Genomic DNA, 72,089 nt, shown 5'->3' on the forward strand with positions numbered 1-72,089 from the left:
ATTTCTAATATGCCAAACTTAATCTGGTCTAGCCAGGGTGCCTTCCTTCCTTTAACTGTACTCTGCAACTTCTTAGTTCTTTCATGCAAATGATGCCTTAGGTGAGGAGAAAAGAGACAATTTGTAGCTCTGTATGATTTTCTGCAAGGAGCCTAAGGATTAAGACAGCTTTATCCTGTCTTTACGCCTTTACATGGGTCCAAAACCACTGCTGCTTGGGTTTCCTATCCTAAGCCAAGAATGACCGAGGGCCAGTGCGTTTGGCCTCATTTGTGTGTGTGTGTGTGGCCTGGGGGTGGAGGTGGGAAGCAGAGCATCCAGGCCTTCAGCGCCCAGGGCTGAGGTGGAGGAGCTTTATTTCCTAGATTGTCCGGGGGTTTTTAGAGGGAACTCAGGTGGCCTCTGACTTACCTATGTCTTTTCTTACTCCATGAGGACTCTATGCATTCTTGGGTTTCAGAACTAAAAAACAAATGCTGGTTATTTTAAGAGGCAGAAATGATCTAATTATCCCGAAGTGAAATAACAACCCATAAATATTCTATTTCAAACATATGTCAAATTGGCTGTCATACATTTTATTTCTTTCCTGTATTACGCTCCGTGCATACAAACATTGCGCAGTTTCTGGTCATGCGGCAGAAGCATCCTGATCCAAACCCAACTTTTACATAAATGGAACAAACACTCGCAGGGAAATGAGGCTAACTGGATGAATGCAGGAGACTTCCATACCGGGAAAAGGCATGGAGGCGCGTGTTCCTCTTTGCCAGGTATGACAGGAAATAGAGGGGAGAACACCCAATGCAATGAAGTGTCAGGCACTGCATCCCCTGGAAATATGCCTATTTGATGCCCTTCTGGTCACACATGAGAGATCAAGAGATGGCATGCAGCATCATTTCCTAGATTTGTAAGGCTAGCTCTGAGAAGACAGCTAGTTTTCTTTTAAAGTGCTTCTCCTACCTATGGCAAGTAGATGTGGTGGTCAACAGGGAAGATGTCCTTAAGAGTGACTGAATAATGAAGTGTCAGATAGAAGGAAACACATTTTTTTAATATAATGGAACACTGTAACTTCTTTTGAAGACGTATAATATAGAGCACTATTTAAGGAACTACAAACTTCTTGGTGTCAATCAAACACCTTTATTTTATTTTTTTAAGATTTTATTTATCTTGAGAGAGAGAGAGCATGCAAGCGGGGGGAGGGGCAGAGGCAGGAGAGAGAGAATCTCAAGCAGACTCCACACTGACTGAAGAGCCCGACGAGGGGCTCGATCTAACGACCCTGAGATCGTGACCTGAGCTGAAATCAAGAATTGGACGCTCAACTGACTGAGCCAACCAGGTGCCCCAACCAAACACCTTTATGACAACATTTCAAAGATTATAAGACAATTCTTCAGTGTCAGGACAGGCCAGCTTGGGGCTGCCCAGGCCTGGTATTAGAATGGATAGCAAAAATAACAGCAAATTCCCTATCACAAGCAGGACAGGTGTGGTGCCTAAGAACCTAGCCTAAAGCCAGGATTATAGTTCTAGAAGTGCTAGAGGTCCCAGTGGAAGGGTCTGGTCAGCACAGAGCCAGGAACAAAGTGTTCCTTTGTAGGTCTGTAATCTATGTAACGAGCTTGGGTCCACAACAGCAAGGAAAAGCTGGATACTTAGTTTTTCAGTGACTGGAGTCCTTAGATGCTCCTTTTCACTTTCTGAATGGCTCTGAGGCGGTGGCTGAGCTTGAACCCATGGTAGCAGCAACAGGTACACCTGACAGGAGTGGAGAAACAAGAAATGTAAGTCGTGTGAATGGCAAATCTGGAGCCCTACACGCTGCCCAATCTGGTCCTGGAGTTCTCCCAGCCCAAAGGAGAAGCAGCCTTTACTGCCCTCGGGGCTTACTTACAGTTGGAAGCCTTGGAGGATTTAAAGATTATTTTACTGCCAGTGAAACCTAAGACTTATCGCTTAACTGCAAGAGGGTCTTAATTTGCTTCTGAAACTAGCCACTTAACTTTTAGAAGAGTGAATTATAACCCTGCACACTGGAAGTGTTTCCAAGTATGGATTGCTGGGCTCTACCTCAGACCAATTAAATTAGAATCCCTGGGGAGGTGGATGGGGCCTGGGTATCTATATATTTTAAAATTTATCAATGATTTTATTTTTCTTTAGCTTTTTAAATTTAATTTCAAATGATGAAAACATCACTAACTCTTCATTGTAAATAAAAATAAGTAAAAAATTATTACTTCTACTCTACATAGAACATACGCAAGATAGAAAGAATATAAAAAGAATATTTGTTTACCTACCATCTCTTTCATAAATCATAAACGTATAGCCCACAAAATGTCCCAAAATAAACATCCTTTCATAAATACTATGTAGTTCAAGAAATTGCATGTTACCAGAGGCTCCTGACCCTGCTCATGTTGCTTCTCCTCATTTTCCTCTCTTGCCTCCATAAACGTATAAAAACTTTCCCAGGTAATATTATTTTATTATTATTTTTTAATTTAATTTAATTTTATTATGTTATGTTAGTCACCATACAATTTTAATGAGCCATACCATTGTTTTATTGTCTACTTTCCCGCTTTGTTTTCCTCGTGGATTTTTTTTTAATGGAGAGAAAGTACTTTAGGTATGAGGATTTGATCTCTCTGATCAAATATTAATACCAACAACAAATATTTGGAGTGTTACATGAGTGCTCACATGTTATATGTGAATGTCGTATTTGACAACAAACTTTCAAGCCATTACTCATTCAAGGAATTTAGGTTTATTTTTCTAAAATGAAATTAAAATTCTCTCTCTCTTTTTTTAAAGATTTATGTATTTATTTATTAGAGAGAGAGAGCACGCACAAGCAGGGGGAGTGGGAGAGGGAGAAGCGGCTTCCCACCGAGCAGGGAGCCCGATGCAGGACTGGATCCCAGGACCCTGGGATCATGACATGAGCCGAAGGCAGACACTTAACGACTGAGCCACCCAGGCACCCTTAAACTTCTCTCTTGAGCTTGATGGTAGAAAGTACCTTCTGTTCATTTTCAACCGTGACAATGAGCAATAAATGGCAGCCACTTCCCCATTCCAAAATGAGGGTCCACCTTGCCAAGGGAAATAGGTGGCTGCATTACGAAGCCTGAGGTTGCGAGGCAAAGGATGGTGATTGTGCATATCAGACCACTTGTGGGCAATACAGACAGGCCCAAGTGAGAAAGCCACCCTGTTGGCCATTTTAAATCCTGCCCAAGAGAACGGCCTGAAGAGAGAAGGTGACCTCAACAGAGCAGAGGGCTGCCAGACCCCAAGGGGCTGAGGAGACATCAACAGCCAGCCGGAGAGACAATAACAGTGGTGTTTTTGAAGTGACTGCAAAATGCCCACCTGATGGTCAACTTTATATACCTGCGCTAAGCCCGGAGAGCTTATAAACCAATTCATAACCCTAGTGTGGAGTGGCAAGAATATTTCCACTGTTACTACTTTTCCGTTCCCACTACCCTTCAACTCTGGAATAGCCAGAGCTGGATGCAGAGTGAGGTGAGTGGGTATGTAGGTGGGGAAGAAGGTCTAGATGGGAAAATAAACAAAAAACAACAACAACAAAAACCAATCTGGGATGGATTTCCTCTCCCCCTTTTCAGTGGGCTTTGGCTATGCTTTTTGAGGGACAGCTAATTTCTGGAAAAGGAAAATACTTTATACTTAAATTTGAAAATTTTGACTATTTGGATCAAACATTTTGATTAGTTTTTGTGCAAACTGTGTGTGTGTGTGTGTGTGTGACTAAAATGAGTGGAGGCATTTTAAAAATTCTAAGTATGAGGAAAAAAATCATGTGTGGGTTTTTATCCAAGGGAGTTGGAAAGTGCTACTAGGCCACCAAGCAGGTTTGAATAGGCAGTGGGGAGAATGATGAAAATTATTTTCTTTTTTTTTAGAGAAGGGAGAAAGAGAGAACACATGAGTGAGTGTGGGGGTGGGGGTGGGGGGAATTGGGAGTGGGAGAGGGGCAGAGGGAGAGGGAGAGAGAATCTTAAGCAGACTCCCCACTGAATGTGGAACTGGGCCTGGGGCTCAGTCTCATGACCCTGAGATCATGACCTAAGCCAAAATCAAGAGTCCAATGCTTAACTGGCTGAGCCACCCAGCAACCCCAATGAAAATTGTTTTCTGATTACATCTGATGGGCATTCTTGTCCACTGTGTTGGTTATATCCATATATTGACTACACCAATAATTCAATGACCATGTTCCTAATTATACGATGATAGTTTCCCTTTGATGCAGTGATGATGCCCTGTCAAGCTGCCTGGGCTGGGAGAAAGGCCTCTGAGAAGTTCAATAAGGTGCTCGGGGAATAAAAAATAGTGACTAATCTTTCAAATTATCATTCTGTCACCGCTATCTCATTTAACCATCACAAGAAACTGATGGGGTAAGTGCTATTATTAGTCGTCTCTTAGAGAGGGAAACTGAGGCTAGAGAGGTAAGACTACCTGTCACAAAGGACCACAGCTAGAAAGCACAGGAGGATTAGGAGCCAGGCTTTCTCCCTCTGGAGCCCATTCTCTAAATATCCTACCTTTTAGCCTCTACTAATCCCTCCTACGGCTGTAAGGAGGCAATGTGCTGGTCTTCTAATAAAGAGACCTTCGTTGGGGTGAGGGGGCAGTCAAGCAAATCTGCCAACTCACACATCACTCATCAATTTCCAAAACATTTCTTTACTAAAGAAGTTGCTTTAGAAACAGCCAGCAGAGGCTTCTGCTTGTTATAACCTGGCTTCTGCTTTTAATTTAAGATGTACTTTTAATTTTTAGAGTCAGGTCAGTTATTCTTCTTGATATGTGAAAATAATAATATCGTTATAATATATTTTTTTAAAAGATTTTATTCATTTATTTGAGAGAGAGAAAGTGAGTAAGAGACAGCACAAGTGGAGGGAGGGGCAGAGGGAGAAGCAGACTCCCTGCTGAGCAGAGAGCCCGATGTGGGGCTCGATCCCAGGACTCTGGGATCATGACCTGAGCCGAAGGCAGATACTTAACTGACTGAGCCACCCAGATGCCCCTAATATCGTTATAATAAAACAACTCTGTCATGGTTTCCTTTCAAAAAGTGAACATTTACTACCTAGAAAATAATTCTGTGCTTATGAGTTTTAGAGTTTTGGAACACAAAGGAGAATGCTTTTGGAAAAATGCTTGAAGTCTCATGAAGTTTAGCCAAAATCTACAGGTACTTCTAGACCATTGTCAATATTGGAATTGTTCCTCTCCTTTCTCCATGTGGCAGAACCTTTAAAAAAGTAGACAGGTCTGAGTTCGAGTGCTAAAGTAACAGCTGTATTATAATTTTTTGGCATTTTATCCCTTGGGAGTTTATTCTTTCCTTCTATGTTTCAATCCCTTGATTTTTTTTGCATTGTAAAATGCAGTATTTTTAGGATTATACACCATACGCTAATCTCCTACCCGCCCCCCAGTATCACAAACTTCTTTTCCAGTGGGGCAAACAATCCCTGTCACTGTCCTACCTTCTGATTCTATTTGCCCTCGAAGCAAAAAGCATGAGCTTAAATGAGACCCAGAGGTCATCAACCCTGCCTTTGTGCCAGGACATGCAAACTCCCTAAGCCAATTACTAACCTGTTTTTAAAACAACTTCCAATCAGAGAGAATCCATGACTTCTTTTTGTGAGCCGTTGCACCATGCAAGAGCACACTATAAATGTCTTCCCCTATCTGTGTGCACTCTTATCTCACCAGTCTATTTTTTTCCTCTTTTAAGTTAACTCTTTCTTACCTTTTTACAAACCTCTAGACCTTCTCAGAAGAGGTGGGTGACAAATATTACTCTGTAAACAGTCAAGACAGTAAGGTGAGTCGTAGTCCCTGGGAACCTTGGTGCTCTAATCCCCAGCTACACGGGATGGACAGCAGGGTTCCGGGATTCCTCATTTTATAAGGTATTTATCCTGCTGCCGCTAAGCAAACACTTTCAATCCTTTTTAACCCCATGAGACTGACATTTCTGAGTCTGTTTCCAAACAGGACACTAGAGGGCTCCCAGGGGTTAAAAATAAGTGGAAAATGATTTGAATGAAAACTGCTTCTGTACGGCTTTGGCTTTTGTTTTTTCAGATCTTAAAATTAAAGTTTATTTTTTAGACTATTAAAAACAAAAAAACCTAACACGTCTTAAACTGGGATACCAGTGGCCAGTTGACAAATAACCGTTTTGCTTTGCAATCAGGAGTTTTCAAGGGAGCTTTTAAAGCTGAGCTATTTGAAATGTGGAACACTCTTGACCATGAAATATGTTCTACTTACATGCCTCAGCCTCTAAAAGTTCTTTGCATTACAGTCAGGGATTACATTCTTCCTGGAGCCAAGCATGGGGCCAGCTGTGTAAGTAAGGTTGCTTATGAGTTCTTCTTCTTTTTAAGAATGTGAAAGAAATAGAGTTAGAGATCCCTTTATTTTCTTTCTGCTGACTTTTGTGGGAAGAAAAGAAATGAAAAGCAATCGGATTTGTGTTTTGTGTTTATGTGTGTGTGTGTGTGTGACTGAATAAACATAACTTCTTCTGAGATATATGGATATTTATGGCTTTATATTGAAATCATTCTTCATTAGGGATGATGAAACATAGAATGAAGAAAAAAATCGTACCATCAAATTAAGAGAATATGTTTCCGAATGTGAACGTTAATATTTGGTGCTTCTGCCCAATTTGTAATGCAGGACTTTAAAAAATAAACACGGGATGGCTATAGGTTGTTTTTAAAAACCATCTCTCACTTGTCTGAAATGATTACTAGATTTCAAAAAGGATTTGTCAAATTTTAATACTTTTCTTTCAGAACCAAATTAAATGACTCTAGCCACAAGTTATAAAATACTCTTGGATTTTCGTGGTTTGTTTTCACTAATTTAAACTGAATATTGAATCTCTACGTCTGTCCTGTTACTCTTTTTTAAACTTTATTTAAAAGAAATTTCATGGTGGTGATATTTGTGAAAGGAAAGGGTTACTTTTTTCCTTTACTCTTGAAGAGGAACTGAACTCGTTTGAGATTGTGACTCAGTTAACTCTGTTTCCATTCATTCCCAGAAACAAGCCACACTTCTCCTTGGGGAGGCCGATAGGAGTTTAAAAGATTTGTTGTGGCGAGTGTCAGAAACATTCCCAACTTCATCACCATCCCTTTACTTCCACCTCTACTCTACCCACGGGAGACCACTTATATACCTAAACGGAGGCAACAGCTGAATTCAGGAAACCATGCATCATGTCAGCAGGAACCAACTGCAGACTTTAAACTCTGTTCAACATGTGGATGCAGCAGAGAAATGACCTGTCCAGACAAGCCAGGGCAGCTCATAAACTGGTTCATCTGCTCCCTGTGCGTCCCGCGGGTGCGTAAACTCTGGAGCAGCCGGCGCCCAAGGACCCGGAGGAACCTCCTGCTGGGCACTGCCTGCGCCATCTACCTGGGCTTTCTGGTGAGCCAGGTGGGACGTGCCTCTCTCCAGCAAGGAAGGGCAGCAGAAAAGGGACCACACCAGAGCCACGACACCGCTGAGGCACCCTTCCCTGAGATACCCTTGGATGGTACCCTGGCCCCTCCAGAGTCTCAGGGCAATGGGACCACGCTGCAGCTCAATGTGGTGTATATTACCCTACGCTCCAAGCGCAGCAAGCCTGCCAATATCCGTGGCACCGTGAAACCCAAGCGCAGGAAGAAGTATGCAGTGGCATCACCAGCCCTGGGACAGGAGGCTTTGGTCGGACCATCCCTTCAGCCACAGGATGGTGCAAGGGCAGCTGATGCTGAAGTGCCTGGGTACGTCCAGGGAGGAAATCCGGCCAAGGCTGAGGAACGGCCCTGGAGGCTGATACGGGGCTCAGGAGTGCACGTTGCGGGCTCAGATTTTCAGCGGCGCAAGACCCAGGAGAGCAACATCAGGATCTACAGTGAGAGCGCCCCCTCGTGGCTGAGCAAAGAAGACATCCTCCGAATGCGCCTGTTGGCGGACGGTGCGGTGGCAGGTCTTCAGCTCATGTCCTCTAAAAGCGGAGCGCGCTTGCTGGTGCTAGAGGGGAGTGCCGCTGGCTCTGTGCCCGCCTGTGGCCCCAGCCCCTGTGGACTACTCAAGCAGCCTTTGGACATGAGCGAGGTGTTTGCCTTCCACCTGGACAGGATCCTTGGGCTCAACAGGACCCTGCCGTCTGTGAGCAGGAAATCAGAGTTCATCCAAGGTAACGGCTTCACGTGCTTCCTGATTTGCAGCTGTTGGGGATTCGGGTTGATTTTTCTCTTTTCCCTCACTCTCTTTTTCGAAATGATTTTCTCCACCCACGTCTCAATTTGGACAGCAGCAGCATGTCTTTCCATACGTTTGGCATTTTTTATTTCCCAACTTTGGGAGGATATGAACGTTCCAGGGAAATGCTGTACTCAAAATGCAAGGGTAAGCCCACACTGTGTAATCTTTGCTCTCCTTTTCCCTCACTGCACTTCCCAGTGGCTTATTAAATCTAATTAAAGCCAGTGGCAATTTGCATGATGAGAAGAGGAAGCGGGTGGAGGCAAAGAACTTGCTGACAGTCAGGCATATTATTAGAGAGGTTACTGTGGAAGTAAGTAGAATTTCATTCCTTAGGAGTTTTTAAAAAGTGAAGGGGATCTCCCATCCAAAAAGTGAAGGGGAGAGGGGGTTATCTTTCTTCAGCAGATGGAATCTTTTTAAAAGGCCCAGAGCCAGACCATGTTAGATTTGACCCTTTGGTTCTTTTACAATGGATTTAACCCCCCTATTTTACAAAGAAAATGAAGTGAAAATAGGTAATTTGTTCAGTATATACTAACTAGCTATATGGTTTCTTCAAGCCCATGACCATAATTTATTGAGCCTGATTTCTAAGACTCTGTCAGGTGACAAACATTTTGGCAGGCTCTGGGGTATGTAGCCAGTCACTTTAGTGGCAAGCAAAGGGGCTGGTCTGTGGCCATGCTCATGCCATATGAAGGATATTCTCTGAGTCTTGAGGCTGTTCCAGGCTTTGAATACAAAGTAGGGTGGGTCAGTGGCTCATGTTTGAAAGCAGAATAATCCCAGAATTTGCCGGTATGAATCGAGGCTGGCCCAACAGGCTAGAAAGGACCACAAGGGGATTATAAGCTCAAAGAATATTTCTTACTTTTTGTCATCATGAAATTTAGCATTTTATGGAGTCCAGACTGGAAAGGATTAAAATTCTTGGGAGTGGCCAAGAACTAAACTCTATTTCCAATGGCTTTAGGATTATAATTTAGTCTTAAAATGGGTACTTCTAGAAGTACCAGTGATTTACTTAGAAAGACTTGGCATTCCTTACTTTATCCTGGTCCATGTCTAAATGCTTCAGATTCACAGGTATGTTTTGATGTCTCAAGTTCACAAAATAGTCCACCACAATTATGCAGATGTGAGATAACCTCTCAAACATTTGATAAAAGGTTGGTAAAAAGTCACTTTTCTTGGGTGCTCACTATTTGATAGGCATTATACTAATTGATTCATATAGTTGATACATGCTTTGACCCTATGTTTCTCACAACTGAGCTATAAGGTAGGTACCATTATTATTTCCATTCAGTAGATGTGAAAATTGAGACTTATTTAGCTAAAATAATGGGCCTCAATTTCCACAGCTAGTAAATGGCTAAGTTGAGTTTCAAACATACACCCAGCAAACTGCAGAACTTAAGCTGTTAACCACTGGGCTTAAGTGACTGTATAACTTATCATCCAAAGTGGAAAAACACCCTGGAGTAAAAGAAGATATTGGTGAGCTTTGAGATAATAGGCATCCACCAAGCCTGTCCTGGGCAAAGCAGGGTGTAGCATAGAGTCACTCTTATTACCCTATACTGCCATTCTCTATCATGTCATAAAGGCCCCTGGGTAGAGAAGGTGAATTCTTGAATAGATCCTGAGGCATGGTACCCCAATACGGTACTTCTCTGGGTTGCTCTTGGATGGATGTTGGGAGAATAAAGTAGTGGGTAGGAACTTACCAACCACGTGATCCAGAAATGTTACAGTATCTGTGAATGCCTCAGTTTCTTCAGCTGTAAAAGGACAATAATACCTACCTCATGAGGTTGTTGTTAGTTAGTACATGAAAAACCCATGGAATGAGTGATTGTCACAGAGTAGATCTTCAATAAATATTGTCTATTTTTGTTACTACACTACACATGTGAGGTACCAAGTTTACTGAGTTACTCACATAGCCTCCAAGCCTCACATATCATGTCTTTACATGACACAACCAGATCTAAAGCCCTGGTCTCTCGATTGCTCAGTTAAACTTTTCAATATTGGGATTCCTTGTATATATTTATTCTGTGCTCTGAATATCCAGCATTTAAAAAAAAAAGATTTATTTATTTATTTTAGAGAGAATGAGATAGAGAGGTGAGGTGAGGGGCAGAGGGGGAGGGAGAGAGAGAATCTCAAGCAAACTCCCCACTGAGCGTGGAGCCTGACACGAGACTCGATCCCATGACCCTGAGATCATGACCTGAGTCAAAAATCGAGTCAGACGCTTAGCCGACTGAGCCACCCAGGCACCCCTGAATATCCAGCATTTGTGGGGATGAAAAGGGCGGTTGCACTCAATTTGAAGGAGGGGTTTATAATCCCCATATATCTTGGTGTTCTTCTCTCATTTCAGATGTAAGTGGTGATGGAAAGAAACCAACAAGGTTGTATCAATATGACTCTTAGTGTCATGAGTTACCTAAGATTATATGTCAAACAATACTAAATCTTTCTTTGTGTTTTCTTTGACACCTTCTCCTGTGTAGTTATTTAGAGACATAAAATCAAGCCAATTTCCTCAGGAGTCTATGACATGATTTAAATATAGTTATGAACACTCTACACAATATAATTCTACTCATGTAGGCTATTATATTGATGTAAAGTACATAAATAGATCAATTCTGGTCAGGGCAGGAGATACATAGACAGTCTTAGGTTCTTGGTATCTCTCTCTATCCACCTATTTCTAGGCTTTTCCTGACATGTCTTTCCTTTCCCAATTTCCACAGAAGTGTGTATTTTCCTCTAGGGTCCTCTTATTCTTCTTTTGGTCCAAGCTTAGATTTATTTCAGGCTCCCTGTCTACCTAAGGATGTGATAGATCTTACCTAGTTGCCCAGGACCTATTTCTGGCTCATTTTATATCATCTCTTTGTATTATAGTTGCTCATTTAATCATCATTTCATTCCCACTAGTCTCTAGGTCTGTGAAGACAGAGACATTTCCTGTCTTATTTAGCATTTCTAGATCCTAGTGGGGAGTCTGGCACATAGTAGGTGTTCAATAAATATTTTTGAATTAATGCAGAAATACATTCTCGACTTGTTCCACTGACTCTTAACAGTGAATCTGTATTTGCTTCCGCTTCCAATACTCAGGAGATGAGTACTACCATTTTTAGTCCTAAAGTCAGGCTGAGATTTCTCCTGGAGGATCTTATAAAGAACTCACTGTAGAGGTAATGAAAAATGTCTTTGGCAACCTCTGTGTTATGCAAATAATGAGGTTTATAGAGCTTATTCTTGTGAGGACCATCAATATGGTCTGCTGGCCTCACACGGTAATGTAATTTGATAATGAGTTCTCTGTAGGAGGAACTGTTGGATTGTTTTAGGTATATATTTCTCTGATGATCTGGCTTGGTCTAAGAATAGGTATTTTAATATCTGGGAGAGTGAGTAGCCAGAAAATCCTGTAAGTAATCCTGCCCTAAGTGTTGTTTCTGTTCTCTGTTGATTAATGTTTGTGACAATAAATTCATGCCCAGTACCAAGAACATAGTTCGTCTGTACTGTGAATCAAATATAGATATTTGGCTTATCTCAGTAAATCTTTCCAAGAAACCTTTGCGGTAGAAAAATTTTTTTAACCTTAATTTTAAAATGGAAAAAAGGTGGTAAGAAGATTCCTCTAGGTCATACAATGCATTAGTTATCCAGAAAGAGTTCCTTGTCTTTCCTATTTTCATCAATTGGCTTCCTTCAACAAATCCTTTAAGGGGCCCTAAGGTAGGACTTTTTTTTTCTCTATCACCGCAATTTATTAGTATATCTGGTTACTTAATATTGTGAACTGGTACAGGCTACGAGAGCCTCTTTTTTCTCAAGGAGGCAACAACCTTTAGAGCAAAAGTAATGTTGAGGTTATGATATACTTGGCACTGTTTTAAGTACCGTGCATGAATTACCTCATTAAATCCTCATAAACATTTTATAAGGTGGATCCTCAATGAGAGACGTTTTCTGAGGTAGATGTGGAGGCCCGGAGCAATTATGTACTTTGCTCAAAGTCATATAATTGCCTGTATGTGAAAAGGACACATGAGATGCAGAGGGAGATGTGAGAGAGTCCAATGCTATGATTAAATGATCTATCTGCCCCCAGCCTCTCAGATCAGTCTTTCTGTTGACTCAGTTGGAAGACAAAAGGTCTCAATTGTAAAGCTCATCTTCAGGTTTTGTTTGTTTTTTTAATTAGTAAAACTGTTATGGGTGATCCTATCAGTAAAGACCCACTAGCTCAGGTTAGCTTGGGGCAGGTTTTTGGTTGTATAACTTGAAGAATTCTATCTGATTCTCCTTGAATACAAAAAAGTATGTATGTGAAATTCGTGGACTCACTGACCCGGTACTGTATACCAGGCCATTTTCTGACAGTGCGACTCCAAAGAGAACCCCCGAAAATGAGAAAGGGTGTCCTTGGGGAAAGGCAAGGTTGTAATTAGGTAGGGGGTGCCGGTGGTGTGCCATGCAACAAAATCTAGCAATTATCACTGGAACAGAGTCTCATCCTGTGCATATCTATGTGGGAAATGCAAAATTGACTGGAAATATAGAATCAAAGGGCTTTTAAAAAAATCAGTTTCTGCAACAATGACGTCTTCTTCAACTGTGAATTTGTAATGAATCTAGTGTCATACATCACCCAGTTCCTGTACTGCACTTGGCATTATATGTCTATGCATCACTTCATTCTGTAAAGAAGATACTGTCGACACTTTGATATAGAGTGTGCTGAGATTCAGCAAGATTATGAAATTTGCCCAAGGACGCATAGCCAGTAAACAATGGAACTGAAATTTGTAACCATTCTGTCTGATACATAAAGCTCCCTCAAGTTGATTCTCTTAACCCACATCACCTCTTAGATATAACTCGGTAGAGATAGTGGCAAAAACGGGCAAATTTTAGTATGGTGATATCGGATTTGCCACTACTGTTCCTACTTAATTTCTGTTTTCATTTAACAATTTAACATGGGTGATATTTTTGTACAAAGGAAGTATGACATACCACTCTGAACACTGTTGCAAGGTTTTTGTTTTTGTTTTTAAATGCAAGCTGATGTTTACCACATTTTCTTGTTTTACCATAACCGATCATAGATACGCAAACATGACTGAACATATTGGTATGTTTTCTGCCAAACTATCCTTGCAAAAGTCATAAATCATTTCAAGGGTCACCAGATACTGTATGGTGCTGATATATTTAATTTTTTTAACAAAATATTTTAAAATGTTTATATAAGATTAGAAAAGCAGACTATATCCATATAAAAGTCAAGAGCATAAGAAAACCCAGCACCCCTCTGTGATCTTCGATTTAGCGGCTTTGCCAAAACTTCCCTAGCAGTCTGCACAGTAATGTGAATGAATCCCAAGGGACACCATTTTGGTAGCATTTAAGCATTGTACTATTTTTCATGCCCAGCATGGAAGATGCATTTTGTATGCTTTATTTTTAGGATGCTGCTTTATTGCCGCAGAGCTGTCATACCGAATTAAGGTAGCCTAGTTCCAGGAATTTTGTATGTCAAGGCTGCTTAAATGACAAACTGCAGGCACCCCACCAACTTCCATTTAAATTCATTGTAGATCCCAAGTTGCCCTCTGTCTTCCAACTTGCATTGCCTCATCTTATTATAAAGTAGGAGAAAAACAGTGTGTATTTTCCACTCTCTTTTCGAGTCCATGTGGGTACCACCATATTTGCTGGGTGATGGGGTAGTTGCCAGAGCAGGGGGATGGCACCTGCCCATTTCATGTTGTCTCAGGCTCTCAGGACAGAAACATTTTGCAGGGAATAATGAGAATAATCTAGATGCCCCTAGAATCTGAAAACACATTGACTCAAAATCCTAAAAGTCTTGGACATTTGTGCAAACTTTCTTAAAAGCTTTCTTTGGGAGTGTAGGAATCACATTTTATTGTTAAAAATCTGGACTGAAAGCACATTGTGTTATCAGAAAAGCCCTAAGGGTATTTCTTTAGCAATCAAATTGAGCTGGTCAGCTTAATACTTTTCATTCATTGGTGAACAAAAGTTTGCTGAGCATCCGCTCCAGGGTCCCCTTGTTTGCTCACTACATACCTTCGTAGACAAGTGAGGGGACCTGGGGACCTTCTCTGCCATGCCTCTGCAGCTTGTCCCTTGATCCCACACGTGGCCAGGGTGGAAAGGACGATGAATGGTTACCACGCTGTGAAGGATGCATGTGCCTCTCAGTTCCAAGCAGTCTGCTCCCTGCTCCGGTATCACAGTCATCTTTTCTTCTTTTAAGAAATATGTTATTGAGCACCTACTCTGTGCCAGTGGCTCTTCTAGTCATTGGGGGCTACATCGGTGAACAAAACAGTCAAGAATCTCTGCCTTTTTAGAGCTGACACCAGTGGGCAGTGTGAGAGTTTGGTGGCCCGAAGGGCATCTCCGTCTGCCACTGGTGTCAGAATCTACTCAGAACCCTCCTGAGCTCAAGGTTATGGTCTTTCCATTAGGACTGAATCTGTTATCGTCTCTGGGTTGGTCTAAGGGCCACACAGGTACAGAAGGACAAGACAGCCTTGCTCCAGTTTCAGTTAATGGGCAAATATTGCAGTCATATTCTGTTGTAATTGCTAACATTTACTTTCTGTGTGTGAGGCACTGTTTTAAACATGGGGAAAAAGCCATACACTGGTTCAAATAGCTTTGTAGTTAAGGGCGTGGATTGTCATATTAGTTTTCTAGGGCTGCCATCACAAAATACCATAGGTGGAGCGGCTTAAACAACATATGTTTATTTTCTCACAGTTCTGGAGGCTGGAAATCTAAGATCAAGGGGTCCACAGGTTTGCTTTCTTCTGAGACCTCTCTCCTTGGCTGGCAGATGGCCACCTTCTCTTTGTCCTCACATGGCCTTTCCTCTGTACGTGCCCTCCCTCATATCTCTCTGTGTTCAAATCTCTTATAGCAACACCAGTCATTTGGGATTAGGGTCCACCATAACGGTCTCATTTTCACTCTTTAACAGGGCCTCTTTAAAGGCCCTGTCTCCAAATACAATCACATTGCGAGGTACTGAGGGCTTCCACATATAAACTTGGGGGGAACACAATTCAGTTCATGGCAATTGACAATCTAGACTTCCTGAGTTTGAATCCTGATTCTACCACTTGTGAATCAAGTGGCTGTGTGACCTGGGATAAATTAACTTACTCGCTGTGTACCTTTTTTCTTCATTAGCATACTAGGGATGATGACAATAAAAATCATGATGATAACAGTACTTACCTCATGAAGTTGTGAAAATTAAGTGAGTTGATATGAAAAAAATATTCATAAAAGTGCCTAACACTTTGTAACACTCAGTAAATGTTACCTTTTATTTTCATCCAGTTTTAATGCTGATTTAGCTCTTGGTGATGTGTTTGCTTAGATTTTCTTTATTTGTTTATCTAGGTTAACATTTACTTGAACTAAGTAAACAGGCACCTAAAGTGGTCACTGAAAGAAAGTGCTTGGAGTTGAGAGTGGATTATACCAATATCTCCCATCTGTGGGACACTGAGCACTCTACATTTATTATCTCACGAAATTTCGTGATGGCCCCATATGTTAGGTATTGTTAGACAGATTTTCTGTGGGAAAAAATGAGGCTCAGAAGATAACGCATGTCCTCCAAAGGCCCACAGGTCATGTGTTGCATGGTTGGAAGAACCCCATAGCCTTGTTCTTCATCACTGTGCTATCCTGTGCCCCATGGGCCCTCACCTCATGTGTTAGCCTCCAGTAGTTGTGGCCTGGGGCTTTTCCAGTTAATCATACATCCGGGTTGTAACCTGCTTTCCCCACTGCCTTGCAGTCTGATACCTGAGTAGCCATGACGCCTTAACTACTCCCCTTCTCATGGTAGTGATCTGGGGTCAGGAAGAGAGAGGCAGATGGGAATTCCCACCACCCTAATTTTCATTATTCCAGTGACTCACAGGATTATGGAGACCTGGGAGTGGACTGTTGAGCACAAGCTAGATGGAACCAAGTCATGGAAACCTCTGCATATCCTCACCTTTTTTTTCTCAAGTTTCTCTCTGATCTTTCTTAACTCAATTGAGAGTGAGGACAATTCAATCACAGCTTACTGTAAGGATGTCCCATTAACCAGACTTCGATTCGAGCCCGTTGACTATTCCTTGGAACTTCAGGGCTATAGATGAAAATTGAGGGATTCTGAAAAATCTGTTCATTCATTCTCCAACCTTTTTTTTTTTTTGGATTTATTTATTTATTTGACACAGAGCACAAGAGAGAGCATAAGCAGAGGGAGGTGGCAGAGGGAGAGGGAGAAGCAGCCTCCCCGCTGAGCAGAGAGCCCAACATGGGGCTTGATCCCAGGCCCCTGGGATCATGACCTGAGTCAAAGGCAGACGCTTAACTGACTGGGTCACCCGGGCACCCCCATTCTCCAACATTTTTGAGTGCTTGCTTTGGTGCAGATATCATGTCAGGCATTGGAGGTCCAAAGGTGATTAAGAAATAGTCCCTGTTCTTACAGAACACTGAGTTTGGAGGGTAGGAGACAGCTAAGCAACTGCACCATATAAAAAGGGTATGATATAAAAAAGGTATCCCAATGGAGATATTTTGAGGAGGACTTGCAGGCATAGAGGGGGAATATTTAGCTCATAATGTGTGTGTAGGGCGGTGGGTGGGGCATTGTAAAAACTTCTTGAAGAGCTAATATCAGAACTGGATATGAAGTCACTGTGGGTGGAGTGAGAGATAGGGTGGGTGTTGGAAGGGTAGAGAAAATAGATGTGTGAAAAACTTGTGAAGGCAGAGGTGCTTAGGAAACCTCAGAGCTCTGAAGGAGATGAGGGTTTGGGAGGGTTGTGGGCGGGGATGAAGTGAGATAAAGCTGTGGTCTCCAAAGTGGCTGGGTTTGATGTCATGTAAGGACATGGACTTTATCTTGCAGATAATGGGGAATCATTGAAGGGTTTGAAGAAGGGGAGTGATATAATGAGTTTCGCATTGTAGGAAGGTCACCCTGGGCAGGAATTCATGGCTCCTTTATCTACATTAATAAACACGAAATTGCCCAGGACTGGGTCACCCCAACGTGACCAGGACCTTGTTCACAAAATATGATTGTTTGCAGAGGCTGGCACAGTGACCACATCATCACCACCCTCAGAAGTCACATTTGATTTCTGTTTTTCTAAATGGAATACCAAGACAGGAATTTTCTGGGAATTTTCATTTATATATATAGCAGAAGTCCAGGGCAGACCTAGAAAGCAGAAGTTCCTGTCCATTAGTCAAAGGTTCAGAAAAGAGAAGGACACTTTGTTTTTAAAGTAGAACTGATGATTTAGATTGTTTAAGTAGTTTGTGACGGCAGAAGTCATAAGACATTCTCCTTTCCTGCTTCCTCAGCTTTCACACTTAGCTAACTCTTAAGGAAATATGGAGATTATTTTAACTCAGTCCAACCTAGAGAAAGCAAGTCATAAAGTGAAAAACAGTTATATAAGTAAATAAATACTTTCTTTGTTGTTTGAAGAAATGTCTAAATCATCCAGAAATCTATTTCTGAGACAGGTCTCTGTATACAGGACTTGGTTGGCTATAGAGAAACTATACATATGAAATCTATAGAATTCTGTCTCTCCTTTTTTTAAATCATAAAAACCTCACATAGGTTTGGTTCTTTTAAATATTTGACAGTGCTATATTTTCAGTATTTCACTGGATTCTCACACAATCCTGAGGTAGATTTGGAAGGTACTCTTCTCATACCTTGGGGAACTCAGTGCCTGAGTCAAGGTGGCTGAGGAACTCGGCTCACGTTCTGTGGAGACCAGTGATCAGTCAGGAATGGAATCAACATTTGTGATTTCTTTTTCTACCACACTCGTACTCTTAGCTCCTTTTTAGTGAAGTTTCTTCCCCTTATTAACTGCGACATTTCAGCACAGAGCTATTCTAGTAGGGCACAGTAATTCTTCATTTCTTAACTGTGCACTGAAAGCTCCATCTTTATGTTAGTCCTTCACTTGTTCCCTTCAAACACTTGTTCAGCTGGCAAATATTTTTGTCTGATTGTCATTCTGTGTGCAACTTGTCTGTTTCTGAGGCCTTAGCTGGGATGGGGATCTTGTAAGGCCTCTGTGTTTGCTGTGCCTCACTGAATTCTTTCTGTCTGAAACCCGGGAACTCAAAGGTCCACTTGAGGATGATTGTAAAAACTTGTGTTTTGAATAAGTAAATTAACAACATTTAAAACCCTGAGCAGAATTAAAATGTCATCAAATCCTTCCAATTTTCTCCTCCCTCAAGGCTGTCCTGGAATCTTGCATTTCTGTTTTCCCTTCCCTCACGTTCACTGACTTGTTCACATTTACCAACTCTAAGCCAAGAGATCTTACTTGCTTCTTCACTTCAGTCTAATACTTTTAATTGCCAAAACCCTACTGGGAGAGACACTCCTTTTTTTTTTTTTTAAGATTTTATTTATTTATCTGACAGAGAGAGACATAGTGAGAGCAGGAACACAAGCAGGGGGAGTGGGAAAGGGAGAAGCAGGCTTCCCGTGGAGCAGGGAGCCTGATGTGGGACTCGATCCCAGGACCCTGGAATCATGACCTGAGCCGAAGGCAAACGCTTAACGACTGAGCCAGCCTGGCGCCCTGGGAGAGACACTCCTGAAAAATAGAGCAGACAGTACTTAAGGGATCATTAACAACTAGACACCTGCTACACTATCATTGGAGTTACATCAACACCAATAATTGCCTTTAACAATTAGAGATCTAAGGCATTAAGGTTCTCCTCCAGTGTGCTGTTGATAGTTGTGGTAGAAGCTGACAGAATTCATTTCCTATACAAAGATAAGTTTCAAATTTTGATTGGCTTTTGTTTTCTTGAATAGGTTTTAGAGAGTCATTTTTGATGAAGGGCTCTGAGCTGAACTGCCACTTTCCTTTTTGTCTTGTTCACAAGGAGTCTTGGAACAGTCTTAGAACCTGGCCCATATGATAGAAAGGACTTTTGATTTCAGAACTCAGAATGTTTTTACTTATTTTTGTTCAGTGACAAATGCAGACAGACCCTCACAACTCCACCCAGCATGCTTAGCATTCACCTGTAGGTCAACAAAACCAGGCAGCCAGTGTTCAAAGTGAAGGGCATTTAATAAATCCAGGCAAAGGCGATTGTGTATAGGACTCATTCTTGGTGAACATTCACGTTCATCTTCTCAAAAGAATGTCTTCTTTGTGCTTTTGAATAGAGAATGACTTGGGGGAACATCAAAATTCAGGGGAAATATTCAGATTTTGGAAAAAAATAAGTTTTACTGGCAAGTCTCATTTTTTTAAGGCAGCTGTATAACCTTTAATTCACATGAACACCCACATATCTTTTGAAACCTGCTTTCTCACCACTCTGACAGAATTTTATCTCTTCACTGTTAAGATTTCTCTAGAGAGTGCAGTACTGCATCATTTTGACAAACCTGAATGTGAAGAGATGAATGCTCTTCATCTCTGAAACACTTCAGGGTAAGTTGCTTTAACCAGTTTCCTGTTTTCAGAGGCTATTTTTCTGTCATCCCTTCAGATCTATCAAAGTTCACTTAATTCTTTTAACAGCCATATTTTATAAAAAGTGGAATTCTTTTCACACTAGTACTGATGGCTCTGAGATCTGGAGCCATTCTCACTACCACTATTATCTCGAGGGCCATACGCTCTGAGACATAGGAAGGAGACCAGTGTGTGCAAAGGAACCACCCCACCCACGCTCAGCCTGAGAACTGCTACTCACCCTGCTTTCTTCTTGCTTTCTGGAAATCCCCCTTGCCTGAGGTACACGGATTTCCAGTAGGGCAGGATGGAACATTTCTATGTTACAGTCAGCATTCAAAATATTTTGCTGAGGGGACATGGGTGGATGTGCAGAAAACCCAAAATATTAATTGAAAACCAATTACTCCTAGCAGCTGAAAGCTCCCTTTGGCAGTTTGAGAACAGCTTTTTAAATAATAGTATAGAAAATGTATCATTCAGGAAATTTGATGTGCTAAAGTAGAGAAATGGCAAATGAAATACAGTATTCTCAAAGACTAGATCAGGGGTTGATACACTACAGTCTGTGTACCAAAGACGGCCCCTTGCCTGTTTTTGAGTGGCTTGTGAGCTCAAATGCTTTCTCCAAATTTTAAATAGTTGACAAAAATCAAAAGAACAATAACATTTCTATGACACTTGAAAGTGATATGAAATGCAAATTTCAATGTTTATAATAAAGTTTTATTGGAACACAGTCACATCCATCTGTTGATACATTGTTTTTGACTTCTTTTGTGCTGTAGGAGAGTTGAACACTTGCTGGGTCAATACTTGTGATGGAGACTGGACGGCCTTCAAAGCCTAGAATATTTACTACCTACCTTTGACAGAATGTGCTGACCACTAGGCTAGGTTATTGTATGACAGTTAAACTGACGCCATTTAAAAATATTTAATTATAAGAGAAATGTTTGTGGTAAAATATTTAGTAAAACAATCATGACAAACTGTATATATGAGACAGTCCCAAATAGTTTATTTTCCTTGCATAATTTTTGCCTCTTTCCCCCGGTGGAAATGTCAATGCCAAGAAGATAAATAGAAATTGGCATTTATTAATTAATTTATTTAGGTTCAGTTTCTAGAATAATGCTTGATGCATAGTAGATGCTCCATAAACAAATGAAGGCAGTCAAAGACTGACAGATTGTGTCATTGCATCATGTCTCTATGTAATAATAGTTATAGCAGAAGCTTTCTGGGATGTGCATATATGTTAGGCATCAGGTTGAGGACTGCAAATTCAACAGCCCATTTAATCCTAAAAGCCTAAAAGGAAGGTACATTCTCACCCCCATTTTACAGAGGATGAAAGCAAGGCTTAGAGAGGTTGCTTAACTTGTCTAACGTTACAAAGCTAAGAGGTAATGTGACCAGAATTCAAAAGATCTGTTGGATTCCAGAGCCTAAGCTCTCACCAGAAGCTCTACTTCTTAAATTTCTAAAAACAATGTACATTTTGAGGTGAGAAAGAAAGGGATGGGAAAATACCAGAAGTCAGTATATAAATCACAGAACCAATTACTAAGCTCCTATCCTGAGCTTATAGATGATTTTTGTTTTCTTAGCTTTACATGTTAATGTTTTTCCACATTTCCCAAAATGAGTAGATTTGCTTTTAATTGCTTTAAAATAAGAAACAAATGTTTTAAAGGAAACGAAAAACAGCCCAGAAGGTTAACTGTTTCAATTGTTTATGTAGATCATTTCCCTGTTTCTCTGCGGGCCTCATGTGAATTGCTGAGGAAACGGCCCGCCTGTCTGTCTCCTGTATTGATTTGTGTTGTTGAGGTTCAGGATTAGGTTTCAACTCCGTTTGAATACTTCCTAGCCCTGAGAATCTCAAGTGCTGTCTGTGTATAACTTTAGTCCAGAGACACCGATGGGTAGAACTCCTTGGTGTTTATCTTTCGAAGTCTGAAGTACACATGTCTTTGAAAGCGATGCTGTGTCTTCCGCTCATATTTGGTTACATTGGTCTCTACACGTGTCCCGCTCATGATGGACTGCTTTTACCTGGACTTTACTATTATTATTTGTTAAATTGGCGTCGTATTTGGAGTCCACTCATTTAAAATTATATTTATGCAATAAATATAATTTATATTTATCTTATACCTAAGGAGACAATTAGGTCTGAGCAGCCCCCAAACCATTTAGGAAAGTCAAAGGAAAGAAAAAGGGAAAATGTCTTTTGGATCTATGTTCTTTCTCTATTTTTTTTCTTGATTGAGTGTTGGTGACTGTGGCATACTTCCCCAAATCCAAAGGACTTCTTGCAAACCCAGGCTGAAATTGCAAGGCAAAAAGGAGGAAGATTTTTCTTTTGAATAAAACTGGAATGTAGGTGATCTGAATGACCAAGAGAGCACTACTAAAATTATTGAGGTCACAGTAACAGCAAATTGAGGAGAGGTTAGAGTAGACGACTGTTTCCTGTAGTAAAGACTAGGCAGAGATAAGAGCTCTACAAAAGGCAAACAAGCAAGATGGTAAAAATAAATGTCTTTATCCAAAAGGAATACAGTCATAGATCGAGAGCCCCTCAGGTTATTTTAAAGGGTTTTTAAAAATTCCTCTGATGTGTCTTAGACATTCCAGTCATAATTTCAGAGGCTTCCATTGTCCAGGCCTGTTAAGAATGAGTCTAGTGGGCTTTTCCAGATCTTTGTGACTCCCCCCCCCCCAAGAGCATCATTCTGATTTTTAACCATAAGCAAAGCCACTTAACATCATCTCTCAGTGACTTTATTTGTCAGAAATGGGGGCTGGAAAGTGAGGTCATTGGTTTTAAGCTTGAAGTGTCATATAATGGACCTTCGTGGTCTTCCCTGTTTATAACTTCACTTGGGCTCATCATTCTTTATACAGTCTAGCAGTGGCATTTCTAAACTATTAAGAGTGAGACAAAGGGTGCCTGGGTGGCTCAGTTGGTTAAGTGACTGCCTTCGGCTCAGGTCATGATCCTGGAGTCCCGGGATCGAGTCCTGCATCAGGCTCCCTGCTCAGCAGGGAGTCTGCTTCTCCCTCTGACCCTCCCCCCTCTCATGCTTTCTCTATCTCTCATTCTCTCTCTCAAATAAATAAATAAAATCTTTAAAAAAAAAGAGTGAGACAAAAACAATTAGAATGACAGATTTTTTTTTTTTTTTTTTTTTTTACATATCATCTATGGGCTTGCAGTTGAAGAAATGCATTTGCTTAAATGCACTTTGTGAGGTTATGTGTGAAAAAATGATCCGTTACTGAGAGCGTTACTGTTTCCTTCAGAGAAGGAAAAAAGTTTCCATCTTGCTTCTTTTTTCTTTCTTTGGAGATTATAGTAGCTGGTGTGAGCCATACAATTTCACTTTTAAATTTGCGACTTCCAAAAAATTCTTTTTCCATGGCCTCAGAAAATCAGACAGTTGTTATTACAAAGAGAGAGCAGCCCCTCTCAGACATTGAATAGACAATTATAAATGACTGGATTCTTTCCCTTTTTGTGGTGGCTGCTTTTAGATGTGGAATAAAACCACATTGACCAGAACACTGTTATTGGTGATTAGTGGCTTATTCCTGCGCCACATCAATAAAACGTCTTGTCTCAAAAATCTTTCCTTTCATTGTCTAACAGGGACATTGGAATATCATCTAATCAAACTTTTTTGGTAGGTGAGGGGGTCAAGCTGTGAGGGACTGCCTAAAGGCTCATACTGAGTCATGCTAAACATGCTAAAGCGAGTTTGGTTTTGTTTTTTTTTTTGGATTCTGTAGATGGCCGCCCATGTCCTCTCATTCTCTGGGACTCATCTTTATCTCCAACAAGTAATGAGACCCACTCTTCTGTTAAGCTCACCTGGGGAACTTACCAACAGTCGTTGAAACAGAAGTGCTGGCAGAATGGTCGAGTACCCAAGCCTGAATGGGGTTGTACTGAAATACATCACCACGAGTGGTCCAAGGTAGCACTCTTTGATTTTTTGTTACAGGTAAGTTTATCAAGTCAAGTAAGGGGTTATCTAAGGCTGACACTGAGTTACGTAAGTCTAACACTAAGGGATTTTCTACAGCTTGAATTTTCACGAAGCCAGAGTTTAAGTTCTATAATGCTATATTTGGCAAGTATAATACTACACTGCAAAATTGTATATTCTTTTGGGAAATATTCAGAAATGTCCCTCAGCTCTTATATGAGTTTCTGAAGGAGTAATTCTTCAGTATTTCGGCCCTGCCATAGTCATACTCATCGTACATCCAACTTACTGAGGAAACCCATCAACAACTCTTCAAGGTGCATGGTCTTCCCTCATTTGTGAGGTGAGTAAACTGATGTTTCATGAGGTGAAGGAACTCACCCACATTCTGACAACTACTAAAAGCTGGAGTTGGGGTTTCCTGGGACCTGTTGATGGTAAAAATTTGTCTTCTTTTCACACTGTATTTCCATCATTCCATATTATGTTTCGATGGTCACTCGGTTATATAGTTTACAGCCAACATTTCTCTTGTTTTCTTTCTAGTAATTTTTTGTAAATATTTCATTAAGATCAGGCATTGGAGAATAATAGAATAATAAATATTGACCATCTACATAAGTGAGTGACACAGAATGTCACAGGTGTCTTATAACTCTTATCTCCTTTTGATAAAGATCTTATGACTCTCTTCATCCCCTCATTCTGATTACTGCTTTTCCTTTCCTCCATTTTAGAAAAACCTGTAGGCTGCTATTGTTGCATTGCTAATTAATATTTTGTGGAAATTTAGGACTGTCTTAGGACATTTGTAAAACATTCTCCTTTTGTTAATTCCTGTGTGTGTGTGTGTGTGTGTGTGTGTGTGTGTGTGTGTGTGTGACATTTTGGGAAGGCACTAGAGAGGGATAAAAATGTAAGAAGGAAACCAGAGTCACAGAATTTCAAGGGATTAGGAACTTTCAAGAAGAGGATGATTTATGGTGTCAGTGTTGCAAAACCACCAGTGAGAACTGAGCCGGAGAGCAGGCCAGCAGAACTGGCAAGGAGGCAGTCAGAAGTCACCAAAAACTGTTGTAGAGTTCAGCTATGAGGCTCAGACTGGTCTTAAGCATTGTATATATATTATCTCATTTTTCCATTTAATTAACATACTAACTCTGTGAGATAGGCATCTTCTCTCCATTTTATGGGTTGGCAAAAGGGATACTGAAGCATAAAGAGGTTATTATAAAGAACTGTGGAAAATCTGAGATCTTACCTTTCTCACAAGCTAACAAATTAGCCAGCCACATGTTCATAGATGCTAGCAGAGGACAAAACATTCCTGGGTCAGAGGCAGCAGATTACTTCATTACTCGTGGTATAGCAAGTGGCATGAGCTTCATGTTCCTTTGCCCCTCATGTCCCATTGGGATGAAAGAGAGTAGCCCTGGTGAATGCTGCATGTAGGGTTTTGTGTCACTACAGAGGAACTCTAAGCTTAGGAAACCCCCAATCTTATAAGAGGTTGCTAGCAAACCTGTCCAACATTGCCCCAGAAGGAGAAATTATCTTTATTATCTTGGTGAAGAGATAAATCAAATCTGCCTTTCACATCAGTGGGAAACACTCTTTGTATTTCCCAAGGTTGTTTGCTATACTAACATCCTTGAAGAGACAGTACAGAGCAAAACCTCATCTAAGATGTGCAGAAATGCCATGGAGAATTGTTTCTCACAGTTACCTAACTTGTTTGGTATTACAGAGCTAGGAAGCTCCCAAATAGAGAATTTGGCAGGTTTGGCTGACACTAGATTCTATATTTTTAACCATTATTGTATGGCAACTACCAGGGTATCCTTAGGTTAATGAAGGGAGTTGGTGTGATAAAATGTATTAGCAATAAAGTGAAGAATGAGTGAAGATCTCTAGGGCTAAGTCGGTAAAGGTACTTACTATGAGGCCAGGTGTTTGGGGAGTAGTCAGTATAGAGGTTGAAGTTCCTGAGGGTGATGACTAGAGGCAGGAGGGAGAGGAGATCCATGAATGTGTCAGTGAAGTCTATGAGAAAGGGAATGACCTTGAGGTTTGTAGCTGAAGAACATAAGAACTAACCTACACTGAAGAGGGCAAACCCTTTTAGAAGTTGTCTCTAATGACATTTGTTTTAATTCTGGAAACTTCGACTAAATCTCCACCTACCTTCTGTCTTTGTCATTCTCCTTTCTGTTGAGAAAAACTACAACTATCATTCAATCAATGATGATGTGTTTATGCAACATCTATTGTGCATGATACTGAAGAAAACTGAAACAGAGGTAGCAAAGTAGAAAAGGCGATTATCCCCCCCTGCCCTACCCCAAGTTTGGTTTTTTAAAAAATCACTAAGGAAAGTATAGTATGAAACAAAAATAGATACATGTAAGTAGGGCTGGATGAGACAATAAAAAAGTTCTTACCAGTATGAGGTTAAAAAAGGGAGAGGACTTTGCCATAAAATAGTAAAGGAGGAAGAGTTTGAGTAAGATTGCAGGCTATAAATGATAAAGAGGGTAGGCACAGATGTGAGGAAGGACATGGGGTTGGCAAGGTTCATATGATATTTAAGGCATCCCAAATATACCATTTGTCTGAAACAGAGTCACTTAGGGGAGTAGTGATGCTCCCTGCCTATAAGAGATATGACAGATCATAGAGGAAGAGAGCTTTTTTTCACAAGAGGTGTGTTCACATTGTAACTCTTTCTGTTCATTACCTTGACTAAAGAGGAATGAATTCCAACTGAGCCACAGTCTCCAGAGTGCATCAGCAGCTTTTATCATTGTGTCCATTGTCTGTGGTCTCAAGGATGAATGTAGACACATCACTATTATAAGTTTTCAAAGAAGACAAATATTTTAAGTCCTTAAACTAATACTATTAGTAATCTAACAATTATATAACACTTGCTATGTGCTTGGCACTGTTCTAAGCACTCTGTACTGAGCACTAATATATTAACTTATTTAATCCTCGTAACAGTCCTATGAAGTAGATCTTATCATTATTCATATTTTAGAAATGAGGAAATCAAGGCAAAGAGAAATTAATTAAGTTGGCTAGAGTCACATAGCTGGTATCCAATAGAATCTGGAGCCCAACTGAGGAGTTCTGGCTTAAGAGACAAACTTCTAAGCAATGCTTCCTCCTATTCATTGTGTAGGGCAATGGCACCATCATCTTCCAATTTCCCAAGTCAAAAACTTGGGAGTCATTTATATGCCTTGTGATACTTACCCTCACATCCATACAGTGACCAAATCCTTGATACCTCCCCAAGCCATCTTCTTTTACGTATGGCTTGTGCTCCTAGCTTAGTTCAGGCTTTGTCATTTATTACCTGGATGACCTCCTCCAGTCCACTCAAACTGTGTAGGCCAAGATCACCTTTGGCTTGAGATATTGGGCATCAGGCTGCTGCTAACTCTGAGGGAACTTCTTCTATTGTAGGTCAGTTCTAATTGTAATCTACCTTCTTATTCCTTCTGCCTTTGGGAGATTGTGGGGGTGTCTTTCACATTCTTGATAATCCACGAAGATGTGATCTCTGCAGGACTTTACTAGAACCTGTCCAAGTTATGACACCAATATTGGAGTTCCCAATTTTGGCTCTGGCTAAAGCACTGAATCTAAGTCAGAAAATTCGATTGTTAAGAGTTACTTTGGTTGGTATCTATATATCAAATTATATATGTGAGGATGGCATCTGTGAGAATAGACTTACAGTTTTTCATTAATCCAACATTTACTTGCTTCCCATAGTGCAACAGACAAAAAGCTAATTTCCAGTAGACGCTGCAGCGTTTTACAATTTTACCAGTAAGGTAGGAGAATGAGCGTTTTCCTCTTTCTTGCCCACCTTGAGAGGTGGAAAACTGATTAATATTTTTACTAATTTTATGGAGGGTAGCAGGGTGTTGTTTATACTTCTGGTTTTATCATTATGAGTGATATTGAGGATATCATATTTTCAAATACTCATTTATAGTTCATTTTTTGTGAGTTGCCTATTCATATCATTCCTCTTTTTATTGCATTCCATAGCTTTTCCTTATTGATTTATAAAAACATTTTGTATATCTTGAAAATTAGCCATTATCAATCCTATATATCTCAAATAATTTTTTCACTTTGTTGTTTTTCATTTGACTTCGCTCACAGTAGATATTACTCCAGAGAAATTTTACATTTTTTATAAGATTGTATCTTAGTTGGCCTTTTTACTTCCTGTATTTAGCATCATACAATGTTTATAGAGAGATGTTTATTAAAAATATTTGCTGAACAAATGAATGAATAAATGAACATATGTAGGCCATTTTTCATGAGTACCGTAATGTTATCTTTTATACAATAATCCTTCTCATCAATTACACTGAGATGTTTACTTTAAAGTCAAATATATGCCTTATTTAAATGGTGATTGGGAATGTGTTGGGAGTGTTTTGGGTGGAGTTTGTTAACAATCTTAGAAAAGTTCTGCCTGAAGTAAACTAAAATCACTTGTTCTATGATGCTACAACAAGGCAAGAGAATACAGAACTCAGTTGTTAATTTTCTGTACACAACATTCTTTTTGTTTTACCCAATTAACAAATCTACATTCATAAAGGCTATGCCATTTTACTGGGTCTGTAAAATGTGATAGAGGCACAAATAACCTTTTATTCTTGAAGCGTGGGGGTATGAACTGCAGAGACAAAAAGTCACCTCCGTTAGGATGCCAAAGAATAGTATTCTAGAGAGAATTTGAGTTTTTAAGACTTGGAAAATTTCTATCAAAATGTCATATAAAATAACCAGAAAAGATTTAGGATGTATAAAACTTGCTTTTTGAGCTCATAGTCTGTATAATGGTTAGGAACCGGGCTTCTGGAACCAGTCTGCTAAATTTCAATCCAAATTACCAATACTAATTTTTTAACATTGAGAAGTTACTTAACCTCTCTCTACGTTGGTTCCCTCAGGAGTAATAATATTGTTTATTGAGAGGGCTATTGAGAGAATTCAATATATTTACACACATGAAGGATTTAGAATAATGCCTGGTACGTAATAGGTTCAGTGGGTGTTACATGTTAAGAAATTGATCATCCAGAAATAATAGTAGAGGTTAATATCAATATAAGAATTAAAGTATTTTATCATTATTTTTATTCATTAAATTGTAAGTCATTCCCAAATCATTATATTTTTCTACTCTTATGTACTTATATTAGAGATCTTAGCCTATTAAGTTTTAATTATTTTTGACTAGTGTGTCTTTTTTAATAAGCTGTGAATTTCTCAAGGGCAAGTCCCTGTCTTATCCAACTCTGTAACCTTTCAATTAGTAGCAGAGTATGTGAGAATGTCACACTCAGGGCGTTATTTATTTATTTTTTGATCAAAGAAAACTACCTCATTATATTAAAATATTAAATCAAAAGTATCAAATTAAAAATGTTAAAGGTGAAAAAAACAAAGTGTAATTTCAATAAAGAAATAAAGTTTTGTTAAAATAAGATAATTAGAAGTTTAGAAAATGAAAAATCAAATGAGTAGAAAATATTTAATATTTTTAACTATTTAATGGAGTTCTTCCTGTACTTATATTTTCTAAGAATAACTGTTTATTTGATGAGCAATTAAGGAGTGTTTAGTACAGGAGGACTAACAGAGAGATGTGTTTTGGGAGATATTTGCTTCCACCTTCAACAAAATAAGTTACATATATTTCTTTCCACTTGGACTTGACAGACTTTTTTGGGCCCTTTTCTGTCCCAGACACTTGGCAGGTTTAGTGCTGGTGATTAGATGGATGAGATGCTTCCCTGACCTCCAGAGTTATGCAGTCTAATAGCAGGGATAGATAATCATAACAGAATGTATCAGGTGGCATAATTGAGTTAAGTTTAACATCCTTTAGAAACAAATAAGATGCTACTAATTCTTCAAGATGTGTAGACAGTGTGGACAGAGAATGTGACATTTAATCTAGAAACTGAAGACCTTGCAGAAATCAGGTGAGTACAGGAGACAGGAAGAGAGTTTCAGAGAGAGGGATTCTAACAAAGGGCTAAAGATGTGAAAAAGTTCAGAGTGGGAAAAATTATGCTTATGGAAATTTATTGTTCCATTAGGTAGTTTTCCCCCAGGTGGCTGTGAGTAATAAACTTATGTTCATAAATTCAACGAACAATAGTATGAATCGGTATGTGTTATCCCCCTAGAGTTATCTTTTATCAGGCAACTCTCCTAGCTCTTACCTGGCTTCTAATGATTTAGTTCCTGAATATAATGCATTAGATTAATGGGTGTTAATCTTTGACCTATTCTCTTCCACTCTTTTTTCTATGAATCATTTTTTTTTTACTTAATGATATGATAATAGTAAAAGTAAAAATTCCAATCAGCTATCATCTAAACAAGAGAAAATATAACTTTTCACTAAAAGAATATTTGTTTCTGTGGGAATATCCAAATGCTAGGCAAAGAAGGATTCCAGTTGTGGCCTCCATGATAGATTATGAAGGTCTTCCAAGCATCCCTTCCTTTTATCCCTACCACTCAGTGCTCAAGGATTTTGCCTCCAACTTTCAGAGATCACTCACAGACAGGTGCTCTGACAGCAAGAGGCATACTGATTCAGGGTCTTGAACACTGGGATTTCTAATAGTTTGGGTCAGTTTCATTGTTTTGCAGAAATAGCACATTGCCAATCCAAGTAGCCTGTAGCATTGTATTTATTGTTAAGTCTGAGCAAGCAAATAACATAATTTTTTGTTCATTTGCTAGCAAACAGTGAGACATGATATGAGTCAGATACTGTCTTGTCTTCAAGTAGCAAAGAAAGTGATTAGCTTTGGCAATATTGGTTAATATTGGTTGCTGAGTTGACAGGGATTGAGGGAGCAAAGATGGCCAAGGATCAGAGGGTTTCGAGAAGATGTATTACTGCTTCTAATTGTTGAAAAATCTTCCTAATTTCTTTTTTTTTTTAAGATTTTATTTATTTGAGAGAGAGAATGAGAAGGAGAGAGCACATGAGAGGGGGGAGGGTCAGAGGGAGAAGCAGACTCTCTGCTGAGCAGGGAGCCCGATGCAGGACTCGATCCTGGCACTCCAGGATCATGACCTGAGCTGAAGGCAGTCGCTTAACCAACTGAGCCACCCAGGCACCCCCTAATTTCTTTTTATGATGAGAATCACAGTGGTTCACTTTATTAGAGAGAGTCACTTACTAAGGTAAAGGACATGGGAGTGTGATATTCTAGGCATTAAAAATGACCAACTCTAAACTTCGAAGGTACAGATGTGCTAAGAACTAAAATATATTGTGGTTTCCGCAGAGTTTTAATTGTATAAAGCTAAGTGTCCCCTTTCTTATAAATGAAATTCAAATGTCTGACTTACTATACACATGTTCATGCTTTGTCACTAGGAGAAATTATTTTCAGTATTATTGATGCTATAATGCAAGGGATTATCTTATTTAGAGAGGTGTCAGAAGAATAACCAAATTATTTTGTGACATATACTTTTATTCTTCTAAGTACTACTTACCATACATGAGCAAATTGGCCAGAAAAGCTGGTATTTACTGGGCACCTATGTTTAGATATATAGAGACAGGGGAGGTGATATAAAAATGTTTACAGATTTGCTTCTGTATCAAAGAATATAGAGATTTTTGCAGAGAAAATGATATAGATGAAATGGCTAAACTATGCCAAGAAAATATGTTTATTAAGGAAGGATTTGGGCTATCTTACTGGTTTGAGGAGGTTTGACTTATATATTTTTATTCAGTTATTTTATTATACAACTTAAATTCATGACTTCATTTTTAAATAAGTCATCACAGTTGGAGAGGGCACAAAGAACATTTTTATGCAAATATAGCAAAACAATACTTCACTTTCTTAAATAGCAAATGGTCATGTCAACCTGTCAAACTTGATATCTAGAAGCAGAATTGTCACCTCATGCCCTGACAGTTTGCCCCCTTGACTTACCTGTTTCTACTCTGCCATAATATTACTATTTTAAAAATCTGTCAGGTCAGAAATTTTTGAGTCATCTTTGAATCTTCCTTTGCTTTGTGCCTCATATTCGAGTAGCACTAAACTTGGACAGCTCCTCAAAACCACTCCAATTATGTTTCCCTTTTCATCCCTCCTAATGCTATCCTGATCAAAATCTTATCAGTATAGGTCCAGATGTTGTAAGAGACTTCTAGCTGATCTCCTGTCTCTATCTCCCTCAACTGCAACTTACCGTGTAAACCATTGCTGAGTTTATTTTTCCTACTTTCCTTTAAATTGTTTTAATTGCTTCTTGCAAAAATAAAAAAAATAAAACTCTGAAAGCTTCCATTTGATTGGAAAATATTTTTTCTAATTTTAATTTTTTTTAAAGATTTTATTTATTCATTTGAGAGAGAGAGAGAATTAGTGGGGGGGGAGGGGCACAGGGAGAGGTCAAAGCAGACTCCCCACTGAGCAGGGAGCTAGCCGCTGGCCCGATTCCAGGACCCAGACATCATGACCTGAGCCAAACGCAGATGCTTAACTATCTGAGCCACCCAGGTACCCCTGGAAATAAATTTTAAATGCCTTAGTGCATTAGGGTTGCCTGGGTGGCTCAATCGGTTAAGCGTCTGCTTTCAGCTCAGGTCATGATCCCAGGGTCCTGGGATTGAGTCCCGCTTCAGACTCCTTGCTCGACGGGGAGCCTGCTTCTCCCTCTCCCTCTGCCTGCTTCTCCCTCTCCCTCTGCCTGCCGCTCCTCCTGCTTGTGCACACTCTCTCTCTGACAAATAAATAAATAAAATCTTCAAAAAAAAAAAGCCTTAATGCATTAAATTTTTTGTATGAAAAAACTTAAACATACACAAAAGTAAATGAACCCTCAGGTACCTGTCATCCAAATTCAACAATTAATAAACTCATGATCAGGCTTGTTTTATCTCTATGCCAGTCTACTCCCTATGCCCACATTAATTTGGAGCAAATCCCAGACATCATATTCTTTCATCCATAAATATTTCAGTATCACTAGAAAATAAAACATAAGCATATAACTATTATAACACCCAAAAGAACAATTAGCAATAATTCCAGTAACATATTCAGTAACTGGTCTAATTTTTAATTGTCTTATAAATGTTTTATTTACTTATTTGTTTGCTTGCTTATTTATTATTTCAGTTTGTTTATTTGAACCAGGATGCAAATAAAGCCTGCACTTTGTGATCAGTTGATATGTCTTTTAATCTATAGACTCCACATCCACCTCTTCCTTTTTTTTCCTTACCAGTTTACTTATTGAAGAAAGCATTTGCCTTGTTCTCTAGAGTTCTAGATTCTGGAATTTGCTGGTTGTACTTCCACGATGTCTTTATTTGTCTTCCTGTCACCTGTATTCCATAGACATTGGTGTGGAGTTTAGAGACTTGATCAGATTTAGATTTAACTTGTTTTTGCAAGACTTCTACATAGATGGTTGTATATTCTACTAGGAGAGATAATGTCTGGTTGGTTTTTCTTTTTTGTGACAGTAGTAGCTATGGATGCTCAGTGTTGATCCGTTAATTCACTAGACATTGAGAAATGGGGATATTCTAGTTCTCTCATCACGTCTTCATTTATTAGTTGGAATACTTCTCTAAGGTATAATTTCCCTTCATCTCTTACCTGGTTCTCTAGTGGTAGAGTTGATATAATACCTGGTTGTCTAGTGGTACAATTTATATACAAAAATGTAGGGGCGCCTGGGTGGCTCAGTTAAGCATCTGCCTTCAGCCCAGGTCATGATCCCAGGGTCCTGGAGTCAAACCCTGCTTCGGGCTCCCTGCTTCTCCCTCTCCCTCTGCCTGCAGCTCTCCCTGCTTGTGCTCTCTCTCTCTGTCAAATAAATAAATAAAATAAAATAAAAAAACCCAAAAATGTTAGCATTTCTTTTTCTTTCTTTCTTTTTTCTTTAAGATTTTATTTATTCATTTGACAGAGAGAGAGAGAGAGCACAAGTATGCAAAGTGGCAGGGAGAGGGAGAGGGAGAAGCCGGCTCTCCACCGAGCAGGGAGCTGGACACGGGGCTCGATCCTAGGACCCCGGGATCATGACCTGAGCCAAAGGCAACCACTTAACCGACTGAGCCACCCAGGCGCCCCTTGTTTACATTTCTTTTAAGAAACACCATGAACTGACCTTTTTTTTTTTTTTTTAATTGCAAAAGTTTATTGTCTAAGAAATGTTTATGGCACTCCAGGTTGACAAGCACACAGAAAGACAATATGCGTAATTACATTAAAATCCAAAATTGAGGCAAAAAGAAATGAACTGACCTTCTAACTTCCTTTCCATTCTTATCTGCTCATCTGCCATGATCTCTTGTAGTACTTCTGTACTGTAGGCTGAGAACCCTGTAGTTAGCAAACACGTAAGGAGGTATGTGTTTGTTAACTGCAGGGTTGTGTGGGCCTCTGTGTGTGTGTTTTTGTGTGTGTGTGCACGCGTGTGTGTTGCGGTTTGGTTTACACACTGTCTATTGGACCCCCCCGTCCCCACTTTGCCCATGCTTTACTCACCACTGCTTCTACTCTCCCATCTAATGTACAGTCTGGCCCTCAAACTCCAATCAAATCCTTTCTCTACAAAGTCTTCTAGAACTAACTCAATCATATTAAGCTCCCTTTTTCCCCTGAATTTCTAACATCTTTTTAAAAAATGTTCACAAGTTTTCAGTACGTTAAAATCATAGGGGAACAACACAGAATTGTATTGATGTAAAACAGAGGTAAAACAATAGTATTGTTTGTTGTAAAGCTGGATTCATAGCCCAGCTTCTTCAATAGTCAGCTCTGTAATCTAGGGCAAGTTTGTAATCTCTGAGCTTTGATTCATTTATTACTTAAATGGAGAATGATCTTACTTCACTTGGAGACTGATGTGAAATGAAATGCTTATCACATGAAATGCTTATCATGATACCTGGCTGCCTACGGTCTGAATGTTTGTGTCTCACCAAAATTCATACATTGAATCTTAGCCCCCAAGGTGGGGTATTGGGGGGTCGCTTTGGGAGGTGACTGGGACATGAGGGCAGAGTTCTTATGAGTGGGATTAGTACCCTTGGAAAAGAGGCCTGACAGAGTTCCCTAGTCTCTTCTACCAGATCAGGACGGAGTGAGATATTGGCAGTTTGCAATCAGGAAGAGGGTCTTTACCCAAACAGACTGTGCTGGCACCCTGATCTCACACTTCCAGCCTCCAGAACTGTGAGGAATAAATGTTTATAAATTACCCAGTCTGTGGTATTTTGTTATAGCAGCGCAAATGGACTAAGGCATTGGCAGATAGAAAGTACTCAATAGATCAGCACAGATATCATCTAGAATCACCCTATTTATACGAATTTGAACATAGCTGTGATTTCCTGAATCTCCAAATACTGCAGGTCCTTTGTGTAGTAGGGCTCATGTCTGTTTTTCTGTGAATTTTCTGCAGTAAAGAGCTGCTCATTATAGCATTTGATGCTATGTAGGAAACCATGAGATCATATAAGGTTGTTTCCATGGACCTGCCATTCAGGTCAAATTGGGATAAAAGGGTTGTCATTTTTGCAGAAATGAGGGAATTTCAGAGAACACATTCTTACATGTTTGTTAACTGCAGGGTTCTCAGCCTACAGAATATGGGAAGCTAGTTGGGATTATATTCTGAGGTTCTGTTCCTCAAGGTCTCTAGTCCCTTTGTTGAAACATAAAACAACAAAAACAGCACCCCCCCTGCCAAAACTCAAAGAACAAAGACTAACATAACAAATACCATGTTTCTACCTTCTAGGATTATCCTGTCAGCCTTTTTTTTTTTTTTTTGCATGCTTGCTTTTATAATTTACTTTAGAAATATCAACACATTAAAAATAAGTTAAACTCCCCTTTGACCATCTCTTCAAGTTCCCTTCCTGCTCTGTCTCTAAATAGATGATCACTGTCATGAGATTAGTATGCATTCTTTCAGCCAATTTTAAAGTAATTTTAGGGGGCGCCTGGGTGGCTCAGTTATTAAGCGTCTGCCTTCGGCTCAGGTCATGATCCCAGGGTCCTGGGATCGAGCCCCACTTCGGGCTCCCTGCTCCGCAGGAAGCCTGCTTCTCCCTCTCCCACTCCCCCTGCTTGTGTTCCCTCTCTCACTGTGTCTCTCTCTGTCAAATAAATAAAATCTTTAAAAAAATAATTTTATATGCATAATAAGTGGGTATTTGTGTGTTTTAAAAAACTTATGTACTTTAAGTGCCTTTGGCCATATGTTATTCCTGTCCTTTTAGCAATTAGAGAGAAGCAGGGTTTTAGGCAGCCTGTGGTTTTATGATGCCAGAAAAAGGAATGTTGTGGGAGGTGGCTATCAGGGAGTTTCTGTTACTGAGAACATAGGTCTTACAAGGCAGCAGCTAAGAAAGTTTGCTTAGATCGAAACAGCATCTTAATATAACAAACACCTTAGGGCATTTATTTATTGCTTCTGGCCACTTTGACATATGAAAGGCTTTGCTTGGCCTCGTAGGTGTTTTATTTAGATAGTTTACTTTATAGGCATTGTTCTTTTTCCTGTTCTCATAGCTTAGTACTTTTTATTTTACTTTATAAACAAAATTCAGGACTTATAAACATACAGGACACTGCTCATGAATTCATTTAAATTGAACAAACTTGAATTGGGGAATTTCTGTGTTCTCTTTAGACAATTCCTAGTCAATCTGTGAGACTTGGTCATCATTTGAGATTTTGTAACTTGGCTTTGAGTCTGACACAATGTCATTTCTATGCCTGGGAACTATTGTACTCTTGTTTCTCAGTGTGATTCCTTTCCAGATGTCCTCTTGGTTAATCCACACAGCCAATTCCCCTTTGACTATTCATGGAATACATCCCATTGACATATGCTGGCTCCTTCAGAATCCTCTCTTCCAAAGAGAGTCTGATGTAGGAAGTCTGTGAAACCCCTCTTCCCTGAAGGAACTGACCCGCTAGATTGTACCTGCCCCCTTAACAGTTAGGCCTTCTCAAAACCTTGGGGAGATTAGGAAACCAACAGTAGAATTATATTGGCCTGTATTTCAAAAGGCAAATAGTTTCACTTTTTATGGCCTTTAAGTGGAATGTACGTCTGCTGCTAAAAATTTTCTACAAGAATATGACAGGATTGAGAAAGTAAACACAAAGGCACTGGCCTGTGAGTCTCTGTTTTGGGCTTTGACATCATTGCTCTAGTGGAGGCCTGACTTTTAGAGACTACATTCTCTTACTTCACAGCATTGAAGCTATTTATTTGAGTTTTCATGGAGGCAACATTGAAGAAAAACAGTTGTCTACCCATACTGACCCTGGTTTATCACAGAGGCATGGCTTTTTGGCCTTTACAACAAGAATGTGTTTCTCTGGATCCTGGCCCACTTCTCGTTAAGACTTCCCTGTGTCTCCTCCTGTTAAGGAGCAGACAAGTTCTTCAGATGTCTGTTTCCAACTTAAAAGCTTTTAGAATTTTATATATTCTTTCCACCTACTGTCTAGCATTTATTCTCAGAGATTCCTGGCATTGATTATACTAAAGCCTAATTTGCATAAAACGTGGACTAGGAAATTGGTTCACATAGTCTTTGCTCTTTTATCAGTCTGAATCAGAGGGAAAAAGTCTGGTCAAATAAGTTATATTCATGAACTTCATATTGCTAAGTGACAACCAACTGAACATCCCTGGGTCAATTCTAATTTAATTATTAGTCAAAAGCACAGCGTATGTTAATGATATGCCGTTTTTGCTTATTTCAACACTTGCCGTGGAATTTATAAACTGTGCTGAAATTGAGTAGTGCATAGTCACTATATCTCAGTCCTAAATCTTGTTGTATACATAGCTGGGCTGGAGAGATCGGGGATTTGAGCAAGCCTGTGTGATTCCCTAACAACCTTTTGATATTTAATGCATCGTTTGAGTTAGCTGTGGGATTGGCTTCCCCACTAATCCTATGCTGTTGAACCACAGACAGTTTGAAACCAACCTTAACTGCTGTGTTCCAGGAAAATAGGAGGTGTAAGCATCAGACCTGGATAAACCCACCAGGAAGCAAATACAAAACCATGGAAAACTTAATACAATAGTATTTTCATAGGAACACCTGAGAGGGCAGGCAGATATTCATCTGGCCTCAATATAGATATTTTTTGATATAATCATTTTTAAAAGATTTATCTTATAAATAATTTTGCCCGATAAAGTAGACTCAGAGAGGGTTAAGTGAGAGGTGTTCATAAAGGTTCTTTTGGTTCCACGCTCTTGCCAACCATATTCAAGTTGTTGTTTAATGGACATAGATAACTAAGAGAAAAATGGAGCTTCAAAAAGTTATTACTGAATGGGATTCTTTGGGGCAATGGCTTTTTTGTGGCCAACACTATTTCCATAATAATGTTAAACCAGTTTTTGCTTTTTTCACTGTGTTGATGTTTGCAGTAGTGGGTAAATCTGTCGGCGCTTTAGCATGAATCAGAGCTGGCACCAAATTATACCAACACCTGTCCTACTCTGCATTGCCTCTGTGCTCACGTGAAAACTACGTGCAGAAAATGCCTGATTCACTTAAGAATGTCCTTGACGAAGCAGTAAAACTATGAATTTTCTTAAATCTCTACCCGTAAGCATGCACCTTTTAAGGGTTCTGTTTGAGGGGCCCCTCAGTGGTGCAGTCGGTTAAGCGTACGACTCTCGGTTTCGGATCAGGTCATGATCTCAGGGTTGTGAGATCGAGCTCTGTGTCGGGCTCTGAGCTTGGCGCGGAGTCTGCTTGAGATTCTCTCTCCCTCTCCCTCTGCTCCTCCTGCTCATGCTTGCTCTCAAATAAATAAATCTTAAAAAAAATGAACATAAAAATTCTGTGTGTTAACACAGGAAGCATGCCTAAGGCACTTCTAACGCCTCCCACTGTGTGGTATAGTGGCCTGGAGGAAAACTACTTAGGCGGTTGTTTGAATTGTGAGCTGAACTAGCTGCTTTTTTCATTAAACCTCATTTTTACTTGAAAGAACAGTTCCATTTCTCTTATTATTTTGTTGGAAAATACAGCAATTTCTTTCAAAAATAGGGTAACATGTAATGGATGTGTCAGTGTTATTTTTAAATAAATTAATCCATAAATAGTGAATTTTTTCAAGTTTAATTTCTATATGGTAAATAGCCCACCTAAATTAATCCTTTTTGGTGTCTTCAATAACTCTTTGTGTCAGAGGTACTTAAAAAAGGTTTGAGAAGCAGGGCCTAGGGTAATTTTTCTGGAAAACAAAACAGAACAAACTCCCCTTTGTCTGTATAGTAGCTCATAACCTCAAAGGTATTATATCTCTGTGATTGTAAGATTCTGTGATTTTGATTTTAAGATTCTGAGCTTCTTACAAGAAAATGGATAGAAGAAAACATGGAGGTCTGGCCTAATGAGAGGTCTTTTGGCAGTTAGCTCTCTGTATCAGATAAGCTTGGGTAGGTGAGCTGAGTGAAGCTGGCATTCATTCCTTCATTTTTTCAACAAAAATTTTTGAGTATGTGCACTATGCAAAATATGCTGCCGATCCATGTGGACGATGCACAGTGAATCATACTTAGAAACATCAGACTGTGATCTCCATGAAAACAAAAAGCTTGTCTTTTCTACCCTGGGAAGCAGTGTCGCGAGTCAGGCAGAAGTTGGTAGAAATTCACATCATACACTAGTTTTGTCTCTGTGGGCAAGTTACTTACCATCTTTGAGTTTTTTCCTTATTTGTAATGTGAGAAAAGATGATGTGTGTCCCTTTGGGTTATTTTGATAATTAGAAACTTTATGATGTAAAGTGAAGTAGCAGTATCCTGGGATTTTTTTATCCAAGATGCATAAAGTGCTTTACTTTATAGCTACTTGCTAACCCAAAGAGCATAAAAACAAATCTGTCTTCAAATAGGAACTTCTATAAGTACATAAGTACATGCAGCAGTAATCTTTGAAAAAGGTTGAAAATTGAACTTTATGTTAGTTGTTTTTCCAGTTCAATTGAAGTGTACTTGACAAATAGAACTGTATATACTTAAAGCGTACAGTGTGATGGTGTGATGTTTGTATACATGTGAAATATTTACCACAATCAAGGTAATTAACACGTTTATCCCCTCACATAGTTGACTTTTGTATGTGTGTGAGAGAGAAAGCTTAAGATCTTTTCTGCAAATTTCAAATATACAATATTAACTATAGTCTGATCCTTAGAACTTACTCATCTTACAACTAAAAGCTTGTACCCTTTGACCAACATCTCTTCATTTCCCCACTTCCCAGCCCCTAGCAACCACCATTCTACTCCCGAGCAGTACTTATTTTTCAATAACCAGAGAATAATCAATGTGTCAGAATTAATTAGCTTTTTATAAAGAGAACCAATTTCCATTGAAAGATATGAGTTTAAATAGCTTTTGGATATGTTATATTAGATTGTGTTAATCATGATTGAAGAAAGAAATATTCAGTGACACTTGTTAAAGACGGTCAAGAAGACTTTATTCATGATGATGGTTGTAGGGATAGGAAACACTGTAATGGGAATTTCCAGTGGGGGAGAGAGATTGGGCTCCACCCTGAATACAGCCATGGGGTCAGCGGATGGCAAATTATGAAGAGGAGGAGCCAGGGGTAGGAGGAGTTCTGGTTTAACTGGCCTAACCAGATTCTTGCTGAAGACAGAGGAAGGCAATCAGACATAGCCCTGGGGGCCAGTGGAAGATGAGGAACCCATTAGATACCCACAGTGATCAGATATCAATGGTAGGGGGTTCTGGTTAAACTAACTTACGGGGCTCTTGCTGACACTGGGTTATATATGGGAGTGCACAAATGGGCCTAAGAGAAATGTTCAGGAGCCTGATGAAAGTGACTTAAGCAAAGAATCGTTGTCACTGTAATCAGAATTGTGTTTTCTGCATAGTCATTTAGGTTATCTTATTTTTGCCAATTTCCTCGTAATAAAATACTACATTATAGGGGAAAATAAAATTGATAGAAATTTCATGAGAATACCAAAAATTAATACAGTCAGGTCAGGCAAAGAATGTTTTCAGTGACAGTGTTCCCTCAGATATAAGTGTGTGTGATCTTAAGCTTGTTTACAACTCTATTTAATGTTAAATTGTTAAAAATGGTGTTTCATTTCCTCAGAAGAAGACACTTTTTAAACATTTTACTTATGTTATTCTTGTTTTAATTTTCTTTGTTTAATATAAACCCATTCCATAAATCAGAACATGACCAAATGTAAAAATTATTGTTTCTCTTTGTCTGAGTGTTCTTTATAAATCTTTACAGTAAAGCGGGTGTGCCTTTGGCAGAGGCTATTTCCATGCAGCTCTGCTTGTGCAAATTACAGAATGTGGATTTTCTTTCTCTAAAAATGGATTATCACTTGCCTGCTGACTCTCTTTAGAGTCTTTCTGGGACAGAATGATGTTTGACTTCTGGTACTTACTCAGAGTTACAGTACATGGATTCTAAACATTGCATCTTTAGAAATAGATCCAAGTATATCATAGCACTAAACATGTTTTTATTTCTGCATAAATAAATACTGTTCTATCTTTACTTATGATTCAGTAACAGGGAAGAAACTAGAGTTTCTGCATTGAATTGGCTCATAATGATAGATAGTTTTAAATGTGGAATTCTAGAGATTAGGTAGTGTAGAGCAATGATTGCTATTTCTAGAGGCAGAGACAAAAGCAAGCCTATGGCCACTGTTACGCTTATATATTGCGAACTATTTTTACTTTTCTCATCATTCATCAGATGTTCTGCTAGTCACATTTACATGTGTAGTAGTTTAATGGGCACCTGTTGCCATGGCAGCACAGAAAAAAATGAAATCTATTATTTTACGAGGTGAGAGCTCCCAAGTGATACAGGTACAGGCTGGTGAGAGCACTTTTGCTTTTGCTTGTGTATAGCTCCCAAGGTAGGACACTAAGTCTGTATTAACAAGTACCATGGGGACTGTGGGATTTGTTTGAGGTTGCTCTTCTCTATGATCTGGTCTACCTTCACACATTCATTAGACTACAGGGATCCATCTAGTTTCACTGGTAACATGGTAACCATACACTAGTTCACGTCAAGACACATTCACATAGAAGGGTTTTCCAATGTGAGTTATTAGCTGATAAATAAGTAAATCTATATGTTTTTGTATTTCTCTGTACCTAGGGTGGGGCTGATAATGGTAGCAATCCTCACTGTCTTTTTGCCTTTTTGAAATAAGATAATTGCTGAAAATGAGACAATGAGACTTTTTTTTTCCCATGCATTTTCTAAAAACAAATGAGATGTCCAGTGAGATAACTGGGAGTCAAAGGAATCTTCCAGAAAACTGCTAATTATAGAAGAGGATGCCCTATTGCTATTTCTGTCCCACCTGCTTGTTATGTATTTATCAAATGCCTATTGCCTGCAAGGCGTTATGGCAGACTCTCTGTGGGATATAAAAGATCATGGTCCGTGGTTAGTGAGATTAAACCCACATAAAGGAGCCAACCAAGAGAAAATGACAAGCACAGGCAGTTCCATTTTTTGCTCCCTTCCCATTTTTTTTTTTCCACTCCATTCACTGGATGCTACCTTAAAAAGACCCATGTCTTCCTATGCCACCATTATTTTGTATTTGATTCTTCCCAGTAGAAAACAGGGTTTTGAAGGAGTTTTGTAAATAGCCAAACGCACAGTGAATACCAACTCTCAGCAATTTTTTTTTTATAATACACATTTATCAAGTGCCTACTATGTGCCAGATATTGGCTGAGGTACTATGGTAAATTGTTAAATTCCACTTATTACGTGTTTTATTGCATTATTTCAACTTTCTCTCTAAAAGTATGGATTTCCTTGTAAAGTTGCAATTTTTAAGTAGGTAAAAACAAATAGCTTGAAAAGAGATGGTGAGGCTCTTTGAGGAAGACGCGGTGGCAGCTACAGCGGAGGTTTGGACGCCCCGCTCCTGCTCCTGACTCACTACTGTTCGCTCTCACTGAGGAACAAGTCGGTCAGGAAGCCGCGCCATGGCTTTTAAAGACACTGGGAAAACACCCGTGGAACCGGAGGTGGCGATTCACCAAATTAGAATTGCTCTCACCAGCCGCAACGTAAAATCTTTGGAAAAGGTATGTGCTGACTGGATCAGAGGCGCAAAGGAAAAGAATCTCAAAGTGGAAGGACCAGTTCGGATGCCTACCAAGACTCTGAGAATCACTACAAGAAAAACTCCTTGTGGTGAAGGTTCTAAGACCTGGGATCGTTTTCAGATGAGGATCCACAAGTGACTCATTGATTTGCACAGTCCTTCTGAGATTGTTAAGCAGATTACTTCCATCAGTATTGAGCCAGGAGTTGAGGTTGAAGTCACCATTGCAGATGCTTAAATCAACCTTTTTAATAAATTGATTATCAGTTGTTAAAAAAAAAAAAGAAAAGAGATGGTGAGATCTTAAGATATTGATTCACCAACCAGAAACGCACACATACATACACACATACGCTCACTGAGCCCCTTAAAGAGGTGTACAAAAACTGCGGTAGGAACACCTACAGGCTTATGTAATTTAACTAAAAGTTGAATGAGAAAAATATTTGGATCGGGGGAATTTCTAATCTGTGTGAGGAAGGACATCTTTGTTTTATTCTCTCTTCAGCTTCCAAGTATGCTCTGTCTTGGTTCCCTTCAGTTTTCGTTCTTTTAACATTTCCCCCTAATGCCCTGCTCTCTTGCCTTTGACCTTCCTTCCAGCAATACATGAGAAAATGATAGAAACTTGAAGGCACATCAGAAATTTGGCTTTTTTTTGTAGGCACAATACTCTTATCCACCTTTTGCTCTGCTACCTGCCTTCATGTTCCCCTAACGCTCGACAGTGCTGTCTCGCATTGTCCTACTCAAAGTGTGACTCCAGGACCCTGCCAATTTACTAGTCCATGATAAGTACAAAAATTGCAAATAAGCACTTAGAAACTTTGATAGCAGTTTGGTAGAGGAATTTCATCTGTTGATTCTAACAAATATTTGGCTGGTATTTTGTATTTTTTAAAATCTTATTTCTCTAGTAATTAATTATTATTATTATTATTAATCATTTAAAAAACACACTCCATATGGATTGTGGGGCTGAGGGAGAGAAAAAACAAAGCCACCTGATCTTTCACTACAGACAGTCTGAGAAGCGCTGGTCTAATGTACCCTCAGTTCTTCTAAAGATGTCTTTTGATTTCCTACCTTCATTCCTTTGCCTATTTTTTAGCTAATACTTCCTGTCTCTCAAAACACAACCGTAATATCCTCTCTTTCATGCATTTTTTAAAAAGATTTTATTTATTTATTCATGACAGACAGAGAGAGAGAGAGAGAGAGAGAAGCAGAGGGAGAAGCAGGCTCCCAAGGAGCAGGGAGCCCGATGCGGGACTCGATCCCAGGACCCTGGGATCATGACCTGAGCCAAAGGCAGACGCTTAACCATCTGAGCCACCCAGGCGCCCTCCTTCATGCATTTTTACCTGAACTCCTACAGTACAGTTTTTTGTATTTCTGATGAAACCTTATAACGAGCATTTATTGAATGTAGTGATATTTAGTATTCTATACAAATGCACTTGCATTTTTTTTTTTTTTTTTTGCACTATCACCTTGGCTATGCACAAGAGATACAATCAGGATGGAAAAGGGCATGAATATCTGGGTTAAAATCCTGAGTTCTGTCATTTATGAAGTGAGGGACCTTGGGTTAGCCAACCAGTCTCCTTGTGCCTCACTTGCTTCACTTATCAAACAGGACCATTGGTAGCGCTTATCCCTTCAGGTTGCTGTGAGCATTAAATGCAACAATACGTGTAAAGCATTAAGTGTACAGTTCCTGGCATATACTAAACAGTTGCTAAGTGACTGCTCTTATGTTTTTCATTAATATTAGCAGCACTTTTAGAATATTTTTTTCTTGCTTTTGTTCAGACATTGCTTGAAATTAGTCATTTAGTCCCATTGACGCCATTGCTTTGATAGACCCACTTTTTGAAGACACAGCTAGAATGGGTGGTGTGCAAAAGGGTGGAAAGTCATTGGATTTCTCTAGATTCCTATGGGGCTTTGGAGAGCTGGTCAGTGCAGCAGAGGCATCCTTGTTTAGGCTCTGTAAACATAACTGAGTCACTCAAAAGATACTTTTTTCATGCAGGCAAAAGTAACACCCCCACAAGGAAAGTGGAATTAAAAAAAGGAACTTTAGAAGAAGGCAGTATATCTAAAAATATTCCCACCAACAACAAAAAAATTGGCTGGAACACCTGGATTTTTCTGAGTATAATTTTAGTTAGGTAAACATGGAAAAGATATATTTTCCTAAAGAGGAAAGAGCAATTTTACAGAAAATGATGGTTGGTAGTAATCTTCAGATTCAGAAGATTGATTCTGTAAAAGATTTTCCTTGTTTTAAAGAGTGAAAGGTTGTGAATTTGAACAAGTTGCATTAATGATCATCAATACTCACGATCGCTTAACTGATGAGATTTACCCCCAATGAATCTTCTTTGTAGGATAATTATCTAAAGACATAGACTAGTGAATGTGAACTACAGTGCTTAATTATGTGGTAGTTAAATGAAATGATTGTTTTAATGTGTGCGCCAAAGAAATATACTGAAACCATATTATGGATTCATAACTATCTAGGATATGCTTTATTAGGCTTTAAAAAAAATAGGTAGACTCTCTTGGAAGTAAGCAGAAATATATTCAATATATAACTAAATTAAATGCCCAGCAACATGGCACTGAATTTAAGGGAGTGGATTTTGGTTTTGTGGTCAAATTATTTTTGGTATAGTGAATGTGAATTCAAAAGGAAGACTATAAACAAAATTCTGAGAAGAGCTAGGGAACAAGATTTAAGAGCTACTTAAGCCCTTGCTAGACAAGGGCAATAATACAAAGACATAATTTACTCTACTTAGAGGATAAGAAAAACGAAGTGAAACCCAGATTATTTGAGGCCTTACAGTCTGATTCTATATTTGTAGGTGTGCACACTCACACCCGCACACACACTCAACATGTATTAACATACCCACCAACTTCACAGTTGGTCCAAATAAAAGGTGGGGGGTGAACATTTTCTGGACAAGGAGTTGAGCTGAACACACACCCATTTTTAATAATAAGGTCTGTTAGACTTGAATGGCACAACAACAGCCTGTTAGGGAAGTGGTGAAATCATCACAGACTGTTGAGTGATTCAAAATTAGATCAGACAAAGCACTTTAAAAATACACTGTAGGAAACAATCTAATGCTGGGAAGGCAATAAAAAAATGACCTAAATCGGTCTTTTCCACCTCTAACTTTTAACGTTCTCCTCTAGTTTAAAAATAGAAAAGTATAATATTTATAGGAGTACTGAAAGTTGGGGTCTAAACTCTAAAGTGCTTATTATTTAACATTAATATATTTGACTCATGGCTTTGTAGTAGAAACAACAGAAATGTAGCTATAAGTTTTAGTCCTTTCTTCACTGGTATGAAATCAACAATGAAGAAAAAGCTCAGGGTTCAGGGCACCATTTATGAAGTGGTTGATAGATTAGTCCTTAAAACTTAAGTTCTGACCATTTTTCCAACATAACAGACCTTGCATATTGTGGTCAAAGTTAAATAGGGTTGTTTTTTTTTTTTTCTATTGTATAATGTCATTATAACTGGTTATAAACATATGATGATGTTGGAGCATGGTATAGAGAATCTTTGGGAATTATTAGCTAATGTTTATAGAAGAGGGGAGATTGGATGAGAAGCAGCTTCTAAAAGGGTTATTTTTCACGTTCTCCCTGACTCTGATCTTAACTTAAATAATTGCCAACCAGATGCAATCTCTTTATGTCACTTGATTTCTCTTATATTCAAAGGCAGTCAAGGTGCTACACAAAACGAATCAAATTGTTTGAAGAGAAAGGACTCAATAATTTTTTCTAATCGTTCTTATTTGTGCTTTTTGTCGTTTAACCTATAGTGATTTGCTTGGGGCACCCTTGCTTACCTTTGGGCAACCCCTGTCCTCATGTCAGACAAAGACACTTTAACCAGAAGTGGGAACTTACTGTTCTCTGCAGTAAGCCTGTGTGACCTTTTTGGATAAATCATTGCTTAGACTTATAGCCCCATGGATCAGCTGCCTGGAACCAATCCTGACAAAGGGCTCCCTTTATCTGTAGGTTGCCGGTAGATCAGCAATGTACCCTCTGTGTTATCCAAATGCTTCTTGGCTCACTGACCACCCCTGTCCCATGTGACTGGTTTTACATAAATATCACAGAAAATTGGCTTAGGCTGACCTCTTTGTAATCTCTGTTTCTCAAAATATGCTATTTGATACAAAGTTCACTTATGTACAGAAAGGTCGTTTGTCCAGTTCTTAAAATTTGCTGTGGTGGTGAGGCAAAATTAAATGACCACTTCATTTTCCTCTGGGAGTAGTGGTGGTGGGAGGTAGTGACCATGGGCAACATTTGCCTTGGTGCCTAGCCCACAGATAGTTGGGAGAAGATGTTCAATAAACATTTGTTGGATGAATGAATGAATGAATGAATGATCATTTCAAAGTAGGCTAAATTTTGGCACTACTCTTTCTGCATTCCTTCTTGAGCAATTGACCTCCTAGAGTGGCTAGCCCCTCTATAAAAACAGGGGAAGAGAAATAATGGGAATTTAGTGCCAAAGGAATAAAAGTGACAGTTTTATGTCCAGCCGTCTTTTGAATCATGAGCGTATGGGAATTTTGGAGACAAATATAGCTGTCTATATCTTAACTTTGCTGCTTACTTATATTCTACCCAGAGCAGATTATTCAACCTCTCTGAGACTCAATTTGTCTTCATTAATATGGACAAATTGCCTTTTGTCTCGGAAGCTTGTTTTGAGGTAAATCATTTCCTATAGTGTATATGTGTGGGTCTCAACAATATAACTGTTTTCATTTTTTTGAGTATCTTCTAGATGCCTGGGTTAGGGTTGGCTGCTGGATAAACATTTTCATTAATCTTCCCACTAACTGTACAAGGTACAGTGCCATAATACCATTCCCATTATATAGGTAATTAAATTGAGAGTTGGTGATATAAAGGAATCTGTACAAGGTCACAGAGATTTGAGTTGAAATTTATCTAATTCCTAAGCTGAAGCTTTAATTGGCCCTGACTGATAAATATTATTTCTTTCCTGCCCAAGAGAAATGGAAATAACACAATTCTCCCTTTCTAATTAATGTTTCCCTCTTCTATAGGATAGAAACCCTATTCCTGTAATAAACCCCACTGAGCCCAATAATTTTGTTCATCCTGCTCACTTATTTAGAATCTAGCTGTTGGCTCCATTTGGGTAGTAGTTTTTGTATCATTATTGGATGTCACATCTTTTCAAAAGATTTGTACTATGTTATTTATTTCAGGTTAGATAGTGTAATTCTAAAGTCCAGAGAGGTTAGGGGATGCAGTAAACTTTTAGAGCCACTGAGATAACTCAGGTTTTCTGTAACCCAACTCGAGGAAGAAAACAAGCTATAGCCTTTAGTTATGTAAAAGTGCAGTGGTTTCTATCTTCTGTCATGAATAGAGTCAGAGATTCTTCTGGCCATGTGTCTACATATGATGTCAGTGGGAACTTTGAATATTAAGGGTGGAGATGTCTAACTTGGATGATCTGACTTTAGAGCTGTTAGAAGCTGGAAATGCTTTTAACCATGGCTGAGTCAGAAGGATATGAACTTTGGACTTATTCTGACAGTTGCCTTTAATTAAATGAGCCTGGCCTTATTAGATTCTGGCAAGTCACCTATTTAGAAAGCACTAATTCTTCAGAAATCTAACTTTCCCAAGTTTTGTTTTTACTCAGCATCTTGGATTTTGTTTTTGCTTTCCATTTTCAGATTTATAATCGCTTAGATACAAATTGCTGTGGATTCCGACCTCGAAAGGAAGATGCCTGTGTACAGAATGGACTGAGGCCAAAATGTGACAACCAAGATTCTGTGGCTCTAGCACACGTTATCCAGCGAAAGCATGACCCAAGGCATTTGGTCTTCATAGACAACAAGGGTTTCTTTGACAGAAGCGAAGATAACTTAAACTTCAAATTGTTAGAAGGCATCAAAGAGTAAGTTTTAAGATGTAGTAAAATCTATGGGACATCCCATTTCTATTAAATAAGTAGTAAGGTTTTGAGAAAACTCAAATGCTATGTGTGACTGATCTAACCCTTGAAAGGAATTGTGGGTGTGGAATCTGGGGATTGGAGGCCCAGAAATGGGAAACAGACCTAAGCAGAATAGGACAAGATTGCAGCCACGGTGTCAAGTGTCACCAACCCATGCAACCTACAAAACTCCCACTACATTTCCTTGGCCCTCACTGTGAAAATCCATGTGGGTAAAGTTGGAAGCATGCAGGGACCTTAGGAATAGGAACTGGCAGAGCAGGGATGAGGACGTGGCAGAAGCTCCATTATCAGGGCAGGGGGCAGGGGGACTAACAGACACACAGATAGTGACATGGCAGGATGTCCAAAGACATAATAAACTCAAGAGACTTTTCTGAATGCGGTGGGAAATTAGAGCTGATCTGCTGATTAGGACACAATATTAAAGGACAGCGGCTGTTTGAATTCAGGTAGGAGGGTTTTTGAGCATTTGGAAATCTTTCCAGTAGACATAGACTAGGGAGAAAAGTATCTTGAGCTTATGTATTTGGAAAAAAGGAAACTAGTACATTTAATAGTGGCAGGAACCCACTACAGAATCTGGACCATTCAACCTTAGCTACAGGGATTGAGGCTGGATTTTAGGCCCCAGTTTATAGCCACTCTTTTTTTTTTTTTTTTTTTTAAAGATTTTATTTATTTATTTGAGAGAGACTGAGAGATAGAGAGCACGAGAGGGAAGAGGGTCAGAGGGAGAAGCAGACTCCCTGCTGAGCAGGGAGCCTGATGTGGGACTCGATCCCGGGACTCCAGGATCATGACCTGAGCCGAAGGCAGTCGCTTAACCAACTGAGCCACCCAGGCGCCCTATAGCCACTCTTCATTGCCTTCCTACCTTAGTCAGAAATCAGAGTGACCAAGACACTGGGGTATGTTTGAGAATTGGAAATAGAGGGGTGCAGTAGTGAAAGAGTTAACCAACTGTGTGAAGCTAAGTGACTGCTGGAGAGCACATGAAGGAGTCTAAAACTGAGAGTAGAAGCCCAATCTTCCAAATCCAAGTCCAATCATTTTTCTGCAGTAACTTGTGTTTGTTCATGCTGTTACTATTACTCTTGGTAACAACACTCTAAAGTATGTTTCATTAGTTCTTCTTAGCACTTCTAATCAGGTAGTGTGGATTTGATGTACTTTCAGGACTAGAGACAATACTGTTCCTATGAGAGTTTCATAAGCCCCAATTTCATGAGTTTTTGCCATATCTTGCCCTGTTAATACTCATTCTTACATCTCTTCATGGATTGAAGGTAGAATATATGACAGATTCTTTTTTTAATGTGACTAAACTAAGGAAATTTTATGTGTAGAAAAATTGACCAAAGGCATCACTTACTGAGTTGATATTTTGGGGTCTTCTTAAATCTAAATTTTCTCTTGGAATTAGGAGTGCCTAAGAATATGGTCCATCTGTTCTATACATTCATATTAATATGAATACTGCTTTATTTATGCTTTCAAAGAAGTTAACTTTAAATGCAATATGAGGAGTAATGAGTGTAAGGTTAAATTGTTTTTGAATAAGTAAGTCACACATTGCAAAGCAAAAATGAAGACATTGCTAGCCCAGGTTTATGCATAGAATATTCCTATTAATCAATGTAATGCACAGACAGGTAATTTTTTGCTTTTCCTTTATGAAAAGGATTAGTCACTAAAGAGATCCATGGGTTTCACAGTTTCATCTCATACATTCTACCACAGCTAAATTAGTTGAAGGGTCATAGAATTTATAAATCATGGATTATTAATATTTCATAGAGCAAAAATGCTTAATTAATACTATGGCCACTAAATTATATAGTACATGTCTTCAGGGAGCTCAGAGCATCTTATCAGCATTATTTAATTCCACCCTCACTCATACTCATTAAACGAGTCCAGCTCTGTGCCCTTTGGTTTTTCTGCAGCATTGGAGCACCTGGGTCCCTTGCATTTATGTCCCCTGAATGCCACCCTTAGCTCATTCCATTGAAATTTGGAAAAGGTGTTTAGGAGGCCTGAAACTTTGGGCAAACTGTATTCCTCGAACAAGGATACGTTCCTGTTTTAGTTGTTAAGGAGCAACTACGTTTACATGAAATTTACTATGCAACCCCAATATTTTTATTGTGCTTTCATCAGTATTTCAGTGAAAGCTGAATGGGCCAAATGAAGATTCAGCAAGACATTCCTTATGAGTTTGAACTTGAAACTTGACAAAATTCTTCAGATAATGTACATGCTAGACCCCTTGTTTTTACTTTCTAAATGAAGAACAAGAAGCACAAATCACTCTCTTAAGGTAGTTCAACAAGGACCCTTCCAAACTGGCCTCAGGTTTTCCAGAGATGGGTCACTGTGGAATGCCTGACTCTAAAACTTGAGTTTTGTTAAATTTATTTGAAAAACACTTTAGTATTCCAATTTAGTAAAATGCTCCCAGATTTTCAGAATTCCTGAAGTATAATCTGAATCAGAAACAATTCTTTATTTAATTGGGCATTATGGAATGATTCCTTTCTCTTTTTACTACCTACATTTTGGATTATTTCACATTAAATTCAGTCACGCGTTTGTCAGCATTTTGCTTCTCATATTTTCTTGTGTAAAACCCCACGTTGATACTTATGAGGATACTATTCCACTTGACAGATTGAAGTGGTTTCTATGGGTGAAATGGAGCTTAAGATTGAGGAAAGTATTTTTGCCAGGCTAACAGAACTCTTTTTAATTCCATGCCTCTCTTTGCCTACAGATAATGACTTTAAGTAAGATGTTAGTATGTCAAGTTCTCAATGGAAAATTCAACATAGAAAATTCAGTTCCCTTGAAACATATCCTTCTAGTATATTATTATTAAGAGAAGTGTCAGCTTGACGGTGACAAAACTGTTTTCATTCTCCAGGTACTACTTGATAGTGTGATTTATGCCAGATTAATGAAGGGCAAAGCAGTTGGGTAAGGCATAATATTTCTAAGCAATTACTAAGAATGAAATATCATTTTATCTTCTCAGGTTTCCCGAATCTGCAGTTTCTGTTTTGAAGAGCCAGCACTTACGGCAGAAACTCCTTCAGTCCTTGTTTCTTGATAAAGTTTATTGGGAAAGTCAAGGAGGTAGACAAGGAATTGAAAAGCTTATTGATGTCATAGAGCAGAGAGCCAAAATCCTTCTTACTTACATCAATGCACATGGGGCCAAAGTATTACCTATGAATGAATAAAAGGATCTTCTGGCTAGAATACTAGATATATTTTGCATTTTTTTGTGTTTGGTTTTAAAATCAAGTACACAAACCTCAAGTCTTTTTAGGAATGAGGCAGTGTAAATGAATATATAAAATAAATGAATTTAACCAAGTGTATATGATGGGTCTGAGCATGATAAGCAGACTTAAAACCTTTTAAAAAACATACTGCTCAAAAAAATACTTGTTCATATTTTTCTCTAACATCAGATCATGTGAGTCTCAACATCTGATTATACAGAATGTTTGCAATTATTATTCCAGCTAGCTTTGTTAAAACATTTGTCATGCCATTTAAGAGAACAGTGTAAACCAGAGGTGCTAACTCCTTCAGCAAAGCATATTTTATGCCATACTGACTGGTCTGACCAAGTTCTGATGGGAAGGGTTCTTGACATTCTTCAGTTGCTGATTGTTAAAACAGAGCCGTCCCAATATGACCCAGAGGCAGTTCTGCATTGGAAAACTGAGGCATGTGATCTGCAAAAACACCAGGGTATACCATAATTCTGCATAGAAATGGTGGGCTATTTGCAAAAGCACCAGTAAATATTCTATTGTATCTATAAATGACCGGCCATCTCTGTGAATCTGAGAAGCAAGAATCACAGTTTCCTCCTTTATGCGTTAGGTAGTTTTGCTTTCTCAATTTTGGTCCAGTTTATGTCCAGTAGCTTAGACATTAAACAATTTTAAGGTATAAGTTACCTATTTGAAACTATACTTATAGAGTGCCTTTTTTTAATGGATGTTCTTTTAACAAATTTTGTCATTTTTACAAAGGATATACTATAGTTTTTGTATATTTTCTTAATAGTGGTTTTCTTCAGGCATCTTCTAATTATATTTAAATTGATTTAAATGATATTGCTCAGATATTGACAATAGAACCAGATATCGAGTGCATTTAAATATATTGTTTAGCTTATTCTAATATGAGAAATATGAACAAAATAAATTAAAACATGACTCTTTTCAATTCTCCTCAATGAAAGCACATGACTAGAACTAAAACAGTGAATTTGGACAATATTAAGCTTCAAATAATTTTCCCCAAACTCCCTCTGCCAACTTTTTGTTTTTTTAAGATTTTATTTATTTATTTGAGAGAGAGAGGATGAGAGAGAGAGCACATGAGAGGGGGGAGGGTCAGAGGGAGAAGCAGCCTCCCTGCTCAGCAGGGAGCCGGATGCAGGACTTGATCCCGGGACTCCAGGATCATGACCTGAGACGAAGGCAGTCGCTTAACCAACTGAACCACCCAGGCGCCCATCCCTCTGCCAACTTCTTAATTAAGCGTAGGACATAGACATACAGTATTCACATGTTGGGTCTTTGTGTCCTGGGAAGATATGCATGTCATCACATATGATAGGTGTTCATACAGAAGTTTCAAATCTCGAACAAGTCATCATTTCCCCCCAACCCCACCTCACCCACTCCTTATTTAAAAGCTGATATACTGACTTCTTTTTTCCCTGAAAGTTGAAAAATATAATTTAAGATGTTGTAATGCATTCTATTCTCTGTTTTCTCAGTTCTGTATGTTATTGCTAAAACATCGCATTTTCTGTGTTCTAATCAAGCGTCACTTAATATCACTGTAAATTAGAACTATTAAAGACATTACAATAAAGACTAGTTTTTTTCTTTTTTAATATATACCTATAGATTCTAACTTATGTAAATGTATAGGGGCAAAATGTCAAAACAACACATGGTAACTGGAAGAGAAGACGGGTCAAGGAGAGAGGGATCATTTGATCGTCTAAGCATAACTTTCTTAGGCTCACATTGAAGTACTATATTTTAGCATCCTTATTTGCTGGGCTGACCCTTGGAGAAGTGGTCTTCAGACCATTCTTCTCTTCCATTATCCTTCTGAGTTCCTTTCTCTGGTTCCATACATTCTGTGCACTCTGGCTCTCCCGAGTCTACACTTTTACCTGCTGTCTTTGGGCTTTTTAAGATCCCTTTTTCTCTCATTAATCAGGATTTTAATGAAAAATAGGCCTAACAAAAGCTTGGAGACCCAGGTTCTATTTTGAGCCACTGACTTGAAAGAACTCTTTGTCAAGTTGCCTTATACCTTGTCTTATCGAGGTGGCATATTTGCATTTTAATAAGCTTTTTGTGGAATAGATCATCTTTATCCAAATTTGTGAAATTAGTGGTGGGAATCCAGTCTCCTTAAAAATGAGCTTTAATGTTGCGTCTCAAGCTACACAGCTTTTGGGCAGCTTGGTTCTCCCTTATGTGGGTCTTGCTTTGCTTATTTGCTTCCAGGTATTCTGACATGCTTAATATTAAATGAAAGGTCCAGGAACACATGTTTATTTTAGTCACCTTTGCTTTTTAACACAGTATTTTGTTTTATAATCAGTGAATAATTCATGCTGTATTATTGTTGAATAATGGATAGCTGCAGGGCCAGGCTTTTAATCCTAAGTAATGCTCTTCTTTTCTCTTATTGAAACAATGAGAGTACTCTGTGCCTTTCAAATGCACTCAGATTATGCTGTGGTTTGGTTCACATAAGCATATTATGTGGTTTATTTATAACTTGATAAATTTGAAATAGAACAATTTACCTTGGCAGACATACAAAAGCTTATTTCTGTGACTTGTTTTCTTTAGGCTGATAATATGAAAATAAATATGTATCTTAAAAGTCTGTAATAAAAATATTAGAAATTAAAGATGTATGCTTTTTATTTTGTAGATGGGTATTCTTTTGTACATGGGTTAATTTTCAGAAGTTAAGTACAGAAGACTGCTACCACTGTCCATGATAAGAGAAACAATTGAACAATTAGGAATTTTATTGGATTGTGTTTGTATATGCACATATTTGATATTGTTACTAGTGATCTTATGTTTTCTCTTGGTGTACAAAGAGCATTGTCTTAAGTGGTATGCAAATTAGTTAACAGCTATCACAAACTGTAAGAGACTATTTAATTTTTGTTTTTCTTTGCTGGGGGTGAGTCTTAGAATTATACTTAAGGCTATCTTTATAGCATTCATATTTATTAAGTTTATTAGACACCCTGGGGAACTTATCAAAATATAAAATGTCTTAGACTTACACTCAAAAAATTTATAATCTCTGCACTTGTATAATAGCCTGTTTATTCCCTCATATCTTTAAATATATATTACATTATATCTAATGAATAAATAACCTAGATGTAGATTTATTTACATAGTATTTTAGGAAATTCTAATGTTTATCTCAGCACGGAACAAAGGAAGGCACACTTAGGGCACTAGTCTGAAAATATGATATGGAAGTTGTACGTGGGTCAAAGAAAGATGATAAAGACTTTTCTCTAAAAACTAGTATCATCAAGAATTAAGAACTTTCATTAATGGAAGATAATTTGACTTATTGGAAAAGTTATCTGACAGTTGGAAATAGCCAGAAGAGATTTTTGAGTGCTCTTTCGATGCAAAGCTGGCCTTGCTTTTGTATTGAATGGTCTACTTAACAATGTTGTAGGGCAGAGGTTAATGTGTAGATTTTTATCCCATAGAGATGCAAATAATTTCTGCCTGGTGGAAAAGACAACCCTAATGGCTTTACAGTTTTATTATCCTGTTGGACATTAACCAGTTTTATATCTAGTCCAGCAATCTTATCCTAATTTTACCTTAGCTTTTGAAACACTCTTTGAAATGGTTTTACCATTTTAGTGGTTCCCTCCCTAATGAATTATTTAAATAAAATCTTTGACGCATGTTCATTTTACATTTGCATAGGAATTACAGTTTTACCTTTTTGAAAATTTTGCCTTAATAAACTTTTGACTACAGAGTCATATTTTATTTGCTTGAGAGTCATGATGTTAAATTTTTTTGGAAAATTTTACTTTAGCAATCTTTCAAAACACAGTTATATAATTGGAGAACTGAATGGTACCATGTGATTAGCATTTGGAGCTTATTTTCATTTAACCTTTTAATTTTTTTAATGGTTATCAGTTGATTATCTAGTTCAAAGGTCTGACTCAGAAGGGCTTGCTGGCAGACTGTTTTGCAACCTACAAAAATGCACAGGGTAAGTGAAGTTGCAGAGATCTTTTCTTACAACAGCACTGTTGTGCTGTATGATTAAATTAGTTCAACTTTTCTTTTTCATCTTAGAAAGTTACCTTTTTACCATCATGATTCCAAAGTGCATTTAGTTTCTTGATAAAAATGTGCACAATCATGTGCACATTAAGAAATCTCTATGCATCTTCTTTCTAAAAAAGTAATCTGTATTTCTTAGCAGTACTTGTCAAGATTTCTAAAGCTTTTGAGACAAAGAGCTAAAAAATAAAACCTCCCTTGTCAGTCGCTTTAATCACACACTGCGGCGTAGCTCGCTGTGCTATATTTCAAAAGGCAAACTGGGCTGCAGAGAGTGGGACAGTCACTAAATGAGACTGAAACAGCTGTGATTTTGCAAGATGTGCCAACATTTTCTTTAGCTCCAGGACACCAGACATTATTTGGCTCATAAAGTGCCCTATGTTATTGGCTCAACTTCTGTTTAGGAGAACAAGAGATCTTGTTCTGCATCCTTGTTTCAGGCCCTTAGGGGTATTAAAATGGAGGTCAACATTTATTTTTTTACCTCCTAGTAACTTAAAAAAAAAAATCAACTGTGATTCAGATATCCTTTCTAACTTTGTGAGAATACATTATTGTTAAGCTTTCGAGATTCAGGTCTTTCTTAAGAAAATGAGGAAATAATTTACAGCCTCTCTTAAGAGTCAACCTTCCACTTTTAATCAGGTAACAAGTGAGAGTTACAATATAGGACCTGAGTTTTCGTGACTCTTAGGACAATGCTATTTGCTACTTGTATTGTGTCATTTCCTTTGTCTTACGGTTGGTTGCAAGTAGAGATAGCATGTTGTGTTAAAAAAGGAGTGACATGGCAGCCTCCGAAGTAGCAAAGTCCTCATTAAAGACACAAATTCCTAATTAAGTCTTGACTTTAGCCTGGGCTACCTATTAGATGTCAGTAGTAACACGCCTTCAAGTTGTGACAACCAAAAAATGTCTCTTGATACTGCAAAATGTCCTCTTGGGAGACAAAGTCATTCCCTGGTTGAGAACCATTAGTTCTTCGTGCTTTAGTACATTCATTGATAGAAAGTCTTCCATAAAAAGTAAACCTTTTAATTTGTTTTTTTGTCCTTCGCGTTCAGCTTATGAAGGTTTCCTCTGTCAAAGTCCTTGTATTAGACTGTATTGCCACACTGTAAGACATCACTCAGAGCCCTTTGAGGTCTGATGGTTTGGAGAAGGGGATCAATAAAAGAAGCCACGTGATAGGAGGAAGAGACATATTAAGCTTTGAAATAAAAATTTTGGAAAAGTGAAGCATTAATCTAGGAACCTATGACAAATTAAATATCAGGGTAAAAATTTTGAAATGGATGATGGTTGAAGTAAAAGTGCTTGAAAATCTGTGCTCTACCTTCGTCTGTCCCAGGGCCCAGTATCTGGTGTCTTTGAGAAGATTGCCTGGAATATAAAGAAGGCATATTCTCACCAGGGACCCTACAGCCCTATGGGAACCTTCTCTGATAGATGGCCAAAAGAAGTGAAGGGTGTTTCCTTACCAGCAGGAGGCAAGAAGAGTAGCAAAGTGCATTAGGGTAGACTTGTTCAGCTGTGATACAGTTAGCAGCCAATAGGCAGTGAAGAATCACAGTGGAAATTAGAAGAAAAGAATGGAATATCAACGGGGTAGGCTAAGTGATGCTGTAGTAACAAAATGCCATCAAATCTCAATGGCTTAAAGCGATAAAGGTAGATTTCCCACAGCATATGTCCACCACAGCTTGGCAGGAGAGCTTTGCTTCCCATAAACACCTAGAGAACCAACCTGATGAGGCAGCCTGGATGTTTCTATTTCCGTACCTGTGGGAAAGAAAGTTCTGAAGGGCTTTGCACTTTGTCACAACTAACTGGACAAAAGCAGGAAATTTGAACTGTTTGGTAAGTAATGCTGGTAACTACAGCAGATGATGACAACTGCAGTGGTGGCTCTGAGTATATTTGAGGCCAACTTGACCTAAATCTATTATGCTCCATCAAATAACTCTCTTCTTTGGGGATACCCTTGTCCCTCCAACCCCACTCACTTGACCTCTGCCAGGGCCTCCAGGCCATAGTTGATAGGTTCAGTGGTGTACATGTGACTTAACCCTGGGCCAATCACATCTCTTTATTCAGCCCTGTTTCCTGTCGTAACTGATTGGTTCAAAATTGAACACCTGACCTAAGTAGGTCACTCAGAAAACTTGCCTCAGAATTTTAGAATGGATAAGCAGAAAAAGAAACCAAGACCCAAGCCCAAAGCAATAATGGGTAACGTTCTGGAGCTCTTCATCAGACTTTTCCTCTCTGCGAGTGGAGAAAATTTAATGTAGCTCGAGTGAAACTCTCAAGAGGTGTTGGCGGGTGAGATGGGGAGGTCCGGTATCTTTTGACTCTTTCGCGTTAGTTGCTCTGGAGGTCCCTTCCAATTTTTGGTTTCCTCAGGGTCCTTTCTTAATTCACCTTTTTGCTTCAACTTAATCTATGTTGATAGCTTTTCTGATAATTGCAACCAATGCCAAATCTATGATTAGTTTCTAAGGTAAATAGGTCTTTTTCTAATTTATCAAATTTAGAAAGTATATCATGAGTTCTTCCTATGACAGGTAAAGATGTTCATGCTCTTAAATCCCCCCTCCCTCCCCATTTCTTTCCTTCACAAACCAACTTCTAAAATATTTATCATGCTTACACGTTCCTCTTCTTAATATTTACCTTCTGGTTTCCAGTTTGTCACAGGTGCATTAATTTTATATTTGAATGGATTTTCTGCCCACCATCAATTACAGCTTCTTCATTCCTGAGGTTTTTGTTTGTTTTCCTCATTCATCTCTTTGCTGACTGGCTTCATCAAATGATTTTTACAGAGTTACCCAGGAGTTCCATATTCAGTGAGCCTTGCTCATTTGTGAATAGCATTCTGTTTGTTTAAGTTTGTAAACAGCCTGGTGATATAAAATTTGGGTTCCACACTTAAATTTTTTTTTCCCCAAAACAAAATACCCTTGGAAGTCTTTAGACATTGTAACACTGTCGTTTGGCATTGAACATTGCAGATAAGATTTCAGAGGCCAGACTCTGTTTTTGTTTTGTTTTGTTTTGTTTTTCTCTGGCTTGTAGGTGATTTGCTTTTCTGGTTTTGATGCATGTTGAATTTTTTTTTTATCCTTTAATTTTAGTAAGCGCTCAAGATGTGTCTTAAAGTTGGTTGTTCTGCATCAGATTTTCCTGAAACACAACACAGAATCAACATATTTATATTTTCTTTCTTTCACTTCGGGAAGATTTTTACAATATATATTTGAATATTTTTTTTTTTTGGTTCAATTCTATTTGTTCTGTCTCAGGTAAAGACAGATTTATTATGTGTGTGTGGAATCTGCCTCTGAATCAACTCGTTTTTCCTTATTTGCTTACTTTCCTGTATTTTTTTTCCCGCAAAATGTAGTATTTTCTCAAGTGTTTCCTTTATATCTAAGACTACCTCAGTCACATCTATTTTGCTTCTTCCTGCTTCCCATTAGTCTTAATTTCTCCTAATGATTTTGTTATCTTCAAATTTCTTTCTAGAGACCTCAGCTTTCATCTTTGGTGGCTTTATTAACTCTTGATTGACTCTTCATTTTTCATTCTTTTATAAATTTGAATTAATTTTTTTTTAATTGGAGTATTTTTTATTTTATGTACAATGAGTTGACATTAAAGTAGATATCCTGATTATCTGCAGTTAACGTAGGTTATCTTGGATGACCAATACAAGGAAATTCACTTAATCCAACTTAATGAAGCCTATATCCTTCGCGTACTGACGGAAACACTGGCGGCACATATTGAGGCCGTATTTCCGGATCAGACCGTGCCGGTTTGAGCAGACGCGGCAAGAACGAGAACCCTGGCCAAATTTCCTCGGATGGCTCCAGTACAGCTGCTGGTGACCCGTCTTGCTCTCTCGGATGCAACGAGGCAAAAGGTTGAACTAATTTTTCAAAGAGTTTTTCAAAATATTCTCTGAGACTTCAGGGAATACTTTTTGGAACTACTAAAGTTAAATCAAATTAAAAATTCAGTCACACAGCGTTTCAAATGCTCAGGAGCCACACGTGCTTCATGGATACTGTATTATATTAGATAGCACAGATACAGGACATTTCCATCATTGTAGAAAAGCCTGTGGACCAATGTTGCTGTAGAACACCCGTGTCTGTGTATTTTCTTGTGTGGTGGGGTTTATATTTTCTGTTCTCAGCAGCAGTTGCTCATTCCCCCCATTCTTCTCCCTCGCCTGATCTGCCAGACAGCACATCTAGGTTAGGGTTTTGGTGTCTGTCTTAGTTATTTTGGGCTGCCATAACAAATGCCACAGGCTAGGTGGCTTTAATAACAATAATTTATTTTTCACAGTACTGGAGAATGGGAGTTCAAGATCTAAATGCCAGCAGGGCCAGTGTCTGGAAAGGGCTCTCTCTTTAGGTTGTAGATGGCCACCTTTTTACTGCATCTTCACATGGCCTTTCCTTGATGTATGGAGGTGGAGAGAGAGGAAGCAAGCTCTCAGGTGTCTCCCTCTCTCTCTTTTAAAGATTTTATTATTTGAGAGAGAGAGCACAAGAAGGGGGAGGGTCAGAGGGAGAAGCAGACTCTCCACTGAGCAGGGAGCCCAACGTGGGACTCGATCCTGGGACTCCAGGAGCATGACCTGAGCCGAAGGCAGTCGCTCAACCTAGTGAGCCACCCAGGCGCCCCTCGGTGGTCTCTCTTTATAGGGACACTAATCCCATCATGAAGGCTCTACCCTCATGACCTCATCTAAACCTCCTAAAATCCCCATTTCCAAATAGTATCACACTGAGCATAGGCCTTCAACATATGAATTCTGGGGCGACACAATTCAATCCATAGTATTAATCATCCCAAATTCATGTCCTCACATACAAAATACATTAATTCCATGCAAACAGTCCAAAATATCTTAACTTGTTCCAGCATCAACTCTAAAATCTAAAGTCCAAAATCTCATCTCAATATCATCTAAATCACATATGGCACATATGGGGGAGACTTGAGCTATGATTCATCCTGAAGCAAAATTCTTCTCCAATTGTGAGCATGTGAAACCAGACAAGTTATATATGTCCAAAATACAGTGTTGGGACAGGCGCGGGAGAAACATTCCCATTCCAAAAGGAACAAATAGGAAAGAAGAAAGGGGTGATGGGTCCCAAGTATGTCCAAACGTAGAAAGGCAAATTTTGGCTTTTGAGTGTCGAGAATCATCCTCTCTGGCCTGATGTCCTATCTCCCAGGCCCACTGCAGTGACAGCTTTACCCTCACAGCTGCAAGGCTTGGTCTTGCTGCTTTAGCTTGCCATCGCCCCAGGGCTCTCTGCAGAGGACCTGCCCACAGGGTTTGGGAGGGCAGCCTTACCCCTGAGGTACCTGGTGGCAGCATCCTGGCCCACTGAAACCAGCAGAAACCCCTTCTGTCCCGGGGCCTGGGGTGAAAATAGCAGCTCTGATGCTCTCTGAATCACCTTCTGCATCATTCTTCCCTTTTCTTTCTGAGGAATAGTGCACATTCACAGCCCAATAGCTTATAGTCTCATTTTGTTGATCATGCAGTTACGGAGGCTGAGAAGTCTCAAACTGCAGTCAGGCAGTTTGATAGCCTTGCCTCTTCTAAGAGTCCTACTTTCTCTTGTACCTATTAGTCCAAACTGGCAGTGTTTTCGCTGGTATTATTCCCATTTTCTTTTAATTAGGTCTCTTAGGACCCTACTGTTTATTTTCAAAGAAATCTACGCAGTGCTTTCTGGTTTTGGTGATTGTCGTTTTATAGCTTTATACTAGATATATCATTCTTTCCTAAGAATAATGGCTTCCTAAGAATAATCTTAAGCTGTTTTTCCCTTGCCATGTTTTACTGAGGGGTCATTATAAGTTCTTAAGCGAGGGAGCCATGTATTAGAGTGGATTGGAGAGTGTGTTGGGGGAGAAGGTTGGGAAGATGTAGAGAAGTAATTTAGGAAGTTCTTGAAATTACTTAGGCATAAGATAGTCGAGGGATGAGGTAGGATGAGTCTAATTTTGAAGTACTTTTCATACATAATTGTGGACCATTACATATTTTAAGATCCCCAAAGGGAATTAACTAACAATTCTGAGAAAAGTATCCTTGCTATTAGAGATGACTTGAAAAGATATTCTAGAAACACTATGTAAAACATGCTGCTTAGGGCTTTAGATATATTTTTTTCAGCTGTAGTCACCACAGCAGTATTGTCTAAAGAGACCTATCTAAACCAGACAAGGTGACCGAGTTTGTATCATGGAACGATTCAGAAGGATGGATGGATGCACCACACACACACACACATAACCATGTGGGCATATACATGAAACAATAAATCTAGATAAGGAGCTATATTGTTTCCTTTTCTTTTTTCATAATGAACAAGCTGATTTCTCTTCTCAGTTGATTATAAACCAAACTATTTACTATTATCAGGATTGAGGCTCTGCACTCAGGTTGGGGTGCCCTAAACCATGACATTAAATTTATATCTCAGGATGTTCTGGCCCAGTTAGCTCTCAGCTGGTGATGATTGCAGAGTTTATTTGCTAATTCGATTTCTCTGAGGCTTTACTTATGCATTCATGTAACAAATATTTTTCAAGTGCCAGCTCAGTGCCAGGCCCTGCTTTAGGTCTTGAGACATAGCAGAGAAAAATAAGTGAGCACATGCATCTTTAACAACTTCCTTTCTTCAAATCTTTGAAAATTAAACTGCAAAGTTAATATAACAAAAATCAGAAGCATTGGCCAAAATTTTTTCATACATAAGAAGAACTAATTTTATAGCATTCCCTTAACCTTCTCTTTCTGTTCTTCAAATGTTCCTCTTAAAAACAGAAACAGTATTTTTCAGATATGTTTGTGTACATAATCAGAATCTCTTGAGTAATATCTCAAATATCCTTCACAATACCTCCAGCCAATGCATTTTATTGTCAGGAATTGCATGTATTGTGCAGTTTACGTTCTGTTCTTTTTCCATTTTGTATTGGTAAGAAGGACCACCTGTATAAATCATGACAGAGCCTACAGAAAGAAATAGTTTGGATTTTTGCCAATCTTGGTAGTATATTTTCAAATCAAGGAAATGTTCTATAGTCAATATTTAAATAGCATATTTGGCAAAATGTTCTGCTCTGAAAGAAATGGATGACATTTTTTGAAGAGTAAGAGTAATGGGAACCAGACAGCAAAGTTCAAGAAGCCGTCCTCCATAAGCCTGCTTTCCTTTGTTGCAACCTAATCCCCTTCAAGGGCCTTCAGCATCTCAGATCCCTTTCTCTATTATAAGCAGTCTTTTCTTTTCTTTACATTTTGTTTTTAAGTGCATTGTAGAGTTGCTACTTCTATTTTGTCTTTTCTAGAAGCTTCTTCAATGTATTTTCTGATCACTGGAATAACATTTCTGCAATACACAGCCTTGTCATTTTTGCAAAATCTCCAGCAATTCTTTCTTCTTTTCTTTAGTGCTGATTTCTCTCCTCTTTCTCTAAAATACGGAGATGCAGATTTTAGAATTCTTTCCTATTCTCATGCTTTCCTCACTTCCCCTTAGGCTCTATCTACTCCCTTCCACCCCCATATTTTTGCTCTCAAAAAATTCATAGCTTTGTTTCTATTGCTTAGACAAATGGCAGCTAAATGAGCCTGAATACTTTACAGACATCTTGCTTTTCTTATCTTTTAACCCTTTAAAATTTCTTATATACATATTGGTCACCATTTAAATCAACTCAAAGAGCATGAGATAAAGCAAGAGGCAAATAATGGACAGTATAAACACAGTTGGAGATCTGGTTGTTATTTAGGCTCATCTGGTACAAATTTTTCATTTGTATTTTGAAAATGATTGCAGATGAGTTCCAGAGAGTTGTGGCATGAAACAATGTGGTAGTTCTCCTAATTTAATAACAACCACCCATATCAAGTTCCTACTATGAAGTTGGCATGATGTGATGCACTTCAAAAATACTATTCATCCAATTTAGTCCTCATGACTCTATCTGACCAATGAGAAAATGGAAGAATGGAGACGTTAATAACTTGTCCAGGAACAAAGAGCTAGGAAGTGACCAAACCGAGATTCATATCCAAATCTGCTTGACTTCACAACTTACGCCATGACGATTAGGCCACACTCCCTTCCCAATTCCATCCAGTGTTCTCTCCACTCTTCAAAGTGGCTTACCTCCCAGATAGAATTTGTATTTCTTACGCACACTGGGATAATTGCAGGAACTATAGCCTGTGTTTAAGAGGAAAATTGACTAATAGGCATCTGACAGAGATAAGAAGCAGAAGCCAGTCAAATCTGCAATATCTCTCACATGTCTGGTTCTACTTAGGTATGTGAGATGGTGATCTTCAATGTTTACCACTATCAGTAACTAATATTTGAAAGTGTTATGTTGGGCCATGTGTTTTGGCTTTATGATTCATAGGAGACAAAGAGAATTTCAACTCTCAGTTGCAATGTCAACTCATTTGTCATGATGTTGAGTTACACAGAACTCGGGCACATGTAAAATAAATACCTCTTTCTGTTCCAAGCCTTGATGAGCATTTTTCTTGATACATTTGGATTCCTTGCGTAAGAAAAATCACAATGTAAAGCCATTCTTTACATTCGATGTTGAATTTGAACAAAGAGCTGTGAGACTGCTGTGGTGTGAAAGCCAGTAAAGTTCACAGAACAAAGGAGGGCAAAGCCCCCTTAAAATCACAGCATTCCACTTCATTTTACTTTGTGTTGTTATGTTGAAAATTGAACTTGCTAGTTTGCAAGTAGATATAATAGCCAGTAGAGCTTTGGTCAGCTGATTAGTTAGTGTGTTTTAAAGCAAGAGATTGAAAAAATACATTTATTTTTTGTATTTAAACTCATATAAAAATCACATTTAAAATCATATAAAATCAGCTCTGTGCTGGGAAAGAATGCTTACTTTCACTTAGAGTCATATAAAAAAAGCTGATTTTCACGACCAAAGTGTAATACTTTACACAATTTTATCCCATTGTTGTGATTGAAACACTGTTTTGCATTCTTGTTTCCAGTTGTGTGAGTGACAGCACTCTTAAAAATGGTAATGAATCCCCAATATATGCTCAACAACTAAATATCTATTTGGTTGGCTTATATAAACCTTTGGAACTTTATATTGAGGATTGTGGAAGATTGAGAGGCAAAAATATATACATCTCCTTTTATAGACAGGCAGGCACAGTTTTTCAAGAACGCTGGGACTCTCCATGCAGCTGTCTCATCAAGCATGAAGCAGCCTCAAAGTATACAGCCAATGGGGTATCTGAGACCGTGACTCACAAAATACTATGAAATTCATGGCTTCAGTCCAGTTTTGGGGGGGTTTAAGAATGAGGTGCTTTTTAAGAATGCCATATTCTTTCTTATAAAGCCAAGATAGTCTCAAATCCATTTCACTGCCATAATGTAGAAATGAGAGAAGCCACTTCCAAAAATCTAGTTAGTAAACCCATTTTATAAAATGCATTGTTAGAAAACAAAGCTCTATAAATTGTATCTATCAAGACAGGCATTTTATGGTAATTGATTTACTTTTATTCATATATTTCTCTATCTCATTCTAAAAAGGACTTGGAGCACCTAGTTTCCAGGTAGGAGTAGCAAAATACTTAAAACTATATACATACAATGATGAACACTGGAAACCTGAATTTTGGAAAATAGAAAAGAAAGAGATTGGGAAATAAAGTGATTATTTTGAAGATGTTGGTATTGGATATAGGACTTCATGAAACAGGAAAAAAAAATGAGCACATCCCTCAGGCACCAGAACAATCAAAATGTTAGGACTTTATGAATATGTAGGAAAGAAATATCTCCAATGTCAAAACCATATAAAAGTTTCATTAATTCCAACACTAGCTTTGAGGAAAAGAACCAAATTAGAATATATAAAACATTTTACATTATATAATACATATAAATATGAATTTAATGCATTATATTAGAAATATTATTACACATATGTTATGTATACTATATTATATACATATACGCATATATTTAATAACATATATGTCCATAAAATATATACATCTTGTATACATGTATGTGTGTATTTATATGCATAAGTATGTATACAATATATGCACATGCATTTATAATATACATGTATATTATATGCATAAGTGCATCATATTATATTTAGCATTAACTATTTAGCAGCTGTATATAGCTTATTTCATAGTATGTATTCAGTCATATACCTAAAACTCAAAGTCCTTATAAATTCAAGATTCACAGAACTTCTTCAACTGGTATTAGCCTAGTGTTGATTCCTGTTAAGTTCCTGGTACACATTAACTAATTCCTTCGACAAATATTTCTTGAATGCCTGTCATATTCCAGGCCCAAAAAGTAGTGAATTCAGCAGACATGGTTGTTGATTATTGGAAACTTACATTTAGGGGAGAATATGCACAATAACATTAAAACTTGCATAAATATTGTGAGAAATAACAGGGAAGATGGCTTACAGATCGGGGAATAAGTTAAGGCTTCTGGAGGAGGGGTATTTATGCTGACATCTGAAGACTGAGCAACGGTTACCTTGAGAATTGAAGAAAGAGCATTCCAGGCAGAAGGAAGAGCATGGAGAGTCATGGAGGTGGAAAAAGGTTCCTCTCCCAGGAAATAAGAGAAAGCTGAGTTTTCTAAAGGGTGATGAATGAGGGAGCAGCACAAAAGGTGGTTAATGAGATCAGCAGGGCCCAGATCATGAACACCCGACTTGAGGGCCCTGCTAAAGATTTTGAATTGTGTTAGAAGTGCAATGAGATTACCCTGATTTTTGTGTGGAAAAGAACTAGAGACAGGCAAGATTGCAAGGGAGACAGTTTAGAAGACCATCTTGTAGCTCTTGTGAGAGATGGTAGACGGTAATGAGGAGAGTGGAAAATAAAATCTGGTGATATCATAATATTTAGAGGGCACAATCAACCAGATTGGCAATAAAAATTTCCAGAATGACCGTTAGGTTTCTAACTTGCATAATTAGGTTCATTATGGTCCTGAAATGGAAAAGATTGGTGAGAAACAAATTCGTGAATAAAAATAAAAAGAATATTCTTTTCGACACTTGTCAATATGAATTCAAGTGGAGATGTTGAAAACTGATGAGAAATATGGGCTAGGCAGGGGTCTCTCAACATTGGCACTAACGACATTTGGGGCCGAGATAAGGACCTGGGAATTACAGGATATTTAGCAGCATCTCTGGCCTCTACCCACTAGATGCCAACAGCACTGTCCTCTTGTTATGGCAATCACAAGTATCTCCAGACATTGCCAAATGTTCTTGGGGGGTAAAAGCACCACTAATTCAGAATGATTAGCTTAGAAATATACTTTGGGAAATGATGGAATATAGATGAAATTTAAAATCCATGAGAGTAGAAGAGATCACCCAGGGAGCTTAAGTTCCAGCAAAATGGTGTATCAAATGCAGAAGCTCTCCCACTCTGTTTGAAATGCTTGATAAAGTATAACAATATCACAAATTTAACACTGGGAAGATAGAAAGAAAAGACCCAGACAATAGAATAATAATAATAAAAAAGAATGAAACTTTAAATAAACATGGAGCTCATGCTGCTATAGCCCTGATACTGGAGTTGGAGGAGTTCCTTACTACTCATGAAAATAGCACAGGACTGGATTTTCAGTTACTATATATGGACTGTGCAAGGCAAAGAGTCAGAACTCTTTGTGAAAAATATTCTTTCATAAAGTCTGAACCATAGAAATGAAAGGGGGACATAAATATCTGCCCAATGACCCAGCATTTGATGAGGAAACTTGTATTTGTTTAGTGTCTGGGAAAAAGGCTACTCCACTCCAAGCAATCAGAAACCTAAAGCTATGTCCCATTTTGGTTTGGAGTCTAACTTCTCAGTATCTGAGAAGGCCAGAATCACCCAGCTGAGAAATTAATATAAAAGTTGCTCCTTACCATACCCTTGGGATAAATAGAAGAAGCGATGCAAAACGTCCTCTGAGGATCATTCCCATAACCTGAGAGAAGCCAGACTCCAGCAAAAACGAAACCCCTCTCAAAGAAGTGCAGAATGAAAAATTAAAATATAAAGAATTCATTTAGCATGAAACAAAGTTGACAGATGCAACACATAGGAGAATTATTGCTCTAATCATATGAAACAATAAATAACGTGAAGCTGACTATAAATCAGTAATGTGGAAGATAATTAAAAATATTAAAACAGAGAAGAATGAAAAACCAGGACAAAAAAAAAGACAAGATGGAATTCTTGAAACGACAACTGTAACAAGTGAAATTACAAATGCAATAGAAATTAAACAGTAGGTTCCTGCTTTGCAAAACCTTAAGATATGGAAGATAGAGCTGAGACAATATCACAGATTATAGATAATGGGTGGTGACAATCGAAAAGCTTAAAGATAACTTCTTTATGGAACATAGCATGAAATGGACGAACACATACCTATTAGGAGTTCCAAAAGGCTACGATAGGAAAAAGAGAAAAGTAGCAATAATCAAAAAGACAATGCTTATGAATTCCCAAAATTGATCAAAGACATAAATTCTCAAATGGAAGGGAAAAAACATAAAAATATAATAAATTCAGCATAGGCACTGTGTACAGAAACTGCAGATCACTGAAATTAAATACGAAGTATTTTAAAAAAGAGTGATCATCTAAGTGAAGGGGACAGAGACAGATGAGAAAAGGATCTATGATTAGTTCCTGAGGAAACTCAAAAGTTAGAGAAGGCAAATCAAGTTTAAGAGAATGTTTTGGAAGTTGACGTCAATTTGAATACATTTGTTCCTGTGTGGTCTTGCTACTCAATATATACAAGTGAAAAGAGAAAAAAAAATTAGCCTACCTATATATCACTTTTTTCCTCTTGGACACATGGACCATCTATCTAACACAAGGACTAGAGCTATTCTGCTTCTTTATATAGTAGTTTGATCTTGGGACCTTCTGCTTCTGTTTCAACACACACCAAACAAAGAGCTTCAGCCTCAACCTCAAACTTTCACTTGGTGTTAAGTAATGTAAATAGTCTTAAATTTTAATTTCCCTTTTCTTTTATTAAAGTGGTGATGAGAATCAGCTCTGTTGCATGAGTAAAATAACTGTCTGGTTTTACTGAATTATGATAATCAAAGATAGCCTTTACATTCATTTTTTTATTTGAGATATTCTTTGTATCTTACTACATTTGTGAATATCGCATGGGTGGTTGCAATGGGTATATTCTCTGAATCTTAGAAAATTTTGTATATATGTTAATGTTATCTTTAAAATTAAAAAAAAATACCAAATGACTTAAAATTTTTGTTTTGCCTCCCAATACAGACTAACAATGTTTAGGTAGAAATTTCCTCTTTAATATTACTCTTGAGTTTCTCTTTCATCTCACATAGACTTTATTTTATGTACTTTTTTCTGTGCCCTGTATTTGAAACATAAATATGTTATTTTTATATTCACCATATGCTTATTTTTTGTTTCTGTATTATTTGACTTAAGATGTATCTCTGTAAGTAACAACTCACTAAATGTGGTTTTACACTTTAATTTGAGAGACTCTGCCTTTAAGCAAGTCAATTTTAATCATTTTATTTTATTGTCAAGATCATTATTCTTGGTGTAACTTTGATTTTGTAACTTAGTTTACATATTTCTGTTTTGTCATGTGTCAAGGAAACTTTCTCTATTTACCCATATTAATAATTAGTATTCGTAGTTGTCAGATGTTTTTATGTAATACAAATAATAGCTCAAGTTTATCTAGCACTTTCTATGTGACAAATACTTTGTGAAGATTTTCTCTTTTAAGTCTTCTAACAATCTGTGAGGGAGGTACTATCATTATTTCTGATGTACAGGTGAGAAGCCTGAGCCTGAGAGAAATTGGCAGTTCACCCAAGATCACAACACGTAAGGAGCAGAGTTGAATTTAAACCCAGAGTGTTGGACTCTAGAGCTAGTGCTCTTAACTGCTAAGCAGGTTTTTTTCCCCATATATTAACTTGGCTAATTTTCATATTATTATCACATTTTACTGATGAAGAAAACAGCACCCAGAGCATGGAAGTTTGTTGCATGCAGCTAGTGAGCAGTAAACCTGAGATTCCAATCCCTGCGGTCAGACTGGGAAGATTACAGGTTCTGTGTTTCCTTAGGAAATGATTGGGAAATTGGATGTTTTAATTGTTTAGTAATTTTGCAAAAGACAGCAAGTATAGTAGATAGGAATCCAATACTGGGGCTAGACAAAGCCTGACACTGAATTCCAGCTGGGCCACTTTCTTGCCATGTGTCCTTGGACAAATTGCCAAGCTCTACTGAAGCCCAGGTTCTTCATCTGTGAGGTGAGAATGGAAATAGTAGTGCCTGCTTGATTGAGGTGTCATGAACATTAAATAAGATCCTGCATTCTGTATGCCTACTAATACCATGCCTGCTATAGAGTAAGTGCTATAAGTTGCTCTAGAGTAAATGTTATGTTTTAAAATTTTAAGCCATTTAACTAATAGGAGGAATGGATGCGATTTTGCAAAAGATGTGTGGATTTTGGAAGCAAATGGAAAACATTTTTACATTCAAATACCTGAAGAGATTTCATGTATAAGAGGAAAAATAATTATTCAGGGCTTTCCTCAAAACAAAAACTGAACCTGTGGTTGGAAGTGATAGGGAGCCTGATTTCATTCCAATTTAAGAAATTTTCTCACAAAGTTCTCTGTTTCCAAGGAAGTTTGAGTAGAGGCTGGTGAATCCCTTCTTGGGTGGGGTGGGTCTGACTTTAGATTTTTAGAACAGTGGTTCGCAAACTACAGATGCATGCCTTGTCATGCACTCACTGGGAAGGAGAAATTGAGACAATTGGGGAGGATGAAAGAAACAATATATATAGAGAGAGATCAGGACCACTGTATGGTACTATCTCCTAGTCTTTCATGAGAAAACAGTGCATTGTTGTTGCAAATGAATAATTTATTAATTAAGAGTATTTATTGAGATCTTAATTTATAAATAACAATTTACAAATCCCTGCCCTCCTAGAGCTTACATTCTAGAGGGAGAAGGCAGATGATAAAAGAATGTTGAAGGATTGTAAGTAGGATGGAAAAAAAAACTAGAGTAAGTTAAAGGAGATCAGGAATGCCAAGGTGAGGGCTGTAATTTTAAACTGAGTGATTTAAAAGACCTCCATAAGCAGGTGACATTTAGGAAATGATTGAAAGCAGGGAGGGACTGAGTCACACATGTTTTGGGAGAAGAGCATTGCAAACTGAGGGAACATTCATTCAAAGGTACTGAAGTAAAAACTGTCTCATGT

The 72,089-nt window shown here is 38.4% G+C and overlaps 1 protein-coding gene and 2 pseudogenes across 2 annotated transcripts; 2 read left to right on the forward strand and 1 right to left on the reverse strand.

Annotated features, from left to right (window-relative positions):
• Positions 1–7,216: 7,216 nt before the first annotated feature.
• Positions 7,217–52,515, forward strand: GASK1B (golgi associated kinase 1B). Of its 2 annotated transcripts, XM_028104385.1 has the most exons (5): positions 7,217–8,287; positions 8,399–8,493; positions 23,840–23,977; positions 48,984–49,210; positions 52,308–52,515. In XM_028104385.1, the coding sequence occupies exons 1-5, from the start codon at positions 7,372–7,374 to the stop codon at positions 52,513–52,515; spliced, it is 1,584 nt and encodes a 527-aa protein (XP_027960186.1). In that variant the 5' UTR covers positions 7,217–7,371. The 2 variants fall into 2 exon arrangements, with proteins under 2 accessions (XP_027960186.1, XP_027960184.1); XM_028104383.2 differs by lacking the exon at positions 8,399–8,493 and having other exon boundaries at positions 7,217–8,281; positions 23,763–23,977.
• LOC114210160 (small ribosomal subunit protein uS10 pseudogene) lies at positions 43,088–43,490 on the forward strand (annotated as a pseudogene).
• Positions 52,516–60,368: 7,853 nt separating the features above from the next.
• On the reverse strand, positions 60,369–62,086 carry LOC114210123 (small ribosomal subunit protein uS14 pseudogene; annotated as a pseudogene).
• Between the last annotated feature and the right edge of the window lie 10,003 nt (positions 62,087–72,089).

This window comes from Eumetopias jubatus, unplaced genomic scaffold (genome assembly GCF_037043125.1).
Source record: "Eumetopias jubatus isolate StellerSeaLion01/CBP00866 unplaced genomic scaffold, mEumJub1_p1.0 scaffold_2, whole genome shotgun sequence".
In the NCBI taxonomy this organism is placed as follows: domain Eukaryota; kingdom Metazoa; phylum Chordata; class Mammalia; order Carnivora; family Otariidae; genus Eumetopias; species Eumetopias jubatus.

Coding starts and splice junctions, on each gene's coding strand:
- GASK1B (XM_028104385.1), top strand. CDS start 7,372: ATGACCTGTCCAGACAAGCCAGGGCAGCTCATAAACTGGTTCATCTGC. Junction 23,978..48,983: donor TCTTTGATTTTTTGTTACAG/GTAAGTTTATCA, acceptor TTCCATTTTCAG/ATTTATAATCGCTTAGATAC. Junction 49,211..52,307: donor TTGTTAGAAGGCATCAAAGA/GTAAGTTTTAAG, acceptor TTATCTTCTCAG/GTTTCCCGAATCTGCAGTTT.